Source organism: Spinacia oleracea, chromosome 4 (assembly GCF_020520425.1).
Source record: "Spinacia oleracea cultivar Varoflay chromosome 4, BTI_SOV_V1, whole genome shotgun sequence".
Taxonomy (NCBI): Eukaryota; Viridiplantae; Streptophyta; class Magnoliopsida; order Caryophyllales; family Amaranthaceae; genus Spinacia; species Spinacia oleracea.
This window is the reverse complement of record NC_079490.1, coordinates 127,351,754-127,423,842: the sequence shown is the minus strand read 5'-3', so window position 1 is coordinate 127,423,842 and position 72,089 is coordinate 127,351,754. Positions and strand designations below refer to the sequence as shown.

The 72,089-nt window shown below is 38.4% G+C and overlaps 2 protein-coding genes across 2 annotated transcripts in view; both read left to right on the top strand.

Moving 5' to 3' along the window:
• The first annotated feature begins 39,691 nt into the window (after positions 1-39,691).
• Positions 39,692-53,241, top strand: LOC110799780 (homeobox-DDT domain protein RLT2). Its single transcript, XM_022005048.2, has 18 exons — positions 39,692-40,675; positions 40,772-41,332; positions 42,059-42,132; positions 43,301-43,726; positions 43,871-43,960; positions 44,333-44,497; positions 44,578-44,800; positions 45,976-46,076; positions 46,981-47,067; positions 47,178-47,330; positions 47,411-47,566; positions 48,345-48,554; positions 48,641-49,366; positions 49,464-50,024; positions 50,200-50,805; positions 50,895-50,999; positions 51,177-51,431; positions 52,137-53,241. The coding sequence occupies exons 1-18, from the start codon at positions 40,528-40,530 to the stop codon at positions 53,013-53,015; spliced, it is 5,526 nt and encodes a 1,841-aa protein (XP_021860740.2). The 5' UTR covers positions 39,692-40,527; the 3' UTR covers positions 53,016-53,241.
• An 18,396-nt stretch (positions 53,242-71,637) lies between these two features.
• LOC130471867 (uncharacterized) overlaps positions 71,638-72,089 on the top strand; it is a 1,320-nt gene continuing 868 nt past the window's right edge. The window contains exon 1 of the mRNA XM_056842204.1: positions 71,638-72,089. This exon is cut by the window's right edge and continues 79 nt beyond it. Coding sequence (XP_056698182.1) covers positions 71,638-72,089 — 452 coding nt within the window.

Genomic DNA, 72,089 nt, shown 5'->3' with positions numbered 1-72,089 from the left:
TTTGTATGAATACTTGTTAAAAAACTCGTGTATAAATTAATTACCCTAGGCATATATTTATAGAACCATGGAAAAGGATTTTGAATCCTGTTAGAATACTAATTAATTAATTAGAATCCTTTTAGAACTCTAAATAATTAATTTTATCTTTTAGGATTAGGATTTAATCATAGCACGAATTCCGATAGCTTTAGGATTCGCATAGTACGCACACGAGCACGAGCACCGCACAGCCCGCGCGCATGCCTCGCGGCCCACGCGAGCTGCATGGCGCCTTGGCCCAATGCTTGTAGCCCATTCGCTGAGCGCGCGCGCCATGCCTTGCTGGGCCTGGCGAGGCTTTGGCGTGTGTTGATGCGTGTGGCTTGCTGGGCGACGGCCTGGCTTCGTGCTGGGCCTTCGTCTAGCAATTCTCGTCCGATGCTAATTCGTATGATACGCTTCCTGATTAAATTCCCTATTCCGGAATTCATTTTCGATACGAACAATATTTAACATTTCCGATTCCGGAATTAATTTCCGTTTCGAACAAATATTTAATATATCCGTTTCCGGAATTATTTTCCGATTCCGATAATATTTCCGATTCTGACAATATTTCCGTTTCCGGCAATATTTCCGATTCCGACAATATTTCCATTTCCGACAATATTTCCATTTCCGATAATATTTTCCGATACGTACCATGTTTCCGTTTCCTGCAACATCTACGACTTGGATAATATTTATATTTCCGATACGATCCATATTTCCGTTTCGGCAATATCATCGTTTCCGGAGTATTCATTTACTTGCCTTTGACGATCTTAGCTCCCACTGAAACCAAGATCCATCGATTCCGAATAACCATAGATGGAGTATTTAATGTCATTAAATACTTGATCTGTTTACGTACTATTTGTGTGACCCTACGGGTTCAGTCAAGAGTAAGCTGTGGATTAATATCATTAATTCCACTTGAACTGAAGCGGCCTCTATCTAGGCATTCAGCTCACTTGATCTCACTGAATTTATTAACTCGTTAATTAATACTGAACCGCATTTATTGGACTTAACATTAAATGCATACTTGGACCAAGGGCATTATTTCCTTCAAAAAGTAAGACATGCTATCTTATCTTCATATGTGCAGATGAAAGACTATGGAGCAAAGCGTGAATGTCCTAAAGATTGTTGATTGTAAAGGAATTTTGCAATCACCTCTTACTGCTTCATTCATTTCACCAGCAGTACGTGCCATTGATGTTCTCTCATTACTGCTTGAACAAATATTAGCAATTGGCGTCCATGGGGATTTCATTTCACCTAATCAATTACACACTCAAACGGGTTAAAACTAAACTAAGCAGCAAGGCAGAAACAAGCTATTTTACATGTTTAGTTACTTTACTTTGGTACTAAGATTTTAAATTGTTTTACTATTTAGAGTTTTTTAAATAGGGATGATTAATTTTTTTTTAGATGTACTTTGCGAGCATTTTTTCTTGCATATTACTCCATATTTGTGATGATTAATTGTAATACTACAATTTTATATAATCTCGCACGCATCGCGTGCATATAAGACTAGTATTACATATTGTAGTTCCTCTAGGTTAGGTATTGTGCAAGGCAGGTATTAAATGTAGGTCGAATTTTCCCTAAATGTAGGAAAACTTTATTTCTTTAAATTTTATCTTTTAATTTATCAATTAGGCAAGGCAACTGACTAAATAAGAAAAAGTTGAAAATACGATGTCTTTCAGTTAACTCCATTGCGTCATTAGCATTTAGCACTACAACTCTTTGCATGTTTATTTGGTGTATAAATTCAAACTAGACAAACCATCAAAAATTAGATACGGAACCAACGAACTACTACCACACTGATTTTGCAGAACACATGCCAATACGCCAGACTTTTTTCCCAGAATATATATTTCACCGCCGGAAAGTGTTTCTGGGACCCACGTCGTACTACCGGATAGTATACTCGGAACCTATACTTTACCGCCGGAAATTTTTTCCGAAATTTATGGCCAACTTGCGGGAAGGTATAAATTCAGAATTTACTTCCTTAACAACATTCTTCCGAAGATATAGAAATAGCGGTCAGAGTAGTTGTAAGGGTAATTAACAATTAAGCAACAAAAGGAGATCACTTAATTGAAATTAAACATAAGGAAGAAAAATGTTCTTAAACAATGGGGAATATTAGTGAAAAAGAGTCCGGGGAAGAAGGGGAGAGCAACTGGGTATTATTTTTTTTAAAAAAAAAGAATGGTGATCGAATAGTTTAGAAATAGGGTATTTAGTAGTCATCCTGCATTTAGGTTTTCTTTTAGTGCATTTATTACTTGCATTGTGCAATGCATGGATATCTTAATTAAAACTAGTTTTTAACCCGTGCGATATACGATTGGTTTGTAGTTTAAAAAACATTGTTAATTGTGAATTTTTCTTTGACACACTCCCAAAGGGGCGTTGGGTACAATATGCTCTAGCTTCGGTTGTTCCTCCTTCAGTAGTTCAAGTCATAAAAGGTATTCCCATACCTGTCACGAGTATATAAAATCAACCTTGTAGTGGTTTTTCTAGTAATAGAAACTTTGAAGTTAAATCTGCCACTTGGTTAGCTCATAATGCTATCTCTCATACTAAATGAGAATACCATTGGATTTGGAAACTAGATATTTCCACTAAGTTAAAAATCTTTTTACGACTAAAGGAATATGTCCTTCACCCAAGGTGCATTAAGTCTAATACCAAGGTTCAAATTAATTGCAAACAATTAATTCAGTAAGATCAAGTGATCGGAACAGATAGCTGGAGCAATGCTTCCGATCAGTGAGTTCTAATGAATATTAAGCTCACAACTTACTCTTGACTGAACCTACAAGATCACACCAATGGCATGTAACAGATCACCGGATTAAATGAATCGGAAATTCATTTAATAGCTTTTTGGAAATTAGTTTTGGAAAACCTCTTATACGATACGACCTTGCATCAGAATCGTATATCGTATCGCGATTTTCGTAAGCTGGGCAAAACGAATAATCATATCGTACAATGGTGATTCGTCGTATACGATACGATAAATAATAGCCGTAAGGTATTAGTCGCGAATACGAGGAGCATCGGAGCCGTCGACCCGTCGAGCCAAGCGCGCAAGGCCCTACGAGCCAGCGAGCTCACGAGCAAGGCGAGCAGGCCAGCCCGTGGCGTGGCACGAGCGCGCAACAGCAACAGCGTCGCAGCAGCGAGCGAGCAAGGCCCACGGCCCAGCTGTTCGGCTGCGCGCGCTGTGGGCTTCGGCCTGCAACGTGTGGCTGGGCGCGGGTTGGGGCGTGTGTGTTGATGTGGCCGGTCAAGGCCATTTGGTCTTTGGCCGGTTACATCATTAATATAATTAGGTTAATTATATTTTCACAAACACACAATTACAACATCAGTTTTCCAGAAACCCTAAACCTAATTCTAATATTACGTTCTTCAGTTTTCTCTCTGTGAAAACTGTTCATCCCGAAAAGTAAAAACTCTTGAGTGATTGTCTAAGCTACGATTATTTAGACGGATCTGAACGTGTCGGTGAACCAAGTAGAGGGACGACAAGTGGAGTTCTTTGTTCGTGTTCGTTCATACATTACTGGTGAAAACACGCTTCGAATGTAAGTTTGCTTAATCTGTGCTTTATACATGTTTCCTGGCTTTGGGGATTGTTCCACACATGTTATGTATGTTTAACTGTATTCCCCTACAGTGGTATCAGAGTCTTGTGTATTCAAAGCATTTTTTAGCATGATTTTATTGTTTTTGCTGTTGTCAAAATTTTTGGATTTTTTGTTGATTTTTCGAAATTGTTATGAATTATTGGATTAATTGCGTAATAGGTTCTGTAACGCTCCGACCTCTAACTCAAGTATTAAACCATAATTAGCAACGAAATTAACTTAATTCGGTCGGGACATCACTTGCCGTAACTCCCTCTTGGAAATTACAAGGCAAACATCAATCATAAGCTATTGAACTCCAAAATTAACATAATAATCCTTTTTAATTCCTTAATAAAAGAACATAATTTAACCGAGAGTCACACTTAAACTTATTACAACTTAACATTAACTTAGGTGAACATTGTAATAGTGAAATCCTCGCCACTACTCGTTTCTGTGGTCCCCAGCAGTACCTAAAACAGAAAACAAAACGGTGAGCCGAAGACTCAGTAACGAGTTACCCTAGCATCGTAACATCATTTCAATTCATTTTATTTAATAAGCAAGGAGAATAGAATATAGTAAAACATTTAATAAATCATCATTTCAGAAGCATCATTATTTCAGAAACATAATTTTAGAAACGTCATTTCAGAAACATCATTTCAGGAGCATCATTTCAGGAACATTATTTCAGGAACATAATTTAATTAATCTTTTTCCTTTTAACAGAATTATTCTGGTCGTCAGGACTTTACAGGAAACATGGTAGGACGTCTCCTACGAACAGGGGAAGCTAGTGCTTCATAACAGGGGGAGCCAGTGCTCCATAACATGGGAAGCCAGTGCTTCTTATCAGGGGGAACCTTGGTTCCAAATCAGGGGAAGCCAATGTTTCTTATCAATGGGAAACCTTGGTTCCATATCAGGGGAAGCCAATGCTTCTTATCAGGGGGAGCCTGGGCCCCATATCAGGGGAACCTGACCAGTTCTTACACTTTCATTTATCATGTTTACATTTCTTTTAATAGAACATTAATCAGGAAAATCTCAATCATTCAGGGTGGTTCAATAAACCATTAAATCTCGTTATTTCATAAAATCATTTCTTTCAGGAATAATAATTCATTAAATCATTACTTTTCATAAAGCTGCATTATCGTAAAACGATTCAATCAAAGAATAATTGTAATCCCGCAAATCATAAAACAACATTATAAAATATCAATCATTCATAACATCATTCGTGCATAAATTCATTTCGAAGGGATTGCGGGTACTAGCAATAACCGTTACCTCAATTCCACGATTTGCTAAGCCTTTTCGTTGGTTCGTTCTTCCTAAGCTCCGAGTTCGATTTCTTTCAAAGTATCAAATTGTTGAATTAGTATTAAAACGATAAATACTTTAAAACCAATATTTTATAAATAATAAATTCATAGATAGTGAATTTTTGAAATAATAAATTTAATAAGAAATATAACTTTTATAAATTATTGAAAATATTATTAAGCGACATTTCAATCAATATATATATATATATATATATATATATATATATATATATATATATATATATATATATATATATATATATATATATATATACATGAAATATTATTTAATTTCATAAAATTTAACAAAACTATTACTTAAATCCAATTTTCAGGCGAAATATAAATTTGAAATTATTATTTAAATTTATATGATTAGAAATAAATAACAATTAATTTTTCATAAAATATTAACATTAGGACTTAAATAAAAGAAATAAGGCTCACTTAGAGATATTGGGCCAAAGTAAATGGATTTGGGCTTGACTTGGGAAGTTAAAACCAACGTTCCTAAATTGGAACGTGGTTCCTGGAAAAACCAAAGCAGAGCAAAGCAGGGGAGGCAGAGCAACGGGCACGACAAGGGAAGGAGGAAAGGGAGGAAGGAAGAAGGGACGGCGTCGGCCCAGCCAGGGCGGCGAGACGGCGAGGCGGGGTAAGGCAGAAGAGACACGCCTGGAGGGGCGGTGCTGGCAGCGTGACCGCGGAAGAAGAAAGGCAGGGGAGAGAGAAAGCCGAGAAGGAGAAAGGCAGGGGAGGTTGTGCGTGGCGACGAATGGAGTGGGTGGTGGTGATGGGTGGTTTTGGGCGGTCGTGGTGGTGTTGGGAGGTTAGGGAGGTGTTGGTTGGTCGCGGTGGTGGTGGTTTCCGGCGAGGCAGACGGTGGTGGTGAGTGATTTGAATTGGAAATTGAAATTGAAATTGATATCTGAGTTGTGTTTCTTTTGGGCTGATTGAGCAGCTATTTATAGTTGTTATGGGGCTCCATGGATGCAACAACTCAGCTTGATACCATTGACAAGTGGAAGAGATTGAATGAAAGAAATTGATGATTAAGATGAGCTATTCTAGTTCTAGATTTCCACATATTCAAGTAGGTTTGATGAGTAAGGCTTGAGTTGTATTGGGGTGATGACAAGTAGATTGAGTTGCCTTGAGGTGGTGGCAAGTAGAAAGTGGAGTTTTGACTCCCATGGAAAATGGCGTGAGGAAGAAGGAGAGGGAAGAAAACTGACTTTTGTGTTGCAAGGGCATTTTAGTAATTTTGGAAGATTTCAGAATTTAATTACTAAAATAATAATTTTGACTAAATTAATTTCCGAAAATAATATTTATAAAGTGCAAGTAATTGAATTTAGTTTCCTAATAAGTCGTTAACGAAAACGTTATTTTAAAATCTTTTATAAGTTACGAAGTATTTAAAACGTAATTATTCTCGAAAATACGAGATTAAATTTTATAATTTGAAAAATAAATCGTGAAATAAAACTTTTGTTAAAATAGAAACCAATTTTTGAAATAATTCTTAAAAAAAATATCGTTAACGAAAAATAAGTTTAGTTTTCGAATAAAGATAAGAACATTTCGAAATTATTTAAGATCCGAAAATATTAAGATTAAGCTCGTAAATATGAACTTAAATTAAAAAAAAAATCTAAAAATAGTAATTCGTGTAACAATATTAAAAATTCAAGCGAAATAAAACTTCGTTAATAAAAATAAAGTTCGAAATTAGGATTTAAAATGTTTTTAAATTAAATAAAAATAATTAAGCATAATTAATCGAGTTTTAAAAATTCGGGGTATTACAGGTTCTGAAATAAAAAATATTCGTATTTTCGACTTTTCTAACCCTAATCAGATTGAAAACAATTTTCTAAGTGTTAGGTTATGATACATATGAACAACATAAATCATGCGGAAAAACCTTAATGCCAGGAATCATATTAATTGCACATAATCATATAATTAGTCTAGGATGCATACACTTTGTAGCGTGCCCTCCCTAGCTGCGCCCGAACCGAACAAGAACAAGTCTTTAGGACTCCAAGTGTCGTCCCTCCGTAAAAAGTCCACAGCACGTCCGGATCCGCCTTAAGATTGACCAACTAGAATCGCCCTTAAGGTACTTAGAATTTTCGGCTAGTAGGGCAACAATATGACTAAAATTTTGCTCTCAAAATGTCAATCTGAATACTTGAAAAACTCGTCCATAAATTGTGAACCTAGGCACATATTTATAGGGCTATGGAAAGGGATTTAGAATCCTATTAGGATACTAATTAGTTTAATTAGAATTTCATTAAAACTCTTTTAAACTAATTCTATCTATTACGATTAGGAATTAATCATAGAACGAATCTCATTAGCTTTAGGATTTATATCGAACACAAACATTGCACGAGCACGAGCACCGCACAGCCCGCGCAAGCCTTGCGGCCCACGCGAGCAGGCGCAACTCACAGCCCACGAGCGTCAGCCCACCCGCGCGCGCGCGCCTTGGCCTTGCTGGGCCTGGCGTGGCCTTGGCTGCGTTGTGTTGGGCGCTTGGCTTGCTAGATGCGGGCCTGGCTTCGTGCTGGGCCTTCGTCTAGCAAGTCTCGTCCGATGCTAATTCGTACGACGCGCTTCCGATTAATTTCCCGATTCCGGAATTCATTTCCGATACGAACAATATTTAATATTTCCGATTCCGGAATTAATTTCTGTTTCGAACAAATATTTAATATTTCCGTTTCCGGAATTATTTTCCGATTCCAATAATATTTCCGATTCCGACAATAATTCCGTTTCCGGCAATATTTCAGATTCCGGCAATATTTCCATTTCCGATAATATTTTCCGATACGTACCATGTTTCCGTTTCCGGCAACATCTACGACTTGGATAATATTTATATTTCCGATACGGTCCATATTTCCGTTTCCATCAATATCATCGTTTCCGGAGTATTCATTGTTTGCCTTTGACGATCTCAGCTCCCACTGAAACCAAGATCCGTCGATTCCGAATATCCATAGATGGAGTATTTAATGCCATTAAATACTTGATCCGTTTACGTACTATTTGTGTGACCCTACGAGTTCAGTCAAGAGTAAGTTGTGGATTAATATCATTAATTCCACTTGAACTGAAGCGGCCTCTAGCTAGGCATTCAGCTCACTTGATCTCACCGAATTATTAACTTGTTAATTAATACTGAACCGCATTTATTAGACTTAACATTAAATGCATACTTGGACCAAGGGCATTATTTCCTTCACTAAGATCAACTCATGAGAACGGAATTGCAAAAACAGGCCTTGAAGTTGTGTTTTTTGGGTGTTTTTGTTAATTTTCAAGTTAAAATTAATAAATTCGGAAAGTTTTTCAATTAATTGGTCAACCTAAACTACTCGGAATTGGTTGAAATTTTGACACAATGTTGTTGGGTATATTCTTGAATTAATGGTAAATTTCAGCCGTTTTCGATAAGTATAAACCCTAATTTTTCTTTCCCCAAATTCGTAAATTTTAGATCGCTAATTGATTTTTTAAATAATTTGGATCTAGTAATTTGGTTAATTGGGAACGGGAATATAATTTCATGGTCAGTGGCGAATTTTAAAAATTATTGGATTAAAATTTTAAATAGTTTCGTTAATTTTAATCGACACTTAAACCAAATTGATTAAAAATCTGAAATTTAATTGTTTGGAACGATTTAAAGTTTTAGATTTGATTATTTAAAACTTCAAATTTTCAGTTGAAATCTTTCGGTCTTAAAATTTGAATAATGTTAGCCTTGATTTAATAATTTTAATGAAATTGGATTGTTGTTAAATTAATTAAATCGTAAAAACCGTTATTTTTCGAAAATAAAAATCGTAACTTTTTATGGAAAATAACTTAAATGCAAACGTACGTGATTTTTTTTTTTTAACTAATTAAGTTGGTCCGTAGGCACGAACCAAAGGCACGAACACAAGGGTGGGATGAACGCGTTGTTAGGTTATGATACATATGACAATTCATAAATCATGCGGAAAAACCATAAAGCCAGGAAAGCATATTATTTACACATAATCATTTAGCATAGAATGGATGCATACATGTTGTAGCGTGCCTTCCCTAGCTGCGCCCGAACCGAACAAGAACAATTCTTTAGGACTCCAAATGTCGTCCCTCCGTAGATAGTCCACAGTACGTCCGGATCCGCCTCAAGTTAGACCAACTAGAATCGCCCTTAAGGTGCTTAGGAATTTCGGCTAGTGTTTGCAAGTGTATGGCTGATTTTTATTTCAAAAACTTACCCTTTGAATACTTCAATCGTACCCATAAATTGTGACCCTAGGCACCTATTTATAGGAGTATGGAAAAGGAATTATAATCCTACTAGGATGTGGATTTGCTAGTTAGAACTTTATTAGGACTCTAAATAACAAAACAAATCTAATAGGATTAGGATTTTAATCTTTGCACAAATCCTAATAGGATTAGGATTTCCCGCACAAGCATTGCACAAGCCGTGCACCCGCGCAAGCCTTGCGGCCCACGACAGGCGCACAACCCACGCTGCTGCGCTCTCGCCAGCGCGCGCCCTTGGCTGGGCCAGGCCTTGCGCTGGGCCTGGTCGAGGCGTGCGTTGGTGCGTGCGGCTCGCTGGGCGATGGCCTGGCTTCGTGCTGGGCCTTCGTCTAGCGGCCTCGTCCGATGCTAATTCGTACGATACGCTTCCGATTAAATTCCCGATTCCGGAATTCATTTCCGATACGAACAATATTTAATATTTCCGATTCCGGAATTAATTTCCGTTTCGAACAAATATTTAATATTTCCGTTTCCGGAATTATTTTCCGATTCCGATAATATTTCCGATTCTGACAATATTTCCGTTTCCGGCAATATTTCCGATTTCGGCTGTGAGGGGGTCGAAAAAGCGCGAGGCTAATGCGTGACCTTGTCCCTCGTGGGTGTGACGATTCTTTTTATTCAATCAAGTGTAATTGGATTTCCTGTGAGTATACACCCAATTGACTAGTAATATAGGAGTCGCCATTCAGTTTTTAACGACAATGAGAAAAACTGACAAAACCCGGTTATCGTGACATAAAGGGAGTGCAATTATGTTTGACCACGACGGCCGTAGGTTCCCTTGTGATCCCTGGTGTGGGGATCTCTCAATATACACCCGCAAGGTAGAGATTGAGGGTTCGGGGGACTGTAACTACCGAGAGGAGTAATTCGCTCGTCGATAACTCCAGAGGCAGGATATCCTTACTAGCTCAGCATAAATAATTGAAGGGACATGCGTTAACTACTAAACTAATCTGAGTTGATTTTAGCAATATGCAACATATAATACTAATTCGATCGTGATTATCTGATTTAAATAGCATTAAGGGACCTAGCATGATAATCCGATTTCCCAAAAATATCATATTTGTTAGGCGTGATAGAACAATCAGATTAGGTTAGTTTAACAGTTCATAAAAAGGGCGAGGAAAGCAGTTAAATCATCGAAAAGGGACACATTACGACGCACCCTTGAGAGGTGCGTCACGGTTCTCAGAAAACTAACCACTTTGACTTTGCTATTTCTCCTTTTTATTTAACGAATCTCAATTATGGGACAGGATACGTTCTGTTCGATTTATGGATCGATTGCGACAGAACGCGTGAACAGTTTCGCAGCGAGAGGCTTAGGCTAAGGGTTGGAGTCAATACTCAGAATATAATTATGTGTTGTTGTGTGTTCTTTTACGTCGAAACTAGGGGCCTATTTATAGGGAAGAGTTCGTGGAAAGATAGAATTGCAGAGTTCTAATCCACAAAGAATTAGGAAAAGAGACGTACCCAGGTATTTTCAGCGCCCAGGCCTGGGCGCCGAAGATTTCGGCGCCCAGAGCCAGGCGTTGAAAATAGGGTCTGGGCAGTTTTGTTTAGTCAGATTCGGATTCCTAAAATCCGTAGAGTTTGAGATTCATTCGAGTCTTTTAGCGCGTATCAATTTTATGACGGAATGCGTCTGGGCCCGTTACGAACTCTAGGTTCGTTAGGATTTTAATTAATACGTAACTCCTATTTCCGAATCCTATTAGGAATAGGATTCTCGCGGTTTTCTATCTCATTTAGGATTTATGTTGGAGTGCAACACCTAATTCTGACAGGTTTCTATCTTTTACGATTTGCCACTTTTAGACGCTACCTTTTTACGGCAGTTACTATTTTTAGCAGGTTTCCATAAATAGCAGGTTTCGGGTGAAATGAAATGGGGAATCGAGATTCGTTTATTTTATTGGAGATGCGTTATCAAGTGGAGTTTTTATGCTTTCATCATCGAACCTTTCCCTTGCGGGAATGGGGACAAAAGTAGGTGTCTACATCGGCAATATTTCCATTTCCGATAATATTTTCCGATACATACCATGTTTCCGTTTCCGGCAACATCTACGACTTGGATAATATTTATATTTCCGATACGATCCATATTTCCGTTTCCGGCAATATAATCGTTTCCGGAGTATTCATTTCTTGCTTGTGACGATCTCAGCTCCCACTGAAACCAAGATCCGTCGATTCCGAATATCCATAGATAGAGTATTTAATGCCATTAAATACTTGATCCGTTTACGTACTATTTGTGTGACCCTACGGGTTCAGTCAAGAGTAAGTTGTGGATTAATATCATTAATTCCACTTGAACTGAAGCGGCCTCTAGCTAGGCATTCAGCTCACTTGATCTCACTGAATTATTAACTTGTTAATTAATACTGAACCGCATTTATTAAACTTAACATAGAATGCATACTTGGACCAAGGGCATTATTTCCTTCAGTCTCCCACTTGTCCTTAGGGACAAGTGTGCATTTCCTAATTCCTTTGTCGCTCGATGCTTGCTCTTGAACATAAGGTAAGAGTTGTCATCCTTATTATGTCCAGAGGTGTTTCTCGGTTTCAGAGTTCAACTGATCAAATTAACAGATAATCATAGCCTATGATTCATCCGAGCACGGCCATGCATTTCACAGTTTCTAGCTCTCCGAGTGGCCTTGTACAACTTTTAAGCATCTCATCCCGATTTATGGGAGGACAATCCCAATCTTGCGATCTTGAGATTAGACTTCGTTTGATAGGTGATTACCTGAGCGTTGCCTTTATAGCCTCCTTTTACGGTGCGACGGTTGGTCAACGTCAAAGTAACCAGTTCTCAAACAAGTAATCTCAAATCACTCAGGTATTGAGGATTTAGTGTCTAATAATTTTAATGAAATTTACTTATGACAGATTTTCATCTCTTACAGTAAAGTTTCATAGGTCTGTCCGATACTAGTCTTCCCAAAGTAAGTGTCTATGCAAATGATTATGACATTGCCATGTCCACATAGTTCAAGAAACAGAATTACTAGTCATCTTGCATTCTAGTCGTCTAACGTTTTCTATGCGTCCGGTTTTATAGAAAACTCCGACCAGGGACCATTTTCAACTTTTGACATTCAAGTTCACTTGATAGACATTTATTAGTCACAGGACTGGTCCTGACAGTCTATCTTGAATATATCGTCAATTTGAAGGGACTCATCATTTAATAAACCACAAATTAAATGGAAAAATGAATTATATTCATTTATTGTGAATGATTAACCAATAATGTTTTACAAAGATTTAAACTCTAAAACTTTAAAACATTAAACAAGGATATCAAAGCCATTCTCCAATATGCTTGATTCCCATAGCTGCAGTGTGCGAGTTGTGCTTCGCCTGCGGCAGAGGTTTAGTCAATGGATCTGATATGTTGTCATCAGTTCCAATCTTGCTTATCTCGACTTCTTTTCTTTTAACGAACTCTCGTAGAAGGTGAAATCTACGAAGTACATGCTTGACTCTCTGGTGGTGTCTAGGCTCCTTTGCCTGTGCAAAAGCTCCGTTATTATCACAATACAGGGCTATTGGTCCTTTAATGGAGGGGACTACACCAAGTTCGCCTATGAACTTCCTTAGCCATATAGCTTCCTTTGCTGCTTCATGTGCAGCAATGTACTCCGCTTCAGTTGTAGAATCCGCAATGGTGCTTTGCTTAGCACTTTTCCAGCTTACTGCACCTCCGTTGAGGCAGAAGACAAACCCAGACTGTGATCTGAAATCATCTTTGTCGGTTTGGAAACTTGGGTCCGTATAGCCTTTAACAATTAATTCATCATCTCTATCATAGACCAGGAAGTCATCTTTGTGCCTTTTCAGGTACTTCAGAATATTCTTGGCAGCAGTCCAATGCGCCTCTCCTGGGTCTGACTGGTATCTGCTCGTAGCACTGAGTGCGTACGCAACATCCGGGCGTGTACATATCATAGCATACATTATTGAACCAATCAATGATGCATATGGAATCCCATTCATTCGTCTACGCTCATCAAGTGTTTTTAGGCACTGAGTCTTGCTTAGAGTTATTCCATGAGACATCGGTAGGTAGCCTCGCTTGGAGTCCGCCATCTTGAACCTATCAAGCACCTTATTGATATAAGTGCTTTGACTAAGTCTAATCATCTTTTTAGATCTATCTCTGTAAATCTTGATGCCCAATATGTACTGTGCTTCTCCTAGATCCTTCATCGAAAAACATTTCCCAAGCCAAATCTTGACAGAGTTCAACATAGGAATGTCATTTCCGATAAGTAATATGTCGTCGACATATAATACTAGGAAAGCAATTTTGCTCCCACTGACCTTCTTGTATACACAAGATTCGTCTGCGTTTTTGATGAAACCAAAGTCACTGACTGCTTCATCAAAACGTATATTCCAGCTCCTTGATGCCTGCTTCAATCCATAGATTGATTTCTTTAGCTTGCATACCTTTTTAGCATTCTTTGGATCCTCAAAACCTTCAGGCTGTGTCATAAACACAGTTTCTGTTAAAACACCGTTTAAGAAAGCGGTTTTGACATCCATCTGCCATATTTCGTAATCGTAATATGCAGCGATTGCTAACATTATCCGAATAGACTTTAGCATTGCAACTGGTGAAAAGGTTTCATCGTAATCCACGCCGTGGACTTTCCTGTAACCTTTTGCAACCAATCTAGCTTTGAAGACTTCAAGTTTCCCATCCTTGTCCTTTTTCAGTTTGAAAACCCATTTGCTTCCAATGGCTTGGTAGCCATCTGGCAAATCGACCAAATCCCATACTTGGTTTTCAGACATGGAGTCTAATTCAGATTGCATGGCTTCTTGCCATTCCTTGGAGCTAGGGCTCGTCATAGCTTGTTTGTAAGTCGCAGGTTCATCACTTTCAAGTAATAGAACGTCATAGCTCTCGTTCGTCAAAATACCTAAGTACCTTTCCGGTTGAGATCTATATCTTTGCGATCTACGCGAGGTAACATTTCTAGATTGACCATGATTCTCACCAGATACTTCTAAAGATCTCTGAGTTTCATCCTGAATGTCATCTTGAGCATTCTCTAGAGTTTGTTGTTCGACTCGAATTTCTTCGAGGTCTACTTTTCTCCCACTTGTCATTTTGGAAATGTGATCTTTCTCCAAAAAGACACCATCTCGAGCAACAAACACCTTGTTCTCAGATGTATTATAGAAGTAATACCCCTTTGTTTCCTTTGGATAGCCCACAAGGATACATTTGTCAGATTTCGGATGAAGTTTGTCTGAAATTAATCGTTTGACGTATACTTCACATCCCCAAATCTTAAGAAAAGACACATTCGGAGGCTTTCCAAACCATAACTCATATGGAGTCTTTTCGACAGCTTTAGACGGAGCTCTATTTATAGTGAGTGCAGCTGTATTTAGTGCATGTCCCCAAAATTCTATTGGAAGTTCGGCCTGACCCATCATTGACCTGACCATGTCTAGCAAGGTTCTGTTCCTCCGTTCCGACACACCATTCCATTGTGGTGTTCCAGGAGGAGTCAATTCTGATAGAATTCGTCTGGGCCCGTTACGAACTCTAGGTTCGTTAGGATTTTAATTAATACGTAACTCCTATTTCCGAATCCTATTAGGAATAGGATTCTCGCGGTTTTCTATCTCATTTAGGATTTATGTTGGAGTGCAACACCTAATTCTGACAGGTTTCTATCTTCTACGATTTGCCACTTTTAGACGCTACCTTTTACGGCAGTTACTATTTTTAGCAGGTTTCCATAAATAGCAGGTTTCGGGTGAAATGAAATGGGGAATCGAGATTCGTTTATTTTATTGGAGATGCGTTGTCAAGTGGAGTTTTTATGCTTTCATCATCGAACCTTTCCCTTGCGGGAATGGGGACAAAAGTAGGTGTCTACAGTTAGCCCCCACTTTGACTGAGTCTTGGAGTAAGACGATGGTCAAAGTATTAGACGGAGTGCGTCACACAAGCCATGGTGTATGTGACCTGTTTTGCGAGGGTCTCACGAGCCCCCGAGTGATAACATTTGACTTAAGGGTCATCACTTAAAGTGTCGACATATCCCTCACGTGTCATTGGGATTTGTCAACTGATAGTATAGAAACTTCCTCACTTTGTCATTGGAAGAATCTAAAGGTGCGTAGAAACTCCCTCACTTTGTCATTGGGAGTGGCTACAGATGTTTTCGAAATCAAAGCTGTAAAGTGTAATTGGGCCTGGCCAAGCCCAATCACGAGGTAAAACGTTTTTAACGATTCTCATTTTCAGGGCTAGCTAAACGAGAAAACCCCCTTGTTTTTATAGGACGTAAAACGAAGGAAAATCCAGTATATCGTTCTTTTTTGGAAAAACGGAAAACCAATCCTTTAATTTTTGGAAAAAGGGAAAACCAATCCTTTAATTTTTGAAAAAAAGGGAAAACCAATCCTTTAATTTTTGGAAAAAGGGAAAACCAATCCTTTAATTTTTGGAAAAAGGGAAAACCAATCCTTTAATTTTTGGAAAAAGGGAAAACCAATCCTTTAATTTTTGGAAAAAGGGAAAACCAAAAAAGGTTATCGCTGCAGCGACTAAGGACCTGCGCGGTTAGTGACGCAGACCCCGCCCGCTGAAGGTGGGCGAGCCTGTCCGCTGAGGGTGGACTCCCCGCCCGATAGAAGTGGACGAATCTGTTTTGATGTTTTTGAAAATAAGGACCTACGCGGTTTGTGGCGTAGACCCCGCCGGCTGAAGATGGCGAACCTGTCCGCTGAGGGTGGACGCCCCGTCCGATAGAAGTGGACGAATCTGTTTTGAAATTTATTTTGCTTTTTTGAAAATAAGGACCTACGTGGTTTGCGCCGTAGACCCCGCCGGCTGAAGATGGCGAGCCTATTTTAAATTTGAAGACTTTATTTTTTGTCGAAAACTGAGGACCTGCGCGGCTTTAGTGACGCAGACCCCGCCCGCTGCGGGTGGGCGAGCCCATTTTGAATTTCTTATTTTGCCTATGTAGAAGGGCTTTTGTGATTACAACCTGTTGGTGGGTCGTAATATTTCCTGATTAGATGTGTCCTATAAGTGGGTCCACACTGTGTATATTTTTGTTCAACAATATATATATTTTTTTTGAGATATCCAAACATGATATGGTGTGTGGCGCAGTATGGGAATGTGATTTTGATTGCGCGCTCCTTGTTGGAGTCCATTTTTTGCGAGCCCCCAAGCGTTGGGGCTCGTCGGTAGTTTTTTGTATCTTGTAATCATGTTTGGGGTCACGCTCGTATGTGCGAGCGACCTCCTATAGTAGTGTGCTATTTTAGCGAAGCCGTGGAGTGCGACTTTAGTTTTCAGGCGACATCCGGTTTTGGCTTGGCCCGGATTATCCTTTTGATAGATAGACATTTTCTATTTGGAAAACCAATGACTTGACGACACATATTTTTGGTGTTTCGAAGAATGACCATGATATTTAACTTGCTTTTTTTTTTGAAAAGTGTACATGAGCGTTTTCTGAGACGAGTCTAAGTTTCGACTAAGTTTTTAATGTTATTATTTTTTGCTTATTTGGGAGCTAGAGGTGCTTTGGGCTTGATCTTACTTGCAATAGGGCCTCGTGTTTTAGCAACACGGTCTTAAGTCCTTTCCTATTCCGTGTTTTGTGAAATCTGGGCCTTGGGCTGCATTTTCAGCGCCCAAGCTCAGGCGTTAAAAATTTCGGCGCCCAGAGGTGGGCGCTGAAAGTTCTTTCCTGGTAATATTTGATTTTCGGATTTCTAAACACGTTTCCGAATGGGATCAGGATGTTATTGGGTGTGTTCAGCTATATATAGGGGCTAGATACGTCCTTATTTTCCACCACTCTCAAATTCTTTCTCTCTTTTTGCTGTGCTCTAATTATTTACTGCTTTTGCCATGTCGATCCCTACTTTCTCACTCCAACGGACTGTTAGGCGTTGGTTACGAGCCCTTACTCCCACAGAAAAAGCTTTGTTAAAAGAATACCACTTAGAGGCACTTTTAGGTTTACAACAAATTAATATTGATTATAATTTTCTGCATGCTGCCCTAAGCTTTTGGGACTCCGATCATCATGTTTTTTCCTTTCGGGGCAATGAAATATGTCCTTTGCCTGATGAATTTGCTGCGATCCTTGGTTATCCTACTAATGCTACTCCTGTTACCCCTGGCACTATTGAAGAGGGTAAAACAACCATAAGGGCTTTCCTAGGTCTAGATGATAACATGTTTGCTGAAATTGTTGTAGATGATAAGGTTAACTTGGCGAAACTTGTAAAACATCATTTTAGGCCTAGTAAGAATATGACCGAACAAAAATTGAACATTCGAGCCCTTGTATTTTGCTTGTTGAATCATTACTTACTGTCGAATAATAATGGTGAGTTCGGTGACATAAGGTTGATCCCCTTGATTAGCCAGATGGAAAGTTGCTATTCTATTATGTCGTTGGTTGTCGCTGAGACTTTGCTGAGTGCGGATGAACTGAAGAAGGGTGCCAAATCTGTATATTTTAAGGGGAGCCCCCCTATTGCTGCAGGTAATCGATCTTTTCCTTGCGCACATGTATTTTTTTGCACATATTTCTTTCTGCCTGGGGCTGGGTTTCAGCGCCCAGGGGTGGGCGCTGGAATATTCGGCGCCTGGTCCTGGGCGTTGAAACTGCGCCCCAGGAACCTTTTTTCTTTCTTTTCATTCTTTTGATTCGATCGTACCCGTTTTTGCAGATTTGGCTTGCGGAACGGCTTAGACTTTTGGAAGTTCCTGTCGATCCTAAACATTATCGCCCTATAGCTTTGGGTAACCGAAAATACTTGCACCAAGGCCAGGACGAGGCCGAATGGACCTCCTTTTTTACTTATGGCATTTGTTCTATTAAGTGGGTGGTACCATGGTGGGGTTTGACTACTATGACAGGGGGGTCTGATGTATCGGTTTATGTTTCTTTGTTGGGGCTATCTCGTCCCATTTATATTTTCCCTTACCGAGTCATGCGTCAATATGGTTTAAGGCAGACTATCCCTTTTTCTGATACGGTACCACCTAAGGTAGCGACCTTTGCACAAACACGGATCTTAGCGTGGGCTAGGTATTATGATGGTCTCCCGCGTTGGGCTGTAGCTACAAATGGGTTTGTGGGTCTTTCTGAAAACTATAAGTTGTGGATGAGTTCCGATGATAAAGATGTGAGGACCGAGGCTCGTAATGGGGAGCCGGCTGAGCTTTTAATACCTCGTATTCGTGTTAAGTACGAGGGTCCTGATTCTACCAGACCTCGTACCTATAGTTTTAAGACTGTGAAAGCTCGTCCTGATCGAAAGCGAAAGGAAGTTCTTCCCCGTTCCAGTGTCAGGCCTAAAAAGATGCCTAACATGAAGGGGCCTGCTGTTGTTAAAAGAAATGCAAGCACTCGCGGAGATCGTCGCCGGAACAATGTATGGGTTAGGAAGGCTCAGCCGCCTGTAGAAACAGTGGCTAGTCCAGTTGATGATAGTAATCCTTCTCCCACCATTGCCTGTGCCTTCGAGGCTGAGCGGGCTAAAATCGAGAATGTTTCTGAAGCCTTGACATCTTTGGAAGTTAGTGTCCAGGAGCCGATTCTCATGGAGATTGATATTGGGGCTGCGCAGAAGACTATGGGGGTGGATCCTGCGAACATTGCTCTCTACAAGACTTTATTTGATGATCCGGAAGAACTAGAGTAGTGTAGTTCTTTGCTAGGGTGTAGGTGCCCTTTATTTATTTCAGTTGTGTTTGTTATTTATTCCTAGCACTTTGTTTTCCTTCTTATTATATCTTAATAAAGGCGTATTTTTAGTTTCCATTCGATTTTGTTTCTCCTCTTATACACGTCTAACACTTTTTTACACAAAGAATATTTTTTTTATTTGGACCGAATCCTTGGTAAGGATTGCCTACGTATCTTGTCAGAATCAGGTCGCGCGTAGTTCTGGTTTTAGAATAGGTTCTAGTATGCCGGATTTCATTAGATATGTCCTGAAGTGGAAACATATTACTTAATTGGTCAAATGAGTGAAGTATTTGCCATTATTTTCATCTGCCGTTTTCCATAGGTTGCGTAAAATTCGACCAATTTGTATAGCTGTATTCTTGGTAAACCTATTTGGATACGTACTGTACCCCCCCAAGTGTTCGTTATTTTTCCGTTGCGTGCGGATAAAATGACGAGCACTTTTCGAAAAAGAAAATTTTTGGCAGGCAGAGAGTTTCAACGCCCAGGCTGGGGCGTCAGAAATTTCGGCGCCCAGCCCTGGGCGCTGAAAATGACATGGGTGGTCAGTTTTTGACGCTTTGCTTCACATGTTCTTGCGTTTATTTCTATTTCTTTTTTTTCCTTTTTTTTTGTGCCTTGATATTTTGCTTTGTAGCTAAAGTTCATTTTGAGGCTATTGTGGAGGCTTTTTGACTGTTAGCGTGAAACGCATTTTTGTCCAGATTAATTTTTTCTATTGGTGACTCAAAACAGTTTTGAAAATGGAGTTAGGGTGCGGAATTTATGAAGATCTTTGTGTAGGCTTTGGAGGTAGGTTGGTAGTGAAGGGTATGATGGAATCTATGTTTTATGAATCTGTTTTTTTTTTTTTGTAACATTTGCATTGTTTTAAATTTTTGATTTCCTTTGATTTTAGGTTGCATGGATTGGTTCTGACACTGGTTGGCTTTTTAGGTTTTGGGGATAGTGTGGTTTATTTTGTGGGTTTCGGGAATTGATTCTCATGGCACTATTTCAAAACCGAGTGGGCTTTGTTCGTTGGGCCTATAGTGGGCCGCTTCTTTATTTTTTTTATTTTGCAAGTACATTTGGTGTTTATTTAGTGTTAGAATAAAATTTTCAGGAGAAATGTTACGCCTTTATTGATTCGGAAAATAAGGAAAACACACTGAAAAAAAACTGACCCATATTCTAAAGGGCCTTAGGACCATCTAAAGTCTCTATTATTTTTTCTATCAATCTAAAGAACTACTAGGCGCTTTTACTAATGGTGCTCTATATGGCTCAAGCCTGGGGTTTAGTCTCATAAAACTTCGGTCCTTCACCGGTACTCATCTTGAATTCCATTCCTTTTGCGTTGATCCACTGATATGTCTTCACCCATCCGTTCTCGACCTCTTCTAGTGTTGATGCAGGAGAGATTAACCGGGTTGGATCGAAACCTTCATCTTGTAAAGCTAGGGTAGTCATCACAGTCTCGTCCTCCATAGGCCTCGATTCGTTAAACAATGTCCACAGAGCCTGGTTGTCCAATATTTCAGCTGTTTTAGTCTTGGTGAGGTGGGGTGCCTCATCCAAGGTGTGGCAGTCATGGAAAATTTCAAATCCGGGTTTTAGCAAGCCATCCTGAACGAAGGGTTCAGGGAAATCACAGCATGGGTGTTCTTCTCCTTCCCGAATGAACATCCCGTTAAGGGTCCTTTGATATGGGGGAAGGAGGGTGGTTTGTTTGGTTTTGTTAAGGCGTAGCCTGAATAGGCGGTCAGTAATATCTTCCTCCGTTGGTTCATAACCTAAGCCAAAGGGAGTAGATTTGTCGGGAAAAGGATGGAATGTGCATTCCTTCTTCCTTATGCCCAATGGGGTTCCTGGAAAATAGCCTTGAGCTAACAGCATTCTAGGGATGACTCGGGATGCATGCGGGTCTAGGAATGCTGGATCATAATATTCGATGAACTGGATTGTTTCTTCCATTTGAAACCCATAAAGGTCGTCTGCAGTTTCGGCCGTTCCAACCATAGTACAACTGACGTCGAGAGGAGGGGCGCAGATTTCTAGTATTACCCCGTTATGGTTAAGTTTAACCATTTGGTGCAAGGTAGAAGCCACACCTCCTAAGTCATGGAGTCAAGGTCGCCCCAAGAGGAGGTTGAAAGTGGGCTTGATGTCGATAATTTGAAACTCCGTGGTGCGTGCCACAGGCCCGGTTTATATGGTAAGGTTGATTTTTCCCAATACAGGCCTTTGGGATTTATCATAAGCTCGTACCCCTTGCGTGGAGGTTTGGAAATCATCGTTTCCTAGCCCCAAGCAATGGGCGGTTCGCAATGGGCAGACATTAACCGCCGAACCATTATCTACGAGCGCTAGGGGGATGTTTTGTCCTTGCATCCAACCACTAGGTAAAGGGCTTTATTGTGAGCACCCCCCTCTTTGGGTAAGTCTTTATCAGTGAAAACTATGGCCTTTTCTCCGGCATCTCTCGTGACATGGCTAACCAATGAGTTAGGTGTGATATCTGTGGGTACTGAGATGAGGTCAAGTGAGCGAATAAGCTTTTCGCGATGTTCCTTTGAAGTACACATAAGATCCCAGATGGTAATCTCAGCCTTGGTTCTTTTCAGTTGGTTCAGGAGAGGATTTTCAATGACTTCCGCGATGGTGGCGTGCCGCCCGTTCTCAGGAATTTGCCTAACCGGGATGTCGTCCATAGGAGGCGGGTGAGTATCCGGTTGGTATATCCTTCCGGATCGGGTGAGGTTGTCGACCTCGGGCTCCTGATAGGTGGTATCAATGAGAGCATACCCGGGCCAAGTTTCAGTGAAGAGGTCCTGGCCCGAGACTTGAGATAGGTAAATATCTTCGGCATCATCATTCCACACACCGCACACTTCCCTCTCGATTCGATCCATAGGGACCACAGCGAGTGGTGCACCTTGAGGTGTAATATACACCGTGGGGTCGAAATTCTCTGGTTGGTCGAGAGAGATGTGACAAGAGCCGAGTGGGCTATTATTGTTGTTGAGTTTGCCAACGTTAGGGAGAGGTATTACTTCATCCTCTATCATGTCCTGGATTGTATGTTTTAGGGTCCAGCAGTTTTCAGTGTCATGCCCCTTTCCCTGATGGAATTTGCAGTAAGTACCTTCGACCCAATATTTGTTTTTGACAGGAGGGTCACGGGTGGGGCCTATAGGTCTCAACTTTCCTTGATTGGTTAGTCTTTCAAAGGCTTGTACCAAAGTTGACCCGAGTGGGGCAAACTTTCGGTCTCGGACCCATCTTACAGGGTATCTTCGGGCGGGAGCCTCTTCTACAGCATGGACTTCTTGGGCTTGGGATGTGTTACCCCGATTATAGGTGTTGGTCTTATATGTGGGTTTGCTCTGTATGGTTTTGGCGAGGTCGTCCTCGATTTTTATTCCCACATCATAAACTCTTTTGAAAGTGTCGAGTCCCAGGTACCTAAGGTGTTGTCTATAAGCCGAGTCCAGGTTGTCAATGAATTTTTGGACCAATTCTGTTTCGGGAGGCCTATTGATTAGCTGGGCCGCCTGGTCCCTCCATCTAGCAAAGTAGGTTGTGAAACCCTCATTTTTCTTTTGGAAGAGAACTTCCAGCTCGCGCATGGTGACTTGGAAATCCATGTTCGACGAGTATTGCTTGATGAAGACATTGACAAAGTCTTCCCAAGTGGGGAAGAGCTTAGGGTCCTGGTGATAGTACCATTTGAGCGGCACAGGTTCCAAGGACAAAGGAAAGGCAGGTAAGTACATGGATTTATCCACGCCTTTCAAGTTCATGGCATTCACAAAGCTCAGTAAATGATCACGGGGGTTGTCCGTGGCCTTGAACTTTGGTAAGTCAGATGAACTGAACTTTTCTGGTAATTTGCCAAGAAAAGGTTCAGGCTCGAGGGTGAAGTATTTGCTCCCCATGGTTTGCTGTAGGACCATTTTTTCAATCCTCTTCTCGTTTTCGAGGTCGTTTTTGGCCTGCGCAGCCGCTAGGGCTTCGTTTTCCATTTTCAGTTGGCCCATAAGCTGGGTCATTTGGACCATCTGGTCTCGCAAATCTTCGATGGACATGTTTGGAGGTGCGAATCGAGGTTGGGGAAGCGGAGATCCTTGAAATGAGGGACGACGGACGGAGCTTGGAGTTACTAAACCTGGTGTTGGCGATGTATCTTCGAGACGCACTAGCCGTTGATTCTCTGATCGGCACCAAGTGGCAGGACCAGTCCTAGGCATAAGATAAGCTAAAGTTTAGGTTCCCAAAGTTTCAAGCATTACTTAGTCTAGACTTCGACTCTCTAAATTGGTTTTTTTTTTTGCTCTTTCTTCTGTCGGTACACTTTTTGGTTTTTTTTTTTTTTTGATTTTGGTCATTCTTTGGATTTTCGAAACACTTGCCCGTGTGACATTCATAGTTGTTAGTATGTTCGGTTTTGGTGCCGAGCATTGCCGTCGTAGGAGGCCTAACAACGACACAAAGAGTTATTAATTTTTCACGAGTCGCTTTTTGAAATCGAGTGCTTTTCTTACGCCCTCGTAGCAGTTCTTTTGACGAATTTTTTTTTTTGCGCTACGTATTTTCCTTTCGTGCGGGCACTGAAGATGCTGCGCCTGACCAAAAGGCCAAGCAGCAATTTCAGCGCCCAACGAGGGGCGTGAGAATTTCTGGCGCCCAGCCAGGGGCGTTGAAAATGCGTCCCTGGCTGGTTCTCGTTTTCTGTCTTCTGTTTATGCGACTTCGATTTGCGTGCTTGCCTAATAATGTCCTTTACGCATGGCAGCGTTTGTGGAATTCGTTACAGGCCATCCCGAGCGTCGCTTATTTTGTGGCGATCATTCGGGTTTGCGGAACACGTGTTTCGGTATAACTCTTTGGCAAATTGGTCTATGAATGTTTGGGCAGTTTTTAAGGTCGTTGGTTTTCTAGGATAGTTTGTCACACATAATCACATATTTCGCTACACATAACTACATTACAAACATGGATTTGAAAATTAAATATGCCATGTAGTTTATGATAGGCTTCTATGGGTAGTTTATCTGCGCATGGCTTGGTACCGCTTCTATCATAGATCCAACACATGCCCCGGTCGAGGTAGTGTCTTCAACAGACGAATTTCGCTCAAGAGGCCAACCCGCAAGTGCAAGCCAAGGGGGCATGCAGGCGAGAGGGACCTAATGGGCGAGCGATTGGGTTCGGGATAGGTGTACTACCTGCACAAGTACCGAGTGGGAAACATGCGCGGCGTATGCACCCCCCTATTGGCGAAAAAAGGTATCCTTAGTCCCAACTCCCGAGGGAGTCAAGATTCGTTATGATGTTCTGCCCGTTCACATTAATATGCTGATTTTCAGGTCGTCCCAACTTGATGGGGAAATAAACGCGGGGTAGGATCGTTTCACCCTTCGGCTATTTTGATTACCTACAAGCACGAGTATTTCCTTCACTATCCCCAGTGGAGTCGCCACTGTGAGGGGGTCGAAAAAGCGCGAGGCTAATGCGTGACCTTGTCCCTCGTGGGTGTGACGATTCTTTTTGACAGTCCCAACTATGGTCACTTCACTTTTAAAGGTCCCAACTTTTGATTATTCTAGAGTGGTCTCAACTTTAAGGTGTGTTTTCCCAGAATGGTCCTTTAGTTTATTAAACTGTTAATTAAGTAGATTTAAGCATATCATACTATTCTATTTACTTCATTTAATTAAAAAATATGGTTATTGCACGAGAGATATGAGTCTTAATTAAGTTATTTAGCACTTAATTTTAACTAAGGGACCATTTTTGGAAAGGACTCTCTATAGTTGGGACCACTATGAGATAATCAAAAGTTGAGACCTTTTAAAGTAAATCGGCCATAGTTGGGACTGATAATATCAATTTTTCCAATCTTTTTATTCAATCAAGTGTAATTGGATTTCCTGTGAGTATACACCCAATTGACTAGTAATATAGGAGTCGCCATTCAGTTTTTAACGACAATGAGAAAAACTGACAAAAACCGGTTATCGTGACATAAAGGGAGTGCAATTATGTTTGACCACGACGGCCGTAGGTTCCCTTGTGATCCCTGGTGTGGGGATCTCTCAATATACACCCGCAAGGTAGAGATTGAGGGTTCGGGGGACTGTAACTACCGAGAGGAGTAATTCGCTCGTCGATAACTCCAGAGGCAGGATATCCTTACTAGCTCAGCATAAATAATTGAAGGGACATGCGTTAACTACTAAACTAATCTGAGTTGATTTTAGCAATATGCAACATATAATACTAATTCGATCGTGATTATCTGATTTAAATAGCATTAAGGGACCTAGCATGATAATCCGATTTCCCAAAAATATCATATTTGTTAGGCGTGATAGAACAATCAGATTAGGTTAGTTTAACAGTTCATAAAAAGGGCGAGGAAAGCAGTTAAATCATCGAAAAGGGACACATTACGACGCACCCTTGAGAGGTGCGTCACGGTTCTCAGAAAACTAACCACTTTGACTTTGCTATTTCTCCTTTTTATTTAACGAATCTCAATTATGGGACAGGATACGTTCTGTTCGATTTATGGATCGATTGCGACAGAACGCGTGAACAGTTTCGCAGCGAGAGGCTTAGGCTAAGGGTTGGAGTCAATACTCAGAATATAATTATGTGTTGTTGTGTGTTCTTTCACGTCGAAACTAGGGGCCTATTTATAGGGAAGAGTTCGTGGAAAGGTAGAATTGCAGAGTTCTAATCCACAAAGAATTAGGAAAAGAGACGTACCCAGGTATTTTCAGCGCCCAGGCCTGGGCGCCGAAGATTTCGGCGCCCAGAGCCAGGCGTTGAAAATAGGGTCTGGGCAGTTTTGTTTAGTCAGATTCGGATTCCTAAAATCCGTAGAGTTTGAGATTCATTCGAGTCTTTTAGCGCGTATCAATTTTATGACGGAATGCGTCTGGGCCCGTTACGAACTCTAGGTTCGTTAGGATTTTAATACGTAACTCCTATTTCCGAATCCTATTAGGAATAGGATTCTCGCGGTTTTCTATCTCATTTAGGATTTATGTTGGAGTGCAACACCTAATTCTGACAGGTTTCTATCTTTTACGATTTGCCACTTTTAGACGCTACCTTTTTACGGCAGTTACTATTTTTAGCAGGTTTCCATAAATAGCAGGTTTCGGGTGAAATGAAATGGGGAATCGAGATTCGTTTATTTTATTGGAGATGCGTTATCAAGTGGAGTTTTTATGCTTTCATCATCGAACCTTTCCCTTGCGGGAATGGGGACAAAAGTAGGTGTCTACATCGGCAATATTTCCATTTCCGATAATATTTTCCGATACGTACCATGTTTCCGTTTCCGGCAACATCTACGACTTGGATAATATTTATATTTCCGATACGATCCATATTTCCGTTTCCGGCAATATAATCGTTTCCGGAGTATTCATTTCTTGCTTGTGACGATCTCAGCTCCCACTGAAACCAAGATCCGTCGATTCCGAATATCCATAGATAGAGTATTTAATGCCATTAAATACTTGATCCGTTTACGTACTGTTTGTGTGACCCTACGGGTTCAGTCAAGAGTAAGCTGTGGATTAATATCATTAATTCCACTTGAACTGAAGCGGCCTCTAGCTAGGCATTCAGCTCACTTGATCTCACTGAATTATTAACTTGTTAATTAATACTGAACCGCATTTATTAAACTTAACATAGAATGCATACTTGGACCAAGGGCATTATTTCCTTCAGTCTCCCACTTGTCCTTAGGGACAAGTGTGCATTTCCTAATTCCTTTGTCGCTCGATGCTTGCTCTTGAACATAAGGTAAGAGTTGTCATCCTTATTATGTCCAGAGGTGTTTCTCGGTTTCAGAGTTCAACTGATCAAATTAACAGATAATCATAGCCTATGATTCATCCGAGCACGGCCATGCATTTCACAGTTTCTAGCTCTCCGAGTGGCCTTGTACAACTTTTAAGCATCTCATCCCGATTTATGGGAGGACAATCCCAATCTTGCGATCTTGAGATTAGACTTCGTTTGATAGGTGATTACCTGAGCGTTGCCTTTATAGCCTCCTTTTACGGTGCGACGGTTGGTCAACGTCAAAGTAACCAGTTCTCAAACAAGTATTCTCAAATCACTCAGGTATTGAGGATTTAGTGTCTAATAATTTTAATGAAATTTACTTATGACATATTTTCATCTCTTACAGTAAAGTTTCATAGGTCTGTCCGATACTAGTCTTCCCAAAGTAAGTATCTATGCAAATGATTATGACATTGCCATGTCCACATAGTTCAAGAAACAGAATTACTAGTCATCTTGCATTCTAGTCGTCTAACGTTTTCTATGCGTCCGGTTTTATAGAAAACTCCGACCAGGGACCATTTTCAACTTTTGACATTCAAGTTCACTTGATAGACATTTCTTAGTCACAGGACTGGTCCTGACAGTCTATCTTGAATATATCGTCAATTTGAAGGGACTCATCATTTAATAAACCACAAATTAAATGGAAAAATGAATTATATTCATTTATTGTGAATGATTAACCAATAATGTTTTACAAAGATTTAAACTCTAAAACTTTAAAACATTAAACAAGGATATCAAAGCCATTCTCCAATATGCTTGATTCCCATAGCTGCAGTGTGCGAGTTGTGCTTCGCCTGCGGCAGAGGTTTAGTCAATGGATCTGATATGTTGTCATCAGTTCCAATCTTGCTTATCTCGACTTCTTTTCTTTTAACGAACTCTCGTAGAAGGTGAAATCTACGAAGTACATGCTTGACTCTCTGGTGGTGTCTAGGCTCCTTTGCCTGTGCAAAAGCTCCGTTATTATCACAATACAGGGCTATTGGTCCTTTAATGGAGGGGACTACACCAAGTTCGCCTATGAACTTCCTTAGCCATATAGCTTCCTTTGCTGCTTCATGTGCAGCAATGTACTCCGCTTCAGTTGTAGAATCCGCAATGGTGCTTTGCTTAGCACTTTTCCAGCTTACTGCACCTCCGTTGAGGCAGAAGACAAACCCAGACTGTGATCTGAAATCATCTTTGTCGGTTTGGAAACTTGCGTCCGTATAGCCTTTAACAATTAATTCATCATCTCTACCATAGACCAGGAAGTCATCTTTGTGCCTTTTCAGGTACTTCAGAATATTCTTGGCAGCAGTCCAATGCGCCTCTCCTGGGTCTGACTGGTATCTGCTCGTAGCACTGAGTGCGTACGCAACATCCGGGCGTGTACATATCATAGCATACATTATTGAACCAATTAATGATGCATATGGAATCCCATTCATTTGTCTACGCTCATCAAGTGTTTTTGGGCACTGAGTCTTGCTTAGAGTTATTCCATGAGACATCGGTAGGTAGCCTCGCTTGGAGTCTGCCATCTTGAACCTATCAAGCACCTTATTGATATAAGTGCTTTGACTAAGTCTAATCATCTTTTTAGATCTATCTCTGTAAATCTTGATGCCCAATATGTACTGTGCTTCTCCTAGATCCTTCATCGAAAAACATTTCCCAAGCCAAATCTTGACAGAGTTCAACATAGGAATGTCATTTCCGATAAGTAATATGTCGTCGACATATAATACTAGGAAAGCAATTTTGCTCCCACTGACCTTCTTGTATACACAAGATTCGTCTGCGTTTTTGATGAAACCAAAGTCACTGACTGCTTCATCAAAACGTATATTCCAGCTCCTTGATGCCTGCTTCAATCCATAGATTGATTTCTTTAGCTTGCATACCTTTTTAGCATTCTTTGGATCCTCAAAACCTTCAGGCTGTGTCATAAACACAGTTTCTGTTAAAACACCGTTTAAGAAAGCGGTTTTGACATCCATCTGCCATATTTCGTAATCGTAATATGCAGCGATTGCTAACATTATCCGAATAGACTTTAGCATTGCAACTGGTGAAAAGGTTTCATCATAATCCACGCCGTGGACTTTCCTGTAACCTTTTGCAACCAATCTAGCTTTGAAGACTTCAAGTTTCCCATCCTTGTCCTTTTTCAGTTTGAAAACCCATTTGCTTCCAATGGCTTGGTAGCCATCTGGCAAATCGACCAAATCCCATACTTGGTTTTCAGACATGGAGTCTAATTCAGATTGCATGGCTTCTTGCCATTGCTTGGAGCTAGGGCTCGTCATAGCTTGTTTGTAAGTCGCAGGTTCATCACTTTCAAGTAATAGAATGTCATAGCTCTCGTTCGTCAAAATACCTAAGTACCTTTCCGGTTGAGATCTATATCTTTGCGATCTACGCGGGGTAACATTTCTAGATTGACCATGATTCTCACCAGATACTTCTAAAGATCTCTGAGTTTCATCCTGAATGTCATCTTGAGCATTCTCTAGAGTTTGTTGTTCGACTCGAATTTCTTCGAGGTCTACTTTTCTCCCACTTGTCATTTTAGAAATGTGATCTTTCTCCAAAAAGACACCATCTCGAGCAACAAACACCTTGTTCTCAGATGTATTATAGAAGTAATACCCCTTTGTTTCCTTTGGATAGCCCACAAGGATACATTTGTCAGATTTCGGATGAAGTTTGTCTGAAATTAATCGTTTGACGTATACTTCACATCCCCAAATCTTAAGAAAAGACACATTCGGAGGCTTCCCAAACCATAACTCATATGGAGTCTTTTCGACAGCTTTAGACGGAGCTCTATTTATAGTGAGTGCAGCTGTATTTAGTGCATGTCCCCAAAATTCTATTGGAAGTTTGGCCTGACCCATCATTGACCTGACCATGTCTAGCAAGGTTCTGTTCCTCCGTTCCGACACACCATTCCATTGTGGTGTTCCAGGAGGAGTCAATTCTGATAGAATTCCACATTCTTTCAGATGGTCATCAAATTCATAGCTCAGATATTCACCGCCTCTTTCAGACCGCAGTGCCTTAATCTTCTTGCCTAATTGATTCTCTACTTCACTCTGAAATTCCTTGAATTTGTCAAAGGATTCAGACTTATGCTTCATGAGGTAGACATAACCATATCTACTGAAGTCATCAGTGAAAGTGATAAAGTAGCTGAAACCACCTCTAGCATTTGTACTCATTGGTCCACATACATCTGTATGGATTAAACCCAACAGTTCAGTTGCTCTTTCTCCAACTTTAGAGAAAGGTTGCTTTGTCATTTTGCCAAGTAAACATGATTCGCATTTACCATAATCCTCTAAGTCAAATGGTTCTAGAATTCCTTCCTTTTGAAATCTTTCTAAGCGTTTCAAGTTTATATGGCCTAATCGACAATGCCACAGATAGGTGAGATCTGAATCATCCTTTTTGGCCTTTTTGGTATTTATGTTATAAACTTGTTTGTCGTGATCTAATAAATAAAGTCCATTGACTAATCTAGCAGATCCATAAAACATCTCTTTAAAATAAAACGAACAACTATTGTCTTTTATTAAAAAGGAAAATCCCTTAGCATCTAAGCAAGAAACTGAAATGATGTTTTTAGTAAGACTTGGAACATGGAAACATTCTTCCAGTTCCAAAACTAGCCCGGAGGGCAACGACAAATAATAAGTTCCTACAGCTAATGCAGCAATCCGTGCTCCATTTCCCACTCGTAGGTCGACTTCACCCTTGCTTAACTTTCTACTTCTTCTTAGTCCCTGTGGATTGGAACATAAGTGTGAGCCACAACCTGTATCTAATACCCAAGAAGTTGAATTAGCAAGTATACAGTCTATAACGAAAATACCTGAAGATGGAACGACTGTTCCATTCTTCTGATCTTCCTTTAGCTTCAAGCAATCTCTCTTCCAATGCCCCTTCTTCTTGCAGTAGAAGCATTCGGATTCAGAAGTGGGTTGACTGACCTTCCTCTTTTCAGACTTGGCGCCAATTTTCTTAGTTGGGCTGGCCTTGTTGCCACCTTTCTTAGCATTCCTCTTCTTTCCAGATTTCTTGAACTTGCCCCCACGCACCATAAGCACATCTTGCTTATCACTTTTGAGCGTCTTTTCAGCGGTTTTCAGCATACCGTGAAGCTCAGTGAGCGTTTTTTCCAGACTATTCATACTGTAGTTCAGTTTAAACTGATCATACCCGTTATGAAGAGAATGGAGGATGGTGTCTACAGCCATTTCCTGAGAGAATTGCTGATCCAGCCGACTCATATTCTCAATGAGTCCAATCATTTTGAGAACATGTGGACTTACGGGCTCGCCTTTCTTAAGCTTGGTCTCAAGAATTTGCCTATGAGTCTCGAATCTTTCAACTCGAGCTAGATCTTGGAACATGTTCTTCAACTCACTGATGATTGTGAAAGCATCTGAGTTGATGACCGTTTTCTGCAGATCTGCACTCATGGTGGCGAGCATTAGACATTTCACATCCTTGTTGGCATCAATCCAACGATCGAGGGCTGCCTGAGTGACCCCGTCGCCTGCGGCTTCGGGCATCGCCTCATCTAGGACATACTCCTTTTCTTCCTGCATAAGAACTATTTGCAAGTTCCTTTGCCAGTCAAGGAAGTTTTTCCCGTTCAACTTCTCCTTTTCGAGAATTGACCGAATGTTGAATGAATTATTGTTTGCCGTAGTTAAAACTACAATTGAAAAGAATAAACAAATAAATAACCATTCACAGTTTCTCTTAATAAACTTAAATTCTAGCATACATGCATAATTCAATGTTCATTAAGCATTTTATTCAAGTTATGTGTTCCGGCAGGTGTGAATAAAATGATTCCAAGATCCTAAAATCAATGAAGAATTAAGCACAGTATGTATTTTGACTCAATTCTAAAATCTTTTAGGTAAGAAAAAGCCTTTTGCTAATAGTCTAGAAACTACTCTTGGTTGATAGGTACGTCTAAGAACTTATTAGGTAAACCTATCGAATTTTCCACGACATAAAAGGACTCCTTACTTATATCGTTGAGTTTCACCAAAACTAACATGTACTCACAATTGTTTGTGTACCTTACCCCTTTAGAATCAATAAGTAACACCTCGTTATGGCGGAAAACTATTACTAAGATTGATGTAAAGGTTATCCAAGTAAGTGTTATTTTGGCATGGCACCTTTTAACTCAATTTTTAAGTTTGGAACTTAAGGCTCTTACTATGTTAGTTAGATTTTAAGTGAACTAAAATCCTTAATCATGCAACATAATCAAGCCACAATCTCATGCATATTTAAGACATATTTAAAAGAAATAAATAACTTAAAGCATGCATAAGATAAATGTGATCTAGTATGGCCCGACTTCATCTTGAAGCTTCAACTTCAAAGTTCGTCTTGAAAATCTTCGTGGGAGGCACCATTTTCTTCAAATAGGATAAGCTATAATTAAAACTAAATACAACTATTTGATGGTACGCAGACCATATTTGAATTAAAAAACAATTTTGGTACTTTAGACCAATTACATTCAAATTAATGGTACGCAGACCATATTTTCTATCCTATTTGGGCCATACTAGTCACTTCATAACCTGCAAAACAGTACATATACAATATATACCATTCACCCATTCATTATCATGAATGGCCCACATAGCTGGTTAGTAAAACATGTTATGCATCACATAAATATTTGCAGCAATTAATCAAGGGCACCAATAATCTACAAATTATTCAGTCCTTATTAATTCTAATCAAGTTGTTTTAACCTTAAGGATTTGTAGACCTAATCAAGAGTTTATGACCAAAAGGGCTCCCACTTAAACCAATAAATTCATATGCTTTACTAATTTTAAACATAAAAATGTATTTCTAGTCTAACCGGAAACATACAAATTTAATTAAAATTTAAAGCTCATATAAATTTATAATTGAATCCGCTTATTTAATTTATTTTTAAGTCGTATTTTAATTAATTCATGATTTTAATTTTAGTAAAATAATTAGAATAAATAAAATTTATTACAATTATAATATTCAAAATTAAAATCCAAGAAAACAATTTAAATTATTAATTTTAAAATTAATTAAAATTACGAAAACTGAAAATTTCAAATTAAAATTTTAAAACGATCTAATCGTAACGCAACAACCCCACGCAACGCACAGCCATGGGCCACACGCACACAGCCATCGCTGGCCATGTGCGCGCAGCCCATGCGCTGCGTCGCATCGCTGCTGCATTCCATCGCAAGGCGCGCGCCAGCGCTCGTCGCAACAAGCACGCTGCTCACCATTGCTGGGCGCAGCGCTCGTCGCACGCGTTCGCTGCTCACCATCGCTGGGCGCAGCGCTCGTCGCACGCGAGCTTGCGCTCGCTGCGCGCGAGGCTCCGCACGCTTGCGCGAGGCAGTGCGCGCTGTGGCGCAGCTCGCTTGCTGCCCACACGCGACTGCTCGTGCCTTGCTTTCGCCCTTGCCCATGCGCCCATTGCACACAGCCCACGACACAAGGCAGGGCTGCTGCCTTGTGCTCGTGCACCATGCCCTTGCTCGCTGCATTCGTGCCGCATGGGCGACGAGCTCCCTTGCTCGTCGTCGCATGCCCGCACTATACAATACCCCTTAAGGGTAACACGTAGCGTCCATTGCTTTGTGCGTGCAAGTTATATGAGCGAATCGCATAAAAATTAAAAATTTTATTTTCAAAATTAATGACAAATTAATAAATCATATTAATTTCATAATTTTAGGGCGAAAAATCGAAAATTTATTAATTTATTGATTTCCGATTAACATGGATTCAAGTCTAGGTCATAAAAATTTAAATTTAACATAAATTTACAATTTTTATGGTGGTTTTTAATCATAGGTATCTAATTAATTATAACTAATTATGAAAATCAAATTAATTCTAAATTATTCCAATTTTCAACAAATTAATCATAATTACAAATTAGATTGCATAATTAACAAGGCTAGGCATTCAAACTTGTTAAACATATACAGTAGGTCAATCAAAAATTCAAGATTTAATAACAAGAATCGCAAATATTTAATTTAACATCTTAAATTTACGAAATTTTGCGTTCGAAAAACTAAAACCTCCGAAAAGTCATAGTTAGGCTTCGAATTTGAGAATTCTGGGTTCGGCCGAAAATTACTATTTTTGTCAAAATTTTAGAATGCCTTTTACATGCGGAATTGACACAAAAATCACTCGATTTGGATGAGTAACGAAGAAACTGCCGAAAAACTGCGTACGTATAATTAAATAAACGCAATTTGCAATTAATTAACAATTACGAAAATTAATCACCCCTTTTAATTCTTGCAAATTTGTAATATTTAACCATGTTTATGCAATTTAGATTATGAAAATAATAAGAGGCTCGTGATACCACTGTTAGGTTATGATACATATGACAATTCCTAAATCATGCGGAAAAACCATAAAGCCAGGAAAGCATATTATTTACACATAATCATTTAGCATAGAATGGATGCATACATGTTGTAGCGTGCCTTCCCTAGCTGCGCCCGAACCGAACAAGAACAAGTCTTTAGGACTCCAAATGTCGTCCCTCCGTAGATAGTCCACAGTACGTCCGATCCGCCTCAAGTTATACCAACTAGAATCGCCCTTAAGGTGCTTAGGAATTTCGGCTAGTGTTTGCAAGTGTATGGCTGATTTTTATTTCAAAAACTTACCCTTTGAATACTTCAATCGTACCCATAAATTGTGACCCTAGGCACCTATTTATAGGAGTATGGAAAAGGAGTTGTAATCCTACTAGGATGTGGATTTGCTAGTTAGAACTTTATTAGGACTCTAAATAACAAAACAAATCTAATAGGATTAGGATTTTAATCTTTGCACAAATCCTAATAGGATTAGGATTTCCCGCACAAGCATTGCACAAGTCGTGCACCCGCGCAAGCCTTGCAGCCCACGACAGGCGCACAGCCCACGCTGTTGTGCTCTCGCACGCGCGCGCCCTTGGCTGGGCCTGGCCTTGCGCTGGGCCTGGTCGAGGCGTGCGTTGGTGCGTGCGGCTCGCTAGGCGATGGCCTGGCTTCGTGCTGGGCCTTCGTCTAGCGGGCCTCGTCCGATGCTAATTCGTACGATACGCTTCCGATTAAATTCCCGATTCCGGAATTCATTTCCGATACGAACAATATTTAATATTTCCGATTCCGGAATTAATTTCCGTTTCGAACAAATATTTAATATTTCCGTTTCCGGAATTATTTTCCGATTCCGATAGTATTTCCGATTCTGACAATATTTCCGTTTCCGGCTATATTTCCGATTTCGGCAATATTTCCATTTCCGATAATATTTTCCGATACGTACCATGTTTCCGTTTTCGGCAACATCTACGACTTGGATAATATTTATATTTCCGATATGATCCATATTTCCGTTTCCGGCAATATCATCGTTTCCGGAGTATTCATTTCTTGCTTGTGACGATCTCAGCTCCCACTGAAACCAAGATCCGTCGATTCCGAATATCCATAGATAGAGTATTTAATGCCATTAAATACTTGATCCGTTTACGTACTATTTGTGTGACCCTACGTGTTCAGTCAAGAGTAAGCTGTGGATTAATATCATTAATTCCACTTGAACTGAAGCGGCCTCTAGCTAGGCATTCAGCTCACTTGATCTCACTGAATTATTAACTTGTTAATTAATACTGAACCGCATTTATTAGACTTAACATAGAATGCATACTTGGACCAAGGGCATTATTTGCTTCACGCGTGGCTCGTCGAGCCACGCGGGCTGCCACGCCCGTGCCGAGCCGTAGCAACGCGGGCAGCAACAAGCGTGTTGGGTGCCGCGCGCGCGCTCGGCTAGGAAGGGGCGAGCAAGGAAGGTGCCTTGGCTTGCGATAGTAGCGAGCAAGCAAGGCACCTTGCCTTGCGCTGCGCAGCGACGAGCACAACAACACACAGGGGCAGCAGTGATGCTGCGGGTACGTGGGCGCGGCTGCGAGGGGCATGGGCTTTGCTCATGTGCCTCGTAGTGAAGGAAATAATGCCCTTGGTCCAAGTATGCATTCAATGTTAAGTCTTATAAAATGCGGTTCAGTATTAATTAATTATGCAAGTTAATAATTCAGTGAGATCAAGTGAACTGTATGCCTAGCTAGAGGCCGCTTCAGTTCAAGTGGAATTAATAATATTAATCCACAGCTTACTCTTGACTGAACCCGTAGGGTCACACAAATAGTATGTGAACGGATAAAGTATTAAGTGAATTAAATACTCCATTTATGGATATTCGGAATCGACGGATCTCGGTTCCAGTGGGAGCTGAAATCGTCAAAAGGAAAATTATGAATACTCCAGAAACGATGATATTGCCGGAAATGGAAATATGGATCGTATCGGAAATATAAATATTATCCAAGTCGTAGATGTTGCCGGAAACGGAAACATGGTACGTATCGGAAATATTATCGGAAATGGAAATATTGCCGGAATCGGAAATATTACCGGAAACGGAAATATTGCCGGAATCGGAAATATAATCGGAATCGGAAATATTATCGGAATCGGAAATATTAAATATTTGTTCGAAACGGAAATTAATTCCGGAATCGGAAATATTAAATATTGTTCGAATCGGAAATGAATTCCGGAATCGGAAAATTAATCGGAAGCGCGTCGTACGAAATAAACATCGGACGAGCTTGCTAGACGCAAGGCCCATCACGAAGCCAGGCCTGCGCCTAGGGAAGCTCGTGCACAGCAAGGTGAGCAAGCAGCCCGCCAAGGCACGCAAGGCCTAGCCAAGCAGCACGTAAGGCCAGGCCCAGCGTGGGGCAAGGCCAGCAAGCTGGCACCCCCCTTGTGGGATGCGTTGCAGCTGCTGGGCCGAGCCAGCCCACTGTGCGCGCGGGCATGCCCTTCGTGGGTTGTTCGTGCATGTTGGTGTGTTCGTGTATGTTACGAATCTTTAAGCTTCTAGGATTTATCCGATTATACTATTTTCCTAAAACTACTAGAATTAGTTGTTGAGTTAAACACTAAATTAATAGATTTAATTAGTATCTAATTCTAATAAGATTAGATAAGTTGAATCCTAGTAGGTTTCTAGTTCCGATAATCCTACCCTATAAATAGGTGATGGCAATCACAATTTATGAGATATCAATTCAAGTATTCATATAGTTTTAAGCTAAAACTAAAGTTAATAATTTGCCACAAATTATAATCGAATAAACATAAAACCTTAGGATAAATTCTAGTTAATTGAATCTAAGGCGGATCCGAACGTGTTGTGGACTATCTACGGAGGGACTACACTTGGAGTCCTAAACTTGTTCTTGTTCGGTTCGGGAGCAGCTAGGGAGGGCACGCTACAAATGTATGCATCCTAAATTATGCTAATTGTTATGTGGCAATTAATTTGGATTCCTGGCTTTATGGTTTTTCCGCATGAAATATATGTTTTATATTTGTCATAACCTAACAGTGGTATCACGAGCCTCTAATTAATTCCATAATCAATTATAGTTAACATGGTTAAATTTTATAAATTTGCAATGAATTAAAGGGGTGATTAATTTCGATTTTTGTAATTAATTGCAAATTCGTGCGATTATTTAATTATATGTTCACAGAATTTTCGGCAGCTTAGTCAATAATGGTCGGAATCGTATAATTTTATAGTGAATTTCGCATGTAAACGACGTTTTAAAATTTTGACTAAAATCAAAGATTTGATGCCGAACCCATAATTCCCAAATTCGAAGCCTAACTATGACTTTTCGGAGGTTTTAGTTTTTTCGAACGCAAAATTTGTAATTTTTAAGATGTTAAATTAAGTATTTGCGATTCTTGTTTGTAAATCTTGAATCTAATTACAACATCAGTTTTCCAGAAACCCTAAACCTAATTCTAATATTACGTTCTTCAGTTTTCTCTCTGTGAAAACTGTTCATCCCGAAAAGTAAAAACTCTTGAGTGATTGTCTAAGCTACGATTACCAAGACGGATCTGAACGTGTCGGTGAACCAAGTAGAGGAACGACAAGTGGAGTTCTTTGTTCGTGTTCGTTGATACATTACTCGGGAAAACACGCTTCGAATATAAGTTTGTTTAATCTGTGCTTTATACATGTTTCCTTGCTTTGGGGATTGTGCCGCACATGTTATGTATGTTTAACTGTATTCCCCTACAACGACAACTTTTTCACAATGGCCTACCTACTAGGGATAACATAGTATATCGGAATATTGACATTCCTATTAGTTGCACTTTCTGCACTTCTCACAATGAAACCCAAGATCCCCTCTTTCTACATTGCCCTTCTACTAAAGAATTTGGGATTATGCTACAACTATCCGTTGGCTAGGTACTCACCTTCAAGAAAATTCTATTTTTTCATTGTTCCGAAATATGCGAAATAATGCCAGTCTCCCAATAGAAAATAATAACTTCCTTCTGGAGCATCTAAAAAATTAGAAATGCAGTTATTTTTAAACACGCCTCATTCTTTGCATTATAGAGCTTTTAAATTAATGAATGGAACACTCGCACTTGTTTTGACTCTTTGGTTCAATAAAGAAATCTCCTAAAAGTTCATATCGCTCTATCCAAGTTTCTTGGGTGCCACCTGCCCATGGCACCCTCAAACTCAACTTTGATGGCTTTGTTCGCCATAACTCAATGTGCAACAAGTGTCGTAATTAGGGACCATCTGGAAAACAATATTGCTAGTCAGTCTTTCAATCTGGGGGGCTACCCCCCCTTTTCTTGCAGAAGCTATTGCACTCCGCAATGGATTATTATTGTCAATGGAAAACAATTATTCGACATATTTTCATCGAGGGAGATGATTTACTTATAATTCAGATTTAGCAACAACGAGCTCAGATTTCACAAAATACAGCTGGTTATGGACGACATAAAACAACTACTCTTTAATTTTGACATCCATAATTCGAGACCTGTATATTAAGTAGCTAAGGCCCTGTTCTGTTCGACTTATTTTGACTTATTTCAGACAAAATAAGTTCAGATAAGTTCAGTTAAGTTCTGATAAGTTCAGTTAAGTTCAGATAAGTTCAGATAGTATAAGTTCAGCAAAAATAAGTTTTTTTTCAGACATTTTCACATACAAATAAGTTTATTTTAGACAAAATAAGTTTTTTTCAGATAAAATAAGTTCAGTTAAGTTTAGATAAGTGCAAATAAGTCCAGTTAAGTTCAGATAAGTTCAGATAATATAAGTTCAGTAAAAATAAGTCCAATAGAACGGAGCCTAATTGTACTGCTGATTACATAATATCCATTGGTCATCACATTACAAGTCACCTAGATTTTGATCTATAAATAATACATTTTCTTATTTATTTCCTTAAATAAGTTAGGATATAATTTTGAGAAAAAACTATCCAAATTTCTGTGTACCTTTCCTTTTTACAAAAATAAATAAATTCAAACATCGTACACCAAGTGGCAAACCACGAAGAACAATGCCCTCAAGGCTCACACAGTCACGCTTGGCATGAGTCGTGTGCAAACACCCAAAAAAACTGCAAAATAAACAAAAAAGAAAATGCCAAAAATTCAACTGCCAAAAAAATAAAGGAAAAAGCACAGAATTCCTGGAATCATGAATCCTATCATCATCACCTGTTCAAAAGCCAAAAAAATTTCCACGAATAACAACTTTAACCTCAAACCCATTTCTTTCCTTTTTAATCCTCCTTAATAAATTTATCTTTTTTTCTTCGACAATTGAAAAGAAGAACAATTTAAAAACTGTAAAAATAAAAAAAGGAATTAATTTTAGAGAGATGGAAGGAAGTAGAGCTAGTGGAGAGAGAAATACTGTTCGTTGGTTTGTTCTTAGCAACTCCTTTAATCAATTCCATTTCCCACACAAACAACAATCACAATCCCAATCCTTTTTTTTAATTTTATTATTACACCAACTCTTTGTTATTCTTCGTATTAATATTCAGTTTTATTATTATTATTTTCTAATAATATTAATGTTGAAGAAAGAATGCTACAAATTTTGTTGCTTTAATTCTTCTAAATCATTATTATTATTTATTATCGTAATTCCCCAAAAAATCTTACCCAATTCAACAAGCAAAGCAATCTCATCTCATATTGTTCGTCAATTGTCACTAATTAACTTCTAGAGAGAGACTACCTTTTCATGTTCAAGAGAGAGAAAGTGTGGTCTCACTGATTTCTGATATTTTTTTTTTACTATAATTTTGCACCAATTTATCTCTTTCTTTTTCTTTCTATTCTATCTTTCTCCCTCTTTATTCGTTGTCAAAATACCTAACTTCTGATTTTCGGATGAATTTTGTTCTTTGCATTGATTTTCAATTACCCAATTCGATTCCCACGATTTGTTCATCTGGGTAGTTGTTGTTTTTGTGATTTGGTGACTCTAGATCTGTTTTCGACGATTTATAGGGTTTTGTTTTGGGTCGAATTTGGGGAAATTTAGCCAATGGAGGGTGGGAGTTGTTCTGATGGAGAGAAGAAACCGCCTGAAAGCGGTGGCGGAGGCGGTGGAGGTAGTGGTGGTGGGGAGCCTAAAACTAAGAGGAAGATGAAGACGGCTTCTCAGCTTGAAGTTCTTGAGAAAACCTATCAAGGTTTGTTTTTTATTTTATTTTTTTATATTCAATTTTGTTATTAATTTGAAGTTGGTGGGTTTCTAATTGTTTTTTATGATCCTTATGAATCTATAGTTGCGACTTACCCAGCAGAAGCATTGAGAGCAGAACTTTCTGTGCAATTAGGGCTAACTGATCGCCAATTACAGATGTGGTTTTGTCATAGGAGGTTAAAGGACAGGAAACCACAACAAGGAGGAGGAGGAGGAGGAGGAGGAGGGGGAGGTGGTTCAGGGAAGAGGTCAAAGAAGAGGGAGGCGTCACCCGCTGCTGCTGCTGCTACAGGTGGGCCTAATGTGGCTGTTGCACCACTACTGCCGCCGGCTCCGGCTCCTGTGGGGCTTAGAGATGAGATGCTTGGTGCTGAGTTGGGGAATGAACATGGGTCAGGGTCTGGATCAGGTTCTAGTCCTTATGGCCATATGGACCCACGCCGGGGTTATGTGGGCCGCCCTGGGGTTGCTGTGCCCAGAATTAGTGGGCATGGGAGGTACTATGAGCCTTCTCAATCAGTAGCCGAGCTTCGGGCTATTGCATTTGTGGAAGCACAGCTTGGTGAGCCACTTAGGGATGATGGCCCTGCTCTTGGGATGGAGTTTGATCCTCTGCCTCCTGGTGCTTTTGGTGCTCCCATTAGTAAGACTCACTTTCTTATTTTATTTTTATATTCTGCTTTATGATTTCAACTTTTAAGCAAAAACAACCGAGGCCATTGTACTCATTCTGTTGCTCGTGTCATCTGTATAAGCAAACAGTTCCTTCCTGATACATTTTACTTAACCAAGTTTAATAATTTATAAGAACATATAGTGCTTACATGACCTATTGATGTAGTCTTTGTATAATAGAACTTTTGTTTTGAATTATGAAACTATTGGACGTTTTGCTCACCGCAAGTTGTTTTTTCACCAGGGGAGATAATCTTTTCAGACTGGTACTATTGGATAATTCTTGATGGTGTAAAATCATCACAAATATATATGCTTTCAAAATCAATAAACACCTTACTGGATTTAGCCTTGTGAGCAAAAGCAATAACTGTTTTGAATGTCATCTGAAAATAATTTCGTTGAATATAAATGAAAAAAGTTTGTCTATGAGTGCATTATTAGGTTATGTGTTATGTTTGAATTTTCACTGTTCTAGACGATCAACTAGTATGTACTAAATATATATAGGAAGTACACTAGTTGTTGGTTGGTTTTTTTGTGAGTTGATATGTTCCAAATTGTTTAGGGGTCTGATATCAGATCTGTTATTGAAATTGGGTTGTGAGAATGATTTTTTTTTTCTGTGGCTTTGCTAACTGAAAATGTCATGTTTCATATGAAAGATTGATAAAGGTTAAATCTCATTTTGTAGCAACAACAACAGCACCGCAAAAGCCAACTGGACGAACGTACGAGTATGATCGTGCTGATGCTAAACCTGTCAAGGTTAATTTTTTTCTCACTTTATTTTAGCAAATTTGCAATATACTTGTTTCTGTTGGGATTTTTATATTTTTTTCTTTGAATATCCCCCCACTCCGTTTCTGTTACTTCCACCATTTTCCTTGGACAGAAGAGTTGCACGACCCATCATTATGACAAGTCTGTTGGGGCTTATTTTATTTGCTATGCTGTTGATTGCCTTTTATTTTTGAATCATGAAGGCATTCTTTTGATTCGGGGCATTGGTTACTAATTCTTGTCATGATGAACGTGTTAATCTGTATGTGCTGTTACATTCTGGAGCACTTGTTTACTGATTGCTGAAGGGAAATGTATGTGAAGCATAGCGTAAAGGGTTTTTATTGTGTGTGTGTGTGTGTGTGGGTGTTATGGACTTGGGGGTAGTTTGGATGAATAGAATGCTTTCAAGTAGGTATTTTTTCTCCTTCTCATTCGTTCACTTTTGAAGCGGTATCTGAAAAAACATAAACCAAGAGAAGTTCTTTTTCGTGTTCCTTTAGGAAGATAAACTGTTAAGTCGTAAAGTCATTTGTGTGTTTCGTGTGTGTAAAATGAATGTTTAGGTTCAGTGGTCTTAGAATCTGTTGACTGAAACTCGGTTCATGAAAAGAAAGACGTAGGGATGGTTGCTAATTGATTTCTCAGAAAATATCTCCTTTTGAAAGAATAGGAAGATGGTTGAAGTTGTTGAGAAGTCAGAATATGGTTTCATTTGATAGCTGAAAGTTATTACTTTTAAAAGGTAATTTAGCTGGTATAGAATGTTTTAGATGAAATCGCAATTTAGAACTAAAACCATTAAAATTGAACCGCTTGGTGATGAGCAGTTGCGGTATCTGGTAAGCTTGGTTCACTAAATCGCTTGGTTAACAAAATTGCTTTGTTAACAAAATTGCTGCCCATATCCACTACCCCTTTATGAGGGACTCTCTCTTAGTCTCAATGTTAATTGACTAACTTTTTTGATAGAAAAGAGATTATATAACAGTAGGGAAAAAAGAGGAGAAACAATGAGGACAAGTAGTCCTCTCACCTGAAACTAAATTACCTATTTCCCCAAGGCCCCCAATTCCTTCACAATTTGACTAATTCTTTAAAGTTTTAATTCCAAGCTGTTGATGTGGAGCTTTTAATGCATGGTTTCTAGCAGGGTTCTAATAGAGCTCCACATGAGTACCAGTTTCTTCCTGAGCAGCCAACTGTAAGAAGTGAGTCTTATGAAAGAGTGGCTCAATCTCACTACTATGGCTCCCCTTCTGATGGGCCAGGAACCAAGACTCCTCCGTTATCTAGTGGACGCTCATACATTCATGGTTATGAAGAAGTGCCTGTGGTGTATGGTGTTCCAAATCAGGTGTCTAGTCTGAATTTGATGTCTCAAGGAAAGGTGGGTAGCCTTATGCCATCTACGTCAGGGGACTATGAAACCATTGCACGGAAGTCTCCATATATGAATATGGGCATGGAATCACCTTTCAGTGCACACCCAACCTCAGGATTGGACAATGCACTAATCTCATCTGAGAGGCGTGCCACCCAAGAAGAGGATGCTGGGAGATTGGAAAGAAAGCGCAAGGTATTTTGTTGACCAAAATCTATCCCATTTCCCTATTTTTAGAAAATTTATTGGTGGTGCTAATGCAGATTCTTTATGGCCTGATTTAGTTTGCTCCTTGTTTTTGCAATCTACTCATGTATCTTTGTACATTTTTCACTTTAGAATGAAGAAGCAAGAGTAGCCAAGGAAATTGAAGCTCATGAGAAAAAAATGCGGAAAGAATTGGAGAGGCAAGATATTCTGAGAAAAAAGGTACTTTAGATCCCTTACTGACTATTTCTAAAGTTAAGATCCCGTTCGGTATCACTGTTCGTTTGCAACTTTTAGTTTTATGATTTTGAAAGTCATATGGTTCAGACTGAATGATGAACTAAAAATCAGTCATACTTGTAATTGTCATGTTAATTATTAAAATTCCCTCAAAAAAAATGTTAATTATTAATTGACAACAAAAAACTGGAAACTACTTTTTGTGGTTTCAATACATTTTATGTTTTTGTTTCCTAAAGAACAGAAAACTTGAAGCCAAAAGCGATATTGAATGGGCGCTAACTCTTTTCTTTCTTTATACTGTTGCATATTACCTGTGAGGCTGTGACTAACACAATGCATTCATAATTTAAGAGAGAAGAACAATTGAGGAAGGATATGGAGAGGCAAGACCGCGAGCGAAAAAAGGAAGAGGAGAGGCTATTGCGTGAAAAGCAGCGGGAAGAGGAACGGTACCAGCGAGAGCAAAAACGCGAAATGGAACGAAGAGAAAAGTTTTTATTGAAAGAGACTATTAGAGTATGTTTAGAAATTAGATACGTCTCCATTACATGCACTTTCCGTTGAGGATGTCTAATTGTGTTGCCTTAATAATACAGGTTGAAAAAATGAAGCAAAAGGAAGAACTACGCAGAGAAAGAGAAGCAGCTAGACAGAAAGCTGCTAATGATAGAGCTGTTGCCAGAAGACTTGCCAAGGAATCAACGGAGCTTATCGAAGATGAGAGATTAGAGCTAATGGAGATAGCTGCTTCACGAAAGAGCTTGACATCCATCTTGTCACTTGATAGTGAAACTTTGCAAAACCTTGATTCATTTAGAGGTAGCTACTATGACTAAACTCACTTAATATACTATGTCATGCTCAGTGCAGGTTTCTAAGTTGTAAAACACAGGCTTTTGCAAAAGTGGGGTATTTAGTGTGGAATCAAGTGATTGCAATCTTTGTATAAGCAATGGACTGAACATCAGAATGCTTATTATTCTCGTGCACAATTCGTAATGATTAGTTTGAAGCATCCTTGCAGAAAGGAAGGAATGTTATGCTTGGTAATGCGGTGAATTAATATATGTCCACTGGAAACACTCTCATATGAAAAAAATCTTGTTCTTCAGCTGATTTTTCTTTAATCATTAAGGAATTTTCCTTGAGCCCACAACTATGATGTTTATAACACAATCCAACCTCACACGACACCATGTATTGATTAAAGAAAACCATTTATAGCGTGTATAGTAAAATGAGAACGCCATATATTAATTCCAGAAAACCATTTGTAGCGGGTATAATAAAATAGTTGAAGGAGTTATAATGGATTTTATCTTGGAAGCAGGCTTTGTAATGGTTAGCAGTTGACATACTGAGATACACAGGACAATAACTTTAAAACCAAGAAAGTAATCTTTTTATTTAGTGTGTTTATTCATCCAGCTAGAACTATTTAGCTTTTATTCCCTCTGTCCCATGTTTAACCTCCCACTTTCCACTTTGATATTTCCCAACAAAACTCCCCATTTCCTTTTATATTATAAGTTTATTTCTATCCTTGATATATACTTCATATGTTATTTCAATTTCAATACTTTGCTATACTTCTTTCGCTCTCTATCAACTTTTTCATATGACCTTTATAACTGTGCCACTCAAATTTTGGAAGTTAAAATGGAATTGAGAGAGTATTTTGTATAAAAGAACGTGTTTTGTGAGCCACAACAAGAGAGATGACTTGCAAAATGTGAAACGAGAAGTTATTTTCTTCCATTGTTGCCGTGTAAATTTTCATTGTCTATTGTCTATAAGCCTTATGTTACTAACAATTGCCAGGATGAAGACCTTTTTAAATAGTATATATAGAATCTGAAAGGGAAAGCAATGCTGTGGATCTGATTTGAGCTACTGAACATTTATTTGCTTTTGTCAATTAGTAGCCCGTGTTGAAGATTTTTCATGAATTGATCTCTTATGACTTATTGGTTCATTCAATATTTGTGTTTTAGAGATGCTGCGGGTGTTCCCACCAAAGTCTGTGCAGTTAAAAAAGCCGTTTGCAACGAGACCGTGGATGGGTTCTGAAGAGAATGTGGGAAATCTTTTGATGGTGAGACTGAGCTACTCTTACATAAGTTTGATACTGCAATTGGAGAATCTGATTACCGTTAATTTTTTTTTATCTGATTAGCGGTAATTGTCTTCTAGTGATTGTTGATAATAGGTGCTTCTTTGCCTGCCAGATTTTAGTTTGGCGAGTTTTCGTTGTGTGCTTGTATGTCCATGTGTTCGCATAGGCTTGATCTCCGCTAATGTTATGGTCTCCGACTTAGAATTTGGACTAATATACTGCATTATCACGTGAGACCAATGTTCTACCTTGTTATCTTATGCCTCACAAGGTAGATGGTTGAAATAAAATTGAATGCATGCAGACTCACTTGCAGAGAGGCTGTTTTGTTCAAACTTTAACGGGAGAGCCATATATTGCTGCTTGCTTCGACAAATAAGATAATAACACAGACACCATATGATCAGCTGTGTGATTCCCTTGAGCTCGGAACTCAATAAGACCAAATGGTTAGTTACAGGAAGTAGCCAACTCACTTCTTGAGTGAGAAATTGTTGAACAATGGTCCAATTTTAGCAAAATCCAGTTTAACCTCTGAGTTTGTCCTGCTGATCAATGGTTTAACATAAATCTGGTACACCTGCAAGTTTTTGCTAGAAGGGAATTGCTTTTGACTTTTGAGTGTACATCTATTTGCCTGTGCATCTATTTGCTTGTGGATGAAATGTGCATACGCTATGTTTGGGGTGCTGGGGGTGGGTTGCATTATGACTTATTTTGGTGCTATCTCCTGAACTTACTAAGTATTACTCTAGTTCATATTGATAATTTTCCTTTACTTGGTGATGGTGTTACTCCCCCCCCCCCAACATGTTTTACGATGGTGTTAGAAACCCTCTTTGTTGTATATATGATGTTGTTGAACTATTACTCTCGATTTCAGGTCTGGAGATTTCTTGTCACATTTGCTGATGTTCTTGGATTGTGGCCATTTACTCTAGATGAGTTTGTGCAAGCTTTTCATGATTATGTAAGTCCATGAACTTTTCATCCGTAAAACCCTTCTACATCTTTACTTGATATGAATCATGAAGGTCAAGATAGCAATCTTACCATCTTTTATGATTGCTGTTTGTCTAGGATCCCCGGCTACTGGGAGAAATACATGTATCTCTTCTGAGAACTATCATTAAGGACATTGAGGATGTTGCTAGAACACCTTCCACTGGGTTGGGCGTAAACCAAAACAGTGTGGCTAATCCAGTTGGTGGACATCCTCAGATAGTTGAAGGGGTAAGTTGTCTTTTATTGCTGCTCATTTGTCAAAAAAGAAGGAAAAGAAAAGGCATTGAAACCTTATAATCTGTTTTCAGGCATATGCATGGGGTTTTGACATACGCAGCTGGCAGTGCAACTTGAACCCATTGACATGGCCAGAAGTACTTCGGCAGTTGGCTCTCTCTGCAGGTTTTGGGCCAAAACTGAAAAAAAGAAATACCGAGCAGGCATATTCTCGCGAGGAGTACGAGGTATGATCTCTTTGCAGTAGTTAGTATGACGGTATGACCTTTTAATATAGTGTCGTTTTTACCCTTATCTTTTTACTGCCACGATGTAACTTGGATTTGTCACAACCTTCCTATTCACCTAAACTGTGCAGCAGTGCAGAGCTTTTGAACTAAATCCATGGGCTCAGTAGTGGTTTGACAGTTTAAATACTGTAGTTTACAAGTTACTCCCCCCGTTACTAAATACTTGCAACAATTCGACTTTTGCACTATTCATACATAAACTTTGACCACATTTTCTTACTAATATATAAAAATCAAATGTTATTGTGTAATATTGTTGTCGGATGAATCGGATTAGTCTCAATGTTTAGTGTTCGAATATCAACTTTTAAAATGGTTATCACGGCAAGTGTGCTAAACTGTTGCAGTTGTTCAGGAATGGAGGGAGTAGCTTTTAACTCAGCTATAATCATCCAGATTTATTCTAATCCTTGTGCCATATACGATATACCAAGTGGGTAATACAGAGGGGTAAACTGTCAATAATAGAAGTACAGTTACAGTGTAAATTAGCAACTATTTGTTATGAAAAATCATTGAACATTTGTATTAACTTCCGAATCAGCTCAGGCTGGGTCATGTAGGTAATTCAAATCAGGTAATTGGGTATGGGTTAGTTATGCCACATCTAATTGTAATAGCTTAGCTTTACTTGAGCTTTTTTCAACCTCTTGTTATTTGTTTGTATGTATCTTGTTGCTGGTCTAATAGTTAATTTTTTCGCTAATGATGTCAGGGTAATGATGGTATTGACATAATATCTAATTTACGTACCGGAGCAGCAGTTGAAAGTGCTGTTGCTATTATGCGGGAGAGGGGTTACTCTAATCCACGCAGGTCCAGGCACAGACTGACCCCTGGCACAGTAAAATTTGCAGCATTTCATGTTTTGTCTCTCGAGGGAGGCAATGGGCTAAACATATTGGAAGTTGCTGATAGAATACAGGTAAACGTAGTTATTTGCTGTCTTATAATCACTCTTGGTTATTCAAACTTCTAAATTCTAATTATAGGGATTTATTTATTTGTTAGAAATCTGGACTTCGTGACCTGACCACAAGCAAAACACCTGAAGCATCAATTGCAGCAGCATTATCTAGGGATACAAAACTTTTTGAAAGAACTGCGCCTTCAACATACTGTGTTCGTTCCCCCTTCAGGAAGGATCCTGCTGATGGAGAAGCCATTCTGTCTTCTGCCAGGGAAAAAATTCGGGAATTCAAAATAGGTTTTGTAGATGGAGTTGAGGCAGATGTTGATGGTATGGAGGCTGATGATGTTGAGAAAGATGAAGACTCTGAAAGCGATATAGCTGAAGATCCTGAGATTGATGATTTGGGTACTGAGCTGACTCCAAACAATGATGTGAATCCTCTTTATGATGGGAATAGTTCTGTACCAAAAGTTGAGTCAGACAATGGAAGTAGGGATTTGCATTCCCATGTTGTCGATAAAACACCCAATGGACTCGCTGACGCTGGTAATGTTTTGTCTTCTGCTCATTTGGAAAGCTTTAAGGAGCTGAATGATAATGGATGTTTTGCTGAGGAATCTATGGATGTTGGTGGAATTTGCCAAGAGACCAATAGTACTGATCATGAAGACACTGATATTGATGAAAGCTGTCCTGGTGAACCTTGGGTTCAAGGACTTATGGAGGGAGAATACTCAAATCTTAGTGTTGAAGAGCGCCTCAATTCTCTAGTGGCCCTTCTTGGTGTGGCTACTGAGGGTAACACAATTCGAGTTGTCCTAGAGGTTAGTGTTTTCATGTCTTTTTCTCTCCTGTGATTGAAGCTCTATTTCTTCCTATACTAAAATTATGTTGCTTTGCTCTGGCATGAAACAATTTTAGGAGCGTCTGGAAGCAGCCACTGCACTGAAAAAGCAAATGTGGGCTGAAGCTCAACTGGACAAACGTCGGTTGAAAGAAGAATATCTTCTGAAGACTCCTTATGCAGCATTTGTCCCAAACAAGACAGAATCAAACACTATCTTATCTGCACCTGATAGTAGGCAGAGTCCAATGCTTGCTTTGGATGAAAATACTAATGACCCAATGGTGAATCTTGCAATTCAGCAAAAGCCATTTCATGAGGCTCATAACGATTATAATTTACATTCAGACCTTCTCTCTGATAAGAATTTGACAACACCAAATGTTGCTGCGGGTTCAGATAATCTTGCTTTGCAGCAGTCTGCATATGCTGCTGAGAGATGTCGAGCTCAAATGAAGTCTTACATTGGACACAAAGCTGAGGAGATGTATGTTTATAGGTCGTTGCCGCTTGGTCAGGATCGTCGACGAAACAGATACTGGCAGTTTGTTGCATCTGCTTCTTGCAATGATCCTGGTGCTGGAAGGATATTTGTGGAATTGCATAATGGTAGTTGGAGGCTCATTGACTCTGAAGTGGTCTATCTCTCTCTCTACTCCATTTCATCTCCATTTCCCCCCCTCTCTTGTTTGTTCCTCTTAAGTGTCACAAGTGCTAACATGTTTTCGTTTAAGAAAGAATTTTTCCTTGCCAGCACTTAAACAATTTAATTACCTACACCTGATATACTCTTCTTTTTCTTACTCCATGCAGGGTTTTGATGCTCTTTTAGCTTCATTGGATTTACGTGGGGTCAGGGAATGTCATTTGCATGCACTGTTGCGAAAGGTTGAGCCTCTGTTTAAGGAGTCTGTTAGAAAGCAGCAGGACAGACCGAATTCCATAAAAGCCGAAACTTCCGAATTACATTTTAACCCTGAAAGCAGTGGTGGTACAGATAGCCCTATTAGTACTGTTTGTGCTTCAAATTCTGAGATACCAGAACCCTCATCATCATTTAAGATAGAGAGTGGAAGAAACAATCTTGAAGTAAAAAATGCCTTTAAGAGGTACACAGATTTTGAGGAGTGGATTTGGAGAGAATGTTTCTCTTCTTCAGTTTTATGTGGCACTAAGTACGGTAAGAAGAGGTGTATGGAGTTGGTGTGCAAATGTGATTCTTGTCACGATCTTTATTTTTTCGAAGACAGTCACTGCCCTACCTGCCATAAAACGTACAGTGCATATGACAAGAGCTTTAATTTTTCTGACCACATAGCCCAATGTCAGGAGATTAAAGTCAATCTTGAGTGGAACCTCCAGCATCTAGAATATCCTCCAAGGATAAGATTGATCAAGGCCTTCCTAGCTCTAGTGGAGGTGATTTACGATATCTTTCTTACTTCCATGAAATCCGCTTCTTCTCGTTTGTGATATGGCTGAACTTTTATTTTCACTCTTTTCAACAGGTTTGCATCCCTCCTGAAGCCTTTCAACCTATTTGGTCAGACACCTATCGAAAATCCTGGGGTATGAAGCTACATATGTCATCATGCGCAGAAGACCTTCTACAGGTTTTAATTTCTTTCTCACTTACTATTTGATTCTAGTCTTACTGCGTTATGTCAACTTCTATGGGTGTCGATTCATTCTGATTCTCCATGTTCTTGTTTTGCCTGCTTTGTACTACATTTTTGTTACCTGTGTCTTAACAGTTTGATGTGTATGGTTCAACTTTTGTATGTCTTCAGGCCCTGTCACTACTAGAAGGAGTGATAAAAAGGGATTTCTTGTTGTCAAATTTCCAGACAACGGGTGAACTTTTGGCTTCTGGTAATGGGATAGGGTATGGTGTCAATGATGCCTCCAATTTTGGAGCTGTGACTACGCTTCCATGGATACCCCAAACAACATCAGCAGTGGCGTTACGGCTCATGGAACTTGATTCAGCAATTTCGTATCTGCCAGATCAGAAAGCAAAGGATACAGAGCCTAGGCATTTTCTGGTAAGTGTTCTGAATTTGTAAGTCTTTTTCATGTGTGGTATGATGCTGTAAATCGAGGTTAAGCTGAGAAATTCTGGGTTTCTGCCAAGTATGAACCTCCAATAGTTTGATCGATTGTCTCTTTGGGCTGTGTCTTCTGTTTTTCTTTTATGGGGCTAGGGGGGTCAGTTGTCTCTTGTGGCTATGGTGGGTCTTTTTACCTCTAGTTTTGAGGATGCTTATGTGGATCATTGCCTATTTATGCCTCTAGTGATGTTAAAAGCTATTGTTCTTTCTTGAGGACCTTGACCTTCTCTTAGTCTGGCACTCTGGTTAGTGGTTACTACCCGCAGTAGCAGTAATCTTTTAATTTTGGACCATTATTTTTCAAACCTCAGAATCATTAACATTTAGTTGATAGTATTTGGTGGTGATGCATATGCAAACTTTTTGAGATTTGACTCAAACTGATATATGGCAAGGTCTCTCTCTTACTCTCTTGTATTCAGAATCTAGAGTTTGTTTAAGACTTGTTTTGACCGGGCCTTGTTTACTATTTATTGGACCATGGTGTATTTGTTTGGCACTTTAGTGTAAAGTCAAGTGATAATTTCATGGTTTTCTTTCATTGTCTGATATTTTTCCGGTGGTAATTTGTTTGTGCGAACATTGATGGTCTCTGAATAATAATACTTAAATGTTTTTCCCTTTCACTGTTGACCCTAGAAACTTCCTTCCAAGTACACTGTTGTGAGAAATGTCCAAGAGGATGAGTTTGCGGGTCCAACACGTCAACAGGAAGATGCGTGGTTTGACCGAGGGAGTGATGTTGGATTTGCTGCTATACGTGGTAGTCGGGGTCGTGGCCGTGGGCGATCGCGTGGTGGAAGATCCCAAAGGAGGGGTGGAGTTGGCGAGGTACTTGGGGGATGGAAAGGCCGCAATAGTCGTGGCAAAGGAGGGCGTAAGCGTGGTCGCCGTTCTGTCCGTAAAAGGCAAAAGGCAGTTAAGAAGACAACAGCGGCTGCAGCTGCTGTTGCTGATAGGAGTCTACCCGAGCCAATAATCTTTGATAAATCTCCTCCTGGTTTCTCCGGGAGGGATGTATGGGATCATGAAGAGAGTAGACAGATGATGATGCAAGTGGATGAGGAGGAGGTTGATGTCAATGATGATAGCAACTCAGAGTATGACGATGAATTTAATGGACAAGCTTCTGGGGATGAATATGATGATGACCCCATGGCTGTTGATGATTATGCAGCTGTATATAATGGCAGGCCTCCTCATTTAAGTGATTATAATAATAATGTGGATGATGGCGATGAAGAGGATGATGATGATCAAGATGAAGAAGAAGTGGGAGATTACGAACAAGGGGCAGATGAAGATGATGATGTGGATGTTGATGTTGATGTTGATGTTGATGGCGCTGAATATGAACAAGCTGAGTTAGAAGAAGATGTTGGAGGATATTTGAATGCAGATTCAGATGATGAGATTGAGGTGAATAGAGATGATGATAGAATGCGAATGCGTGATGATCATAGGGACCAAGATAACACTTCTGAATCTGATGCTTCAAGTGATTATAGTAGTGATTAGGTTATAAGTAATACTTTGAAATTTTATCTTAAGGGTTTAGAGGTCTACTTAGTATAGTATGTAAATGTCGTGCCAGTTTAGTAACAAGTTAGTTCCATCTTCACCAGATGAGGCTATAAATTTAGTGGGACTTCAGTTTATCCCAGTTGTAACAATTATGAATATATTCTGCAGTTTATCAGCTCACTACTCAATCAAAATTTTGGTCCGCTTTTGTTTCCTTGTACCCGAACATAGGTGCACTGTTTTACATCAAAATGTTCCACAGAGCATTTGAGTTGAGGAAAAAATAATCTATTAAAGCGTACATCAAGAGTGATACGTGTCACTTCTTGGTGTAAACTTTTTTCGCCAATTATTTTTTCCCTAAAAATTTTCTACTTTATTTATTTATTTTCCAATTGATTTGCTACAGTTGAAGAATTTGATGAACCTAATCGATTTGATACTCCTAGTACACTCGATAATCATAATCGATTTGGTAATTCACCTCGATTTGATAATCTTCTTCGATTTGTTACTCACGCTTTGACACCATTAATGGTGTTCCATCCAACAACTTCAACAACCTCAACTAATTCTTCAGGTTTAAAAACTAATCAATTAAAATAATTAACTAAATACTTTCATGTGTTAACTAATTGGTTTTTTTTAACTAACGACTATATATTCTTAAATAATTACTTCAAGTTTCTAACTTTTTAGTAAAACTTTATAAATTAAATTTTCATCAAACTAATCACTTAAGGTTTTCAACTAATTACTTGCATTGTTTAACAGATTGACACTGCATAAATTTAAATAGTTAAAATACTTTGTTAACTAACTGCCTCTATAATCTAACTGATCGCTTCTTTGTTTAACTAAGCATTTGAATTTTGTAACTAATTGGTCCATAATTGATATGTTTCACTGCTTAACCAATTTTTGAAAAATTATTACTAATTGCATTATTTATTTAACTAATTACCCTAAAAAGTTTAACTAATTCATATAAATTCTTAACTAATTTTTTTTTTCATTTTGCAGCTTCCAAAAATATTTTCGACAATTTAATAGAGGATGAAGTTAGAGGATCATTGACTGGATATGATGCAGACACGATTAATGAAATACAATATCTTTATGAGAAACATTAAGTATTTTTCGGATTTCCAGTAAGAAAAACTACAATAAGGAGGATTCCAAAAACTAGAGAGGTCAAGGAATACTTTTGTTGTTCACGGTAAGGAAAAAAAGGGAAAAAATACCAAAGAAGAAGAAAGAAGAATTAACTGTGCCAACCGAAAGCAAACAAAAATAAAGCCAAGCGAGTCGAGAAAGCAAGCAATCACTAGAACAGGTTGCAATGCACAAATACGAGTGAAGTTAAATAAGAAAGGAAAGTTTGAAGTTTGACATCATGTTATAGAACATAATCATGATATAACAAGATTGTCGCTGCAACACTTTCAAAGGTACAAATTGAATTTCATTCTTAACTAATTTATTCCATTGTTTAAATAGTTTGTTCCAGTGCTTAACAAATTTAAATTCCATGCTTAACTATTTTCTTTTCAGATCACAAAGAAAGGTTGATGAAGATAAGACGCAAGTAATTGAAGGACGCAACGTATCAGGAATACAACCAACAGATTCCTATAGATATATGTGTAATGACCCTGGCGACCCGAAGGTGCTTGGTCAAATTACCACATGAATTTTTCAAGTAGATTGAAAATGAAAACTATAGAAGGAAAAGATTCACAAGCCGTGGTGAATATGTTAATTCGCAAAGAAGAAGATGATCCAGAATTTTTTTTGTAGGGTTAAGTTGAATGAGGAAAATCAAGTTATAAGTATTTATTGGAGAGATGGAATGATGAAAGAAGATTACGATGTATATGGTGATGTGTGTGTATTGACACAACTTTCAGAACAAACAAGTATAGTTTAATTTGGATGTTTGGATGTGCCTTGATTGCTGACGAGAAAATAAACACTTTTGTGTGACTATTGAAAACATTTCTGGAGAATACGGGAGGAAAATCACCTATAACTATCTTAACGTACAATATCAGACAATGACAAATGATATTGAAAAAGGTAAGAATACCTCAACTAATTGCTTTCTAGAGTTAACTAATTTCTTAAGATGCTTAACTAATTGCTTTATTTATTTGACTAGTTACTTAAAATGTTTAACTAATTGATAAAGATTCTTAACTAATGTCTTCCGTAGCTCATTAAATGATTTCAGTAGTTAACTAAATATTTAAAAAGCTTAAACTAATTCATATGAATGCTTAACAGTGAATATCTTAAAAATGGATTTAACAGTGAGAATTCTTTGCCTAATTTAGATTTTCCAATGGTTGGAATGATTAAATACGTAGCAAGTATTTACACACTCACTTTATTTCGAGACGTTGAAAAGGAATTCGAGTACGCAATGGTTTGCATCTCAACTATTGAATGTATGAATGGAAAGTTTCATTGATTACAAAGTACAACATGAATCATGATCAGAGCATACTGCAAAACATGTAGGATTTGATCCATCAAGCAGTTCCATTGCTTTCAGTTGTAGAAACTTTGAAAAATTAGGTTAATTTACCTTCTTAACTAATTGCTTTTAAAAATTTAACTAATTGTCTTCGGTTCTTAACAAAAATGTTTTTATGTTGAACTAGTTCATTTCCTAAGATCTGCTAAGTAATTTCCTTCAAACATAAACTATTTTATTTTAAAACTTAACTATTTTATTAAAATTCTTAACTAATGATTATAGTTTATTTTAGCTTAACTAATTGTTACAATATGTGAACTAGTTTCTTATAATCATTAAGTAATTCCTAGAATATCTTAACTAAAATCTTAGATACATGATGCTTATGTTTTCATGAAATTCGAGTTATGCACGTACATTCTACAATCATCATTCGGAAGCGACATATTTGCAAAAGGTGGACAAAGTTTACGAAAGGTGAAGTATGGAAGAGAGTGAAGGAAATAATGCCCTTGGTCCAAGTATGCATATAATATTAAGTCTAATAAATGCGGTTCAGTATTAATTAACAAGTTAATAATTCAGTGAGATCAAGTGAGCTGAATGCCTAGCTAGAGGCCGCTTCAGTTCAAGTGGAATTAATGATATTAATCCACATCTTACTCTTGACTGAACCCGTAGGGTCACACAAATAGTACGTAAAAGGATCAAGTATTTAATGGCATTAAATACTCCATCTATGGATATTCGGAATCGACGGATCTTGGTTTCAGTGGGAGCTGAGATCGTCACAAGCAAGAAATGAATACTCCGGAAACGATGATATTGCCGGAAACGGAAATATGGATCGTATCGGAAATATAAATATTATCCAAGTCGTAGATGTTGCCGGAAACGGAAACATGGTACGTATCGGAGAATATTATCGGAAAAGGAAATATTGCCGGAATCGGAAATATTGCCGGAAACGGAAATATTGTCAGAATCGGAAACATTATCGGAATCGGAAAATAATTCCGGAAACGGAAATATTAAATATTTGTTCGAAACGGAAATTAATTCCGGAATCGGAAATATTAAATATTGTTCGTATCGGAAATGAATTCCGGAACCGGGAATTTAATCGGAAGCGCATCGTACGAATTAGCATCGGACGAGGCTTGCTAGACGAAGGCCCAGCACGAAGCCAGGCCCGCGCCCAGCAAGCCGAGCGCCCAACATGGAGCTGCCACAACCTCGCCAGGCCCAGCAAGGCCTTGGCGCGCGCACGCTAGGCGTGCTGTTGGGCTGCGAGCAGCGGCTGCTCGTGTGGGCCGCAAGGCCTGCGCGGGTGGTGCGATGCTCGTGGCCATACGATGCTCATGTTCGTAACAAATCATAATCCTATCGGAATTCGTGTATTGATTAAATCCTAATCCTAATAGATTAAGTTTATTATTTAGAGTTCAAGTTGGATTCTAATTAATAAATCCAAATCCGAGTAGGATCATAATTCATTTTCCATACCTCTATAAATAGGTGCCTAGGGTCATAATTTATAGACACAATTGAAGTATTAAAAGGTAAGATTTTCAAGAAAAATCAGCCACTCTCTTGCCCCTATTTAGCCGAAATCTATACTACCTTAAGGGCGATTCTAGTTGGTCAAGCTTAAGGCGGATCCGGACGAGCTGTGGACTATCTACGGAGAGACGACACTTGGAGTCCTAAAGACTTGTTCTTGTTCGGTTCGGGTGCAGCTAGGGGGGGCACGCAAAAAAGTGTATGCATCTGAATTATGCTAAATGATTATGTGTGAATAATATGTTTCCTGGCTTTATGGTTTTTCCGCATGATTTATGTTTTGTCATATGTATCATAACCTAACAGTGGTATCACGAGCCTCTTATTATTTTCATAATCTAAATGGCATAAACATGGTTAAATTTTACAAATTTGCAAAGAATTAAAAGGGGTGATTAATTTTCGTAATTGTTAATTAATTGCAAATTGCGTTTATTTAATTATATGTACGCAGTTTTTCGGCAGAATGTTCGTTACTCAACCAAATCGAGTTATTTTTGTGTCAATTCCGCATGTAAAAGGCCTTCTAAAATTTTGACAAAAAGAATATTTTTCGGCCGAACCCAGAATTCCCAAATTCGAAGCCTAACTATGACTTTTCGGAGGTTTTAGTTTTTCGAACGCAAAAGTTTGTAAATTTAAGATGTTAAATTAAATATTTGCGATTCTTGTTGATAAATCTTGAATTTTTGATTGACCTACTGTATATGTTTAACAAGTTTGAATGCCTAGCCTTGTTAATTATACAACCTAATTTGTAATTATGATTAATTTGTTGAAATTCGAATAATTTAGAATTAATTTGATTTTCATAATTAATTAATAATTTAATTAGGTACCAATGATTAAAAACCACCATAAAAATTGTTAATTTGTGTTAAATTTTAAATTTTTATGACCTAGATTTGAATCCATGTTAATCGGAAATTAATTGATTAATAAATTTTTGATTTTTCTCCCTAAAATTATGAAATTAATATGATTTATTAATTTGTCATTAATTTTGGAAATAAAAGTTTTAATTTTCATGCAATTCGCTCATAAAACTTGCACGCAAAAAGCAATGGACGCTACGTGTTACCCTTAAGGGGTGTTGTATAGTGCGGGCATGCGACGACGAGCAAGGGAGCTCGACGCCTATGCGGTACGAATGCAGCGAGCAAGGCGAGTAGCACGCGAGCACAAGGCCGCAGCCCTGCCTTGCGTCGAGTGCTGCGATGATGCATGGGCGGATGGGCGAAGAAGCAAGGCGAGCGAGAATGGCAGGCGCGCGCGCGCGGGCAGCGAGGGGTGCCTCGCAGCAACGAGCGCTGCCTCGCCCAGCCTCGCCAAGCAACTGCTGCGCTACAAAGCAGCGAGCGATGCTGCGCGCAAGCGTGGCTCGGCTTGCTGCGTTTGCGCGTGGCAGCTGCTCGTGCCTTGCTGTGCGATCACTCGTGAGGGGCGATGCTGCCTCGTGGACTCGACGGGGCATGGGCTCAAACCCATGGCCTCGTCTTGACCCGATTGATGCGTTTTGAATTTAATTTTTTAATTTTCAGTTCAGAAATGATTTTAATTAATTTTAAAAATTCGTAATTTAAATTGTTTTCTTGGATTTTAATTTTGAATATTATAATTATTATAAATTTTATTTATACTAATTATTTTACTAAAATTAAATCTTGAATTAATTTAAATTCGTTTAATTCAACTGAAATAAATTAAATTAATGGATTCGATTATAAATTTATATGAGCTTTAAATTTTAATTAAATTTGTATGTTTCCGGTTAGACTAGAAATACATTTTTATGTTTAAAATTAGTAAAGCATATAAATTTATTAGTTTAAGTGGGAGCATTTTTAGTCGTAAACTCTTGATTAGGTCTACAAATCCTTTAAGGTTAAACAACTTGATTAGAATTAATAAAGACTGAATAATTGGTAGATTATTGGTGCCCTTAATTAATTGCTGCAAATATTTATGTGATGCATAACGTGTTTTACTAACCAGCTATGTGGGCCATTCATGATAATGAATGGGTGAATGGTATATATTGTATATGTACTGTTTTGCAGGTTATGGAGTGACTAGTATGGCCCAAATAGGATAGAAAATATGGTATGCGCACCATTAATTTGAATGTAATTGGTCTAATGCACCAAATTTGTTTTTCAATTTAAATATGGTCTGCGTACCATCAAATAGTTGTAATTAGTTTAATTATAGCTTATCCTATTTGAAGAAAATGGCGCCTCCCACGGTGAAATTCAAGACGGAGTTTTCAATCCATTTTCATGACGGACTTTGAAGTTGAAGCTTCAAGATAAAGTCGGGCCATACTAGATCACATTTATCTTATGCATGCTTTAAGTTATTTATTGCTTTTAAATATGTCTTAAATATGCATGAGATCGAAGCTTGATTATGTTGCATGATTAAGGATTTTAGTTCACTTAAAATCTAACCAACATAGTAAGAGCCTTAAGTTCCAAACTTAAAAATTGAGTTAAAAGGTGCCATGCCAAAATAAACACTTGCTTGGATATCCTTTACATCAATCTAGTAATAGTTTTTGCTCAGCTAGGTGTTACTTATTGGTCCTAAAGGGGTAAGGTACACAAATAATTGTGAGTACATGTTAGTTTTGGTGAAACTCAACGATGTAAGTAAGGAGTCCTTTTATGTCGTGGCAAAATCGATAGGTTTACCTAATAAGTTCTTAGACGTACCTATCAACCAAGAGTAGTTTCTAGACTATTAGCAAAAGGCTTTTGCTTACCTAAAATATTTTAGAATTGAGTCAAAATACATAATGTGCTTAATTCTTCAATGATTTTAGGGTCTTGGAATCATTTTATTCACACCTGCCGGAACAATAAATTCGAATAAAATGCCAATAACTTGTTTAAATTGCATGATTGCTTTAATTTTCAAGTTATTACTCATGATAAATGTTTAGACTTTGCATGCTTCAATGTATGTTTTAATTATTATTTATAATTCAATATCTTGCACTGCAGTAAATCCTTTTAGAAAGGTAACAGTAAATTTCCTTGATTGGTAGTGAATCCAAGAACGATTCACGGAAATGAGAGAAAATGAGCAATTTAAAATGTACGTTTCTTTTAGCGACTTTTATGGTTGTTTTCGAGTATCAAACTCGAATGGCGAACCGATTGGTGCTTGTGAATTCAAAATACAATGTAGTTTTGAGATCATAAAGCATTGAGTTTAAATGCTCAGCTTTACCAATGGTTAACAACCTAAAATCTTTTTCCATTTAATTCTCGAATGAGTCTAGTCCCTAGACATTCGAATAGATCGATGCTTAGAGAACTTTAGAAGCTTCTGGTAAAATCATCTAGTTTAAACAGAATATTCAACATAAATGGTAAGAACTTTGTTGGAATGACATTGGACATGTCTAAACAAAGTATAAAAGTCAACACTAGAGAATTCAATTCTTAAGGCTATTAGAAAGGGTACAAGAAACATGAAAACAAAGGAACAAATGAAAGGAATTTACAATTCCGTTTCTACCTATAAGTTTATGTTTAAAGAGAAGTGACCTAGCAATCAAACTTCCTTGGTATCATATACCGCTTGAGGTTCTTACTTCGGTAATAACTCAAAATAATGGAAGCTAGGCTACACTAATGGCCTACAAGTGGGAAATGAAGCATGGCAATGCTAAATTAGTTGTAGGGTCATCTAGTTTGTTTTAAGTCCTTTCAAAGGCTGGAACTTAATGGCTATTTTGTTCCATAATCAGCATACCTAAATTTCTGTTTTCAAACACAGAAAGACTCACATTCAAGAAAAACAAAAACAATGTTTGTTTGTTTATTTGAATGAAATGGTCAATTGCGGGTTGAGTCAATATGCTTGATTAAAACAAACAACTCTTTAAAGAACTTTACTAGGTTCAAATCAACCCCTTGATTTGAGTTCCACTAATCTTTGGCATTGTTGTTTAGACCATATCAACAGGTTAACATTCAAAAGCTCTATTTTGATGGAATTTTGAAAGTTGATTGATTTCTAGATCAATTTAAGACAACTAGTCTTACTTGTTGAAAGTAACAAAAGATATGAACTATTACTAGAACGCTTAGACAATAGAGTTCAAAGCTAAAGAAAGATTTTATGACTTTATTATTTCACATGGATTTGAGTGAATATAGGTTTATTTACTCAAATGTGATATAAGTTGAATCTGTTTGGCTAGTTCAAAGATTCAGAAGTATAAAATCCACTTGGCAAGAAATCATAAAGATCTAGGTTAGATCATGTTGTTGATTACTCATACCAAGAATGATCATCAATGATTGTGTGTTGTAATTTCACGATCTAGCTCCATAAGATATGGTATATCTAAGTTGGAATGATCGAAGTCGATTAGTACTTGATTCGATCAATGATGGATCATAAAGACTTTTCCTATAATTTCTAAACAAAATGCTCAACTACCACCAAACTAAATTCGTCAAAGCTATTGAAAAGTAATTACAGAATATCTTTTCATAATATATCTAAAGAGTTCCTAAACTCAGTGGGAGCTTAGTGTTTGTCATTCGACAAACTAAGGCCCAAGTATAGATATATGTTTCATTGTGATTTATTCAAATGAGACACAAGGGTATTGTTTCTACCACGAATTTTCTGAGAACATAATGTTTGTTTGCCCGAAATAATGTCCTTTTGGAGATTCGTTTCCAAAATGACAAGTGGGAGAAAATAGACCTCGAAAGTCTTCGAGGCGAACAACAAACATGAACGGACATTCCAGAGGCTTTTCAAAGTGCTTTAGAAAATCCGAACTTATTCTTTAAGGACTTTAGAAGTGGCTTTAAAGAATATACATCTCTTAGAAGACTTTACAAGTGCTTCAAGGAGAACAAAATATTCAAAGGACTCTCAAAATGCCTGTTGATATTCTATTGTTTGATGTTCTATACCCAAGTAGGCATAGAGTTCAAGTCACTGAAACTATGAGATTCTTCTATTAGATAGTGAAGAAACATGGAGTTCAGGTCACTATGCAATTCTTCTATTAGATAGTGAAGAAACCTACGACTTACCGTCAAACTATTATCATGTAGATTAATGAGTTTGTGACTTGTAAGAAAGATATGACGAAACCCAGATTCCCTAAAATGCTTAGAGGCCATATATAGACTCAAATGTTTTAAATGGCTAGAGGCCATAAAACATACTCAATGTTTTGATGACAAAATTGAAATTTTGTTGATTTGCAAGAATAGTTTCACACCTATTGGTTGCAAGTTTGTTTTAAGGATAAAAACCATCAAATATGAAATTGTGTTCACACACAAAGCTAGATTAGTTGCTAAAGGTTACAAGCAAATTCACGATGTGGATTGTGTTGAAACCTCATGCAAAATCGTAATGCTTAAGTCTATAATTCAAGCAATGATTGCATATTGGTACATATGGCAGTTGGATGACAAAACATCTTCCTCAGTCAAATGTTGGAAGAAACTATGTACATGGTATGTCATAGGATTTGTGGATCCAAATACTTGAAAAGAAAAGCTAGCTTATGAAATATAAGTACAGATTTAAGCAAGCAATTGGGAATTGGAAATGTATTTTAGTGAAACTAATAAGTATTTTAGTTTCATAAAACGTACATAATTCTTATAGATATATAAGAAGTTTAGTGGGAGTACGTAAAACTTAATTGGTCCTATGTGTATCATACACATATCTCTCTATTGTGAAATAACATTCAAATGTTAATGACTTAGATTTGAAATTATTCATCAATGATGGACCATGGAGAAACTTAGTGCATACTGGGTATTAAGATCTATTTATAAAGATCTTATAATATTGTTTTGGATTAAGTAATGGCATTTACTAAATCCAAACAAAGCATCACTAGCAACCTAAACAGTTGAAGTAAAAGTACTTATTGCCTAAGAAGCAATAAAACAGAGTTGTTTATATTAATAAGTTCTTCATTGAACTTGGGAAGATCACATGTTTGTTGACTTAATGGTTCTTCATTGCAAAATGCGCAGAACCACTATTGTAGCAAGAAAGACTAGATCACAAAAACATACTCAAAAGATCTTATCATCTATCTCGAAGAACATTCGATGAAAAGGATATTAAGATTGGCAAAGCATGATAACTAAACCTATGCAACAAGTGAGAAACAACACTCACATTGTAGCACTGGAAATCAAGCATAGCTTTGAATTCCATGAACTGTTTTAAAGATGGGTTTGAGGCCCATGGTTGTAAAACATTGGGGTTGAACATTTATCATATATGAAATGTATTTTCATATTCCATTTAATCTTGGTTTAGTATTAACTGATGAGTCCCTTCAATTTGACGATATATTCAAGATAGACTGTCAGGACCAGTCCTGTGACTAAGAAATGTTTATCAAGTGAACTTGAATGTCAAAGGTTGAAAATGGTCCCTGGTCGGAGTTTTCTATAAAATTGGACGCATAGAAAACGTTAGGCGACTGGAATGCAAGATGACTAATAGTTCTGTTTCTTGAACTATGTGGACATGGAAATGTCGTAATCATTTGCATAGATACTTACTTTGGGAAGACTAGTATCGGACAGACCTATGAAACTTTACTGTAAGAGATGAAAATCTGTCATAAGTAAATTTAATTAAAATTATTAGACACTAAATCCTCAATACCTGAGTGATTTGAGATTACTTGTTTGAGAACTGGTTGCTTTGACGTTGACCAACCGTCGCACCGTAAAAGGAGGCTATAAAGGCAACGCTCAGGTAAGCACCTATCAAACGAAGTCTAATCTCAAGATCACAAGATTGGGATTGTCCTCCCATAAATCGGGATGAGATGCTTAAAAGTTGTACAAGGCCACTCGGAGAGCTAGAAACTGTGAAATGCATGGCCGTGCTCGGATGAATCATAGGCAATGATTATCTGTTTATTTGATCAGTTGAACTTTGAAACCGAGAAACACCTCTGGACATAATAAGGATGACAACTCTTACCTTATGTTCAAGAGCAAGCATCGAGCGACAAAGGAATTAGGTAATGCACACTTGTCCCTAAGGACAAGTGGGAGACTGAAGGAAATAATTCCCTTGGTCCAAGTATGCATATAATATTAAGTCTAATAAATGCGGTTCAGTATTAATTAACAAGTTAATAATTCAGTGAGATAGTGAGCTGAATGCCTAGCTAGAGGCCGCTTCAGTTCAAGTGGAATTAATGATATTAATCCACAGCTTACTCTTGACTGAACCCGTAGGGTCACACAAATAGTACGTAAACGGATCAAGTATTTAATGGCATTAAATACTCCATCTATGGATATTCGGAATCGACGGATCTTGGTTTCAGTGGGAGCTGAGATCGTCACAAGAAAGAAATGAATACTCCGGAAACGATGATATTGCCGGAAACGGAAATATGGATCGTATCGGAAATATAAATATTATCCAAGTCGTAGATGTTGCCGGAAACGGAAACATAGTATGTATCGGAGAATATTATCGGAAATGGAAATATTGTCGGAATCGGAAATATTGCCGGAAACGGAAATATTATCAGAATCGGAAATATTATCGGAATCGGAAAATAATTCCGGAAACGGAAATATTAAATATTTGTTCGAAACGGAAATTAATTACGGAATCGGAAATATTAAATATTGTTCGTATCGGAAATGAATTCCGGAACCGGGAATTTAATCGGAAGCGCATCGTACGAATTAGCATCGGACGAGGCTTGCTAGACGAGGCCCAGCACGAAGCCAGGCCCGCGCCCAGCAAGCCGAGCGCCCAACATGGAGCTGCCACAGCCTCGCCAGGCCCAGCGCAAGGCCAGGCCCAGCAAGGCCTTGGCGCGCGCACGCTAGGCGTGCTGTTGGGCTGCGAGCAGTGGCTGCTCGTGTGGGCCGCAAGGCCTGCGCGGGTGGTGCGATGCTCGTGGCCATACGATGCTCATGTTCGTAACGAATCCTAATCCTATCGGAATTCGTGTATTGATTAAATCCTAATCCTAATAGATTAAGTTTATTATTTAGAGTTCAAGTTGGATTCTAATTAATAAATCCAAATCCTAGTAGGATCATAATTCCTTTTCCATACCTCTATAAATAGGTGCCTAGGGTCATAATTTATAGACACAATTGAAGTATTCAAAGGTAAGATTTTCAAGAAAAATCAGCCACTCTCTTGCCCCTATTTAGCCGAAATCTATACTACCTTAAGGGCGATTCTAGTTGGTCAAGCTTAAGGCGGATCCGGACGTGCTGTGGACTATCTACGGAGGGACGACACTTGGAGTCCTAAAGACTTGTTCTTGTTCGGTTCGGGCGCAGCTAGGGAGGGCACGCAACAAAGTGTATGCATCTGAATTATGCTAAATGATTATGTGTGAATAATATGTTTCCTGGCTTTATGGTTTTTCCGCATGATTTATGTTTTGTCATATGTATCATAACCTACAGAGAGTTGAACAAAGAGAAGATAATGAGATTGAAAAAATAAAAATTAGACAATCAGACAATCTCCACAAAAAAACGGGGTCACCATATCCAGGACTATTAGACAATTGTCTTCTATCTGCCTTTATATGACTTATACGTTTCTAGTTAAAACTTGAAACAACATATAAATTCCGACAATAGATTTTCATCGTCGTTTGAAAATCCTTCACAAAAAATCAAAACATAAAATCTGAAATTATTAAGTAAAACACAAATTAGCTTAACTCATACATGAAAATGTTAATGTATAACTAATTGCTTTCACATTTTAACTAATACCTGTCACTTTGTAACTAACTTTTTCAGTTCATAAATTAATTGAATTCAATTAATTAGTTAAAGTATATGAAACAGTTGATGTGTAATTAATTGCTTTAAATACTTAACTAATTGCTTTAAATACTTAACTAATTACTTACACAGTTTAACTAAATTGTTTCAGTGCTTAACTAATTGAATTGAATGTTTAACTAATTTCTTTTACTGATGAACTAATAGATTTCAGTTTATAACTAATATTTTGCATCGCTTAACTAAATATAAAAAAATGTAACTAAAGTTTGAAATAAATAAACTGCCTTACATCAGTGGAGATTTCTGCAACTTGATCATTTGTTTAAATGCCAGTTGGAAAAGAAAATTTGATCATCCTTCTTCTCTGCACATAAGAGGTTCTGCACGTATTTCAACAGAATAAACTTTCACAAGGGTAAGTCCTCTAACAAATTTACAGTCGCCTTAAACAAAAGGTAGTTGTTTAGATCCACCAGAGCTACCCCAAATCCCAATTTCGCCTCAAAAACTAAACGGGATATGAAACTATCAGGAAACCAACGTTGCACAAGAGGGATCCTTCCTAGGAATTTCACCCCGAAACAATGATCACCGAAGATACATTTTCTCCATAAAAAGAAAAAAAATCACCAACTCTGTCTTTTGATACATTTCCCTTCCACCTTTCAAAGCTAAACCCAAATGACTTAATGTAACACGTACTTGCACCAGTTCTGTTTCACTATCCGTGAAAAAACATCCACAAAGCCTTTAATTATAACATCCTAATTCCTTTATTTTCTAAAACTATTTTCTTTAATAAATAAAAGGAATTGCCAAGAAACTACCACCACCATGAAAATGGTTAAGGCCATTATCAGAATTTTGCAGCAGAATGCAACTTCTACTAAAACTTACTTTGCAAAGTGTGACGGGGTCGAAAAAGTAGTGATGATTATTCAACGACTTTCCCTCGGATGTGGAAATCTTTATTAAGTAAATAAGGACTAAATGGGTGGCCATAGCCACCTTTTTACTAAATTGTGGAGTCGTCATCCATTTTTCAACGACATTGAGGAAACCTGACAAAACCCGGTTATTGTGATACGCGAGTAGCAGCCGAAACTCATGTTCACGTATTTGACCACAACAGCCTTAGGTTCCCTTATGATCCCTGATTTAGAGATCGTTTAATGTACATCCGTAGAGTAGGGACTGAGGGTTCGGGGGACATTTACTAATATGGGGAGTGTCCAGCATTAGCCCCTGTGATGGTCCTTACTAGTTTAATGTATCGTAACGAATACAAGAAAGGGACATGCGTTATATCTACATTACTACTTTGGATTGATTTTAATGCACAAGTATTAACCAATCAACGTCAAAATATGATTTAGATTGATTTAAGGAACTTTTGAAAACCTGATTTGTCCAGAATATCTTCTTAGGAGTGAGTAATAAAGTAGATTATGTGAACAGAGTCATAGGGTGAAGAAAGCAATAAAAAGATTATGCACGTTACAATATAGTGTTGGCTATATTGCGGTTCTCTTTGTCTTTGCTAGATATCCTTTTATGCTTAGAGCTCCCTGGTGGCTGACTGATTATCCCCGAGTCTTGATTCAAATTATCCAGAGTATCCCCTTAGATTCATTTTATTTAGACTAGAAATACATCTAGAGTCTAGATTCGGAATGGAGGGATTTGGGTGTTAATGCAGACGAAGGTTTTATAACAAGAGTTAACAAATCTAGGGAGATAACGAACAGAGCATGTTTAAGCTTTGGTTAATACTCAAGATTAGGGTTTGGGTGATAATTCATGTTGATTTCTGGAGGTTTTAGGCCCCTATTTATAGTGAAAATGTCCTGGTAAAAATAGACGTACGAAGAGTTAGAAGTTCACTGAAAATGAAAGGCCAACGCTAGAAATATCTAGCGCCTGCCTGGCTAACGCTAGAAAATAATGGCGCTGGCCCGGCAACGCCAGATGTGTTGTATTCCACGTCAGACCTGGAATATTGTGGAACTTTATCTGATTTTGTGATTGGGTGAAATTCAAATTGCAATTTTACTGGCGCTGGTGTGCAGCGCAAGAAAAGACTAGCCCGTGAATTACCAAAGCTAGAAATATCTAGCGCTGGTAAATTATATTCACAAGCGTTTTGGATTATTTCAATTTATTGCGAATTCTATCTCTAATTGAAGTGCAATTCTATCTTTTAGTCAATATCTATCTTGTTCGGTTTCTATATTTAGTAGCTACTTGGAATGACAGTGACTATTTATTGCATCTACTATAAATGGAAATATTACTTCAAAGATTGTTTTAGTCAGCTGCAGGATGCTCGTTACTTAATCAGGAGAGCATTGACAAGTAGTTTCTGGTTTTATCATCGAATTTTACGCTTCTGGCCAGGGCTTAAATGTAGGCGTCTAACAATTAGCCCCCCACTTTGATTGAGTCTAGTTAAGACGATTATTAATGTATTGTGGATGAGGTGCGTCTAGCGAATCTAGTCCAAGAGAATAGATTCGGATGCAAGGGTCTCACGAGCCCCCGAGTGATAACATTTGATTTAAGGGTTATTAATTGGAATGTCAATATCTTTCCTCACGAGTCATTTGAAATCAACTGACTTGAACTTAAAACCTTCTCACATAGTCATTGAAGGTGTTTAGATGGTGAAGGAACTTTTTAGAAACGGGATGCTTTTGAAAACTTGGGCGAACTTGGACAAATGATATTTTGAAAAACTTGATGTCCTGCCTTTTCAAAGAAAAAACTCTAATTAACTTACGGTCCTAGTTTTTGAAAGAAAACATAAAACTCTACTTAACTTACGATCCTGCTTTTTGAAAGAAAGCGGAAAACTCCAGTTAACTTGATGTCCTACTTTTTGAAAGAAAGTGAAAAACTTTACTTAACTTGTTGTCCTACTTTTTGAAAGAAAGTGAAAAACTCTACTACCTTATTTTTTTTATAGAGAAAACGGACAACTCTACTTACTGAAAACTCTCACTTTTTTAGAAAACGGTAACGAACCCTCACTTTTGAAGAGAAGTGGAAACTCACAAGTGAAGTCTCATTTGAAAAAAAAGAGAAATGGAAATTCACAAACGAACTCTCATTTTTTAAAAGAGAAATGGAAACTCTACATGAACTCTCATTTTTTGGAAATGTAAAACGATAGTTTTTTTACTATTTAACTAAAATGATTCAACGCTATTTTATTTTTTAGAAATAAAAATATTCCAACGTAAACAAAACAGTTGAAATCGTTACCTGTTAGTGGGTCACGGTTATTTCCCGAAAAAATTCGTTGTGTGTTAGTAGGCCAACGAGGCTTATTATATTTTAGTATAAAAATTATAAATTTGAAATTTTTTTACTCTTCCCGCGCGAAGGGATTGGTGACGGATAACGGTTAATTGCGGAGTACGAAGGACGAAATGGCCCTCTTACTGTTTGCTTAGCGGAGAAACAACGCTAGAAAGTTCTAGCGCACAAGGCGTCAGCTCTAGAAAATTCTCGCGCTAGACTGACACGCGCTAGAGTTTTCTAGCGTTGGTTGTCTTTTTATTCGAGGAACTGGGCAGTTCCTCGCCATTTTCTGTTTGTTTCTTCAAGTTTTTCTTCGTATTTCCTCTCAACTTCCTTGCTGATTTTAGCTCGGATCTTGTTGATTTCTTTAGGAAGTTTGTTCCGAAGTACCTGATCCTTAATATGTAAATAATTTCAGATTTGCTTGAATTTTTAGCTGAATTTCGAGTAAAATTCGTATGAAAGTTCTTGCTCAAATTGATTTGGAGGTTTTTGATTTTTGCCCAATTTCTTATAACTAATTGCTCGAATATGATGTTTGTAACGTATAAGTGTTCTAGCATGTTAATTTCTGCAAGTATGTTGATTTTGGGCGATTTTGAGCTTACTTAAAATAGCCCCCAAGTGTGCTTACAAACTTGACTTTGGAATGTAGTGTAGGTGTTCTTGGTTCATTTCTTGCAGTGTACATGAGTGATAAAAAATGTGGAGTATTAATCTTGATTTGCAGTTGTTTGGGCGGATTTTGCACGTATGTGTATACTACCATTTTGAACTTAGAAGTATGCTCATACTTAGGGAATCAAATTGTTTGACTCCATCAAGTAGAACAAACTTGTTATGAATTTGCGTACTTGAAAATTGAAAATAGTATAGGCTACTCGTGTGGTTAAGGTACTTAGTGTGCCTTAACATTTCCGTGTTTGTGGGAAAATAGCATGTCGGGCGGTTATCATACTTTCAAACTTATTAGTTAATCGCTTAATTATTAGTTTCAGTACTTACTAATTAGTTGATTTAATACTTAACTAATGAATTTCAATACATAACTAATTAGTACAAATGTGTAACTAATACATATATATTCTTAACATTTTACTTCTAACATGTAACTGATTAATAATTCTATCATCGAATGAATTGTCAGTTATTAAACAAATCCAACTAACACTAACGACATCATAACTAAATAACAAAAATTCCAGACTAAAACAACCGGAGTGTAATACCTAAAAATACATAAAATCCAAGCTGAATGGAAACAAAAACTTACGAATTGCAGAATTGAAGATGAAGCAAAGATGCTGAGTCACAAAACTGAAGAGCGAATGGCGGTATTGTAGCAGAAATAGAGCAAAAGTGAAGAGTAAGAAGAATCGTAGCGGGAAAATGAAGGATCGCAAGCATTCTCTCTCCTCAAATGTGAAGAGTGCTTGTGAAAATGAAAATGAGCGTAAAAAATGGTTTTTATACGACACGTTTCACTTAACTCAAGACAAAAACCAACTCAATTTGACCGCGACCCAACCCAGTTATAAAGTAATCTTTTGGGTGACGCCTTATATCAAAGTTTTGTATACGTAGTGATGCAACACCAACTGAAAAAATGTTTCTCTCTCTAGATATTTTCTCTCTTCCTCCTATCTCTTAGTAAGCCTTGATAACTAGAGATCATCCTTCTTGCCTTAGCAAGAGGGCCTCTGGGAGTCATCTTACGGAGATCTGAGGATCTAGGACCTTTCCTTTCTTTGTATGTTTTCTTTTTCTTGCTTTTCTTTGGTTTTGCAGGTGGATCGATTACGCCGATTCCTTTCAGTCCAAGTCAATCCCTAGGTTCCATGGAGAATAGCGTCCAACAAAGCCAACAACAACAACAACAACAACAACCTGTTTTGGAAGAACATCCACGTATAATGGAGGATATTATTATGGATGACGATCAACCGTTGATTGTGGATAATCTCTCCCTAGATCAAAACACTTCTAGGGCTAAAACCATGACTCCAAGAACCCCACCCCATAATGTCACCATGATACAATCCAATCCTGTCCCACTTTCATTTAGAGATGTCGTGGACGGATCCACCCTTTGGTTCAACGAGGCGAAGAAAATCAAGGACACTACCTTGGAATGGGAAGATCCGCCATGTGAGCCACCACACTCAACCTCATCTGTAACGTTTTCAAAGCCAATTCTCGACAAGCTAAGAGAGCCATGGAAGTAAACCCTGATGGGGAATTGTTTGGGGATTACTGTCCGCCCTTCTTTCTTGACGCAAAGAGTGAGAATCATGTGGAGACCAAAAGGTAATCTCGAAGTCATTGATCTAGGTAACAATGTTTATCTATTTCGGTTCTCCATAGCTGATGATTATGAAAAAGCCCTCTTCCTTGGTTCATTCTTGATCACTATCCGATGATCACCAAGTGGAAACCCAATTTCAGACCATCAAAAAATCCGTTTGAATCCATGACGGTATGGATAAGATTCCCGGAACTTCCAGTTGAATACTACGACAAACAAGCCCTTTTTGAAATTGCAAAAGTCGTGGGTACTCCGATTAGAGTGGATTATGCAACGGATAATCTAACACGAGCAAGGTACGCAAGGGTCTGCCTGGATTTAGATTTGTCAAAATCATTAGTTACTTCTGTTTGGGTGGTTAGTCAATGGCAAAGAGTTGAATATGAAAATATTCATTCTCTTTGTTTCACTTGTGGAAAAATTGGTCATTCAAAAGAAAAATGCGGCTCCGCTCTTTCTGCTTCCCAAGATAAGATTCATGCAGACCATTCACCAAAGGCCACATCATCATCCACTACACAAACATATTCATCCACTACACATGCAGACCATTCACCACATGACACGTCACCACCCACTACCCAAACATTGAACTTGCAAACAACGTTTCCTAAACA

Excerpts from the sequence above, each read along its gene's own strand:
- LOC110799780 (XM_022005048.2), top strand. The coding sequence starts at position 40,528 with ATGGAGGGTGGGAGTTGTTCTGATGGAGAGAAGAAACCGCCTGAAAGC. Across the intron at positions 40,676-40,771 it reads TCTTGAGAAAACCTATCAAG|TTGCGACTTACCCAGCAGAA; the intron begins GTTTGTTTTTTA and ends ATGAATCTATAG. Across the intron at positions 50,025-50,199 it reads GGCTCATTGACTCTGAAGTG|GGTTTTGATGCTCTTTTAGC; the intron begins GTCTATCTCTCT and ends TACTCCATGCAG.